The 60,948-nt window shown below is 45.9% G+C and overlaps 4 protein-coding genes across 10 annotated transcripts; 1 reads left to right on the top strand and 3 right to left on the bottom strand.

The window, feature by feature from the left end:
• Positions 1-19,159: 19,159 nt before the first annotated feature.
• LOC136457717 (uncharacterized) lies at positions 19,160-22,418 on the bottom strand. 6 transcript variants are annotated; one of them, XM_066457735.1, is made up of 7 exons: positions 21,978-22,418; positions 21,777-21,857; positions 21,598-21,692; positions 20,949-21,488; positions 20,188-20,294; positions 19,695-19,804; positions 19,160-19,589 (listed from the first exon to the last, which is right to left on the bottom strand). In XM_066457735.1, exons 4-7 carry the CDS (start codon positions 20,996-20,998, stop codon positions 19,539-19,541), a joined length of 318 nt encoding a protein of 105 aa, XP_066313832.1. In that variant the 5' UTR covers positions 20,999-21,488; positions 21,598-21,692; positions 21,777-21,857; positions 21,978-22,418; the 3' UTR covers positions 19,160-19,538. The 6 variants fall into 6 exon arrangements, 5 of the variants coding, with proteins under 5 accessions (XP_066313832.1, XP_066313830.1, XP_066313833.1 ...); XM_066457733.1 differs by having other exon boundaries at positions 20,949-21,081; XM_066457736.1 differs by having other exon boundaries at positions 21,793-21,857.
• Positions 22,419-25,699: 3,281 nt separating this feature from the next.
• Positions 25,700-27,325, bottom strand: LOC136460254 (F-box protein At5g41720-like). Its single transcript, XM_066460030.1, has 2 exons — positions 27,321-27,325; positions 25,700-26,692 (listed from the first exon to the last, which is right to left on the bottom strand). Exons 1-2 carry the CDS (start codon positions 27,323-27,325, stop codon positions 25,960-25,962), a joined length of 738 nt encoding a protein of 245 aa, XP_066316127.1. The 3' UTR covers positions 25,700-25,959.
• Positions 27,326-28,526: 1,201 nt separating this feature from the next.
• On the top strand, positions 28,527-30,189 carry LOC136457716 (putative transcription factor bHLH107). Of its 2 annotated transcripts, none has more exons than XM_066457732.1 (3): positions 28,527-28,763; positions 28,933-29,255; positions 29,616-30,189. In XM_066457732.1, exons 2-3 carry the CDS (start codon positions 28,977-28,979, stop codon positions 30,102-30,104), a joined length of 768 nt encoding a protein of 255 aa, XP_066313829.1. In that variant the 5' UTR covers positions 28,527-28,763; positions 28,933-28,976; the 3' UTR covers positions 30,105-30,189. The 2 variants fall into 2 exon arrangements, with proteins under 2 accessions (XP_066313829.1, XP_066313828.1); XM_066457731.1 differs by having other exon boundaries at positions 28,529-28,763; positions 28,880-29,255.
• Positions 30,190-31,342: 1,153 nt separating this feature from the next.
• Positions 31,343-34,993, bottom strand: LOC136457715 (pyruvate decarboxylase 1-like). Its single transcript, XM_066457730.1, has 6 exons — positions 34,384-34,993; positions 33,212-33,375; positions 32,490-33,140; positions 32,102-32,219; positions 31,820-32,008; positions 31,343-31,733 (listed from the first exon to the last, which is right to left on the bottom strand). Exons 1-6 carry the CDS (start codon positions 34,873-34,875, stop codon positions 31,563-31,565), a joined length of 1,785 nt encoding a protein of 594 aa, XP_066313827.1. The 5' UTR covers positions 34,876-34,993; the 3' UTR covers positions 31,343-31,562.
• Between the last annotated feature and the right edge of the window lie 25,955 nt (positions 34,994-60,948).

The raw sequence follows: 60,948 nt of genomic DNA, 5'->3' as shown, positions 1-60,948 counted from the left end.
TCTAAGCTAGCTGTGATCTTAGCCATGTTTGAGTGATCAAAACTTATTGTATTGGCATGAAAATTGGTGTACATGCTCTAGACTTATGTTATGAGATGCTGTAGAAATTTCATGAGAATTGGATAAGAGATGCCTCAGTTTTGGAGTGAAACTTGTCAGCTATAGTGCAGCAGTTTTTAGCATGTAGCAGTGATGGAATAATTGAAATCTGGTACCAATCTAGAAGTCAAATGAAGCTAAAATTTTTACAGCTGCTAGATAACTAAGTGATGCACATCTCCACCAAATTTTGTGGTATTTAGATTTATACTTTGGGAGATATGCTTATTTCTTTGAAGGGTACATAATCTGCAAAAAAATAACAAATATTGGATTGATCTAGAGTCACTTTGATTGAAAGGTACTCAAATTGAAAACATGTTTAAGAGTAATTGAGGTACCTAAGTTGGTTTTGAGATGACCTAAAAGCATGACAATATATGAGTACAAGACTATTTGATTGTGGAGTGTACTTTGCACACTTTTGGTACTCAAGATGAAAATCAAGATCAAACTCGAGTTGAAGATGAAGTTTAAGTTCAAGTGATGATTGGAGATCATTTGGTAGAAAGAAAAGGACTTAAACAAGTAGAAAGAAACGTACTTAAAGAAGGAATCAAGGTTACTCATCAAGTTAAGTCCATCACTTGGATCAATCAATCAAGTTATTTCAAATGAGTGTCAAGAATGGTTCTTGGAGAGAGGTCACTTCTCCCTAGTGTAGGGGCTTGCCGCCTATGTGTAGATGAACCAAGTGTGGTACTTGGAAGGCTAACATAGAAGTGGTGATCCGAGGAACATTTGAGATGCTTAGTTGAAGCAATCAAAAGGGTTGATCAAGAAAAGCAAGCAACACCCAAAAGAGAGCTAGTCATGATATTTCAAGTAGTATTCTCAAATTGATGCTCTCACGCAAGTAAAGATGAAAAAAAGAAGCAAGCCAACCACAACAAAAAAGTGCACTTGATCATAAGTGGTATTCATTTCATATGGGTGAAGAGTGAAATTCAAAATGGTGTCTATTGGTCTTCACCAAGCTTATAATTGGACTTCACATTGCTATTGGAGTAATGAATTGGAATCTATATGACTATCCTCTACTCCAACATAGCAAAGGTATCATTGTAATGTGCATGATCATTTCATCCCTTACTAGTATGCGGTTAGTGCATATAGTTCATACTTCATAGGATCATGTATAACAAATAAAACGTTTAATTTATAGCCTACCACTATTGCTTGAATGATTAAATGATCTAGTGGTTAGTATATGAATTTGTTCATGAGCTAAGTAAACCCAAGTACTTGATTTAATTTAGATTGCCAACAAGTGACAAGTACAACATTGGCACGATAACCCTTGTAAGAGGTGTGAAGAAGCTTGTCATTGGTTCAAACCAGACTTGAAAGCTTAGGCAAATCAATTTAGTTCAAGTCAACCATAGAAGCTCATGATAGTGATAAGAGTACAAGCACAAGACAACAATGCAAATGGATATCTAGTTTGTTTATTTCAAATGGTATCTAGGACTCAAGTATTTCATCAAGAATTCACAAGTGATGTCTAGATCAACTCACAAGTGATATCCTATAAGTGGTACTCGTAAAGATAGCAAAGGTTTAAGAAATGGTTTTTATTGATAAATCCAACAAGTGGTTCCATACTAGAAGATTCTTTCAAGTGATATCATATCTACACATAATATCAATCATGCAAGACGATGGTTCCACAAGTGATCCTCAACTTTCAGTGATCATCAAATGAAGAATGCATCACTCACCTACAAGAGCTCAAGTGTATCAAATGAATGACCCATGCTATCACATAGGGGGAGGTGTCACACAAATTGATATCAAGATCAAAGATTCTATGTGTGGTATCTCAAGAAGCCCTACACAAGATACAAGTAGTACAAGTTACAAGTGGTATCTACAAGTTGTGTCATTCCAACATTCAAGTGATGTCCATAAAAATGCAAGATTCAAGCCTCAACCATCTACCCCAAATGCGTACCTTTGCATCAATGAGAAGCACACCTTTTATGGAAATTGATGACAAAGGGAGAGAAATTGTACAAAGATATGAAAGCTTTGAGATTAAGATTGTACAAGGGGGAAAGATAAGATATGAAAGCTCAAAGAAGTAGAGGTAGGATATGGACATGGAGAAAGAGGGAGTAACATTAAAGAAAAGAGATGGATCAAAATTCTTAGACAAGATAAGCACACAAATAGGGGGAGCAAGCTCATGAACTTTGATTGATTGCATTTGTTATGTGCATATTCATGTGCTTGCTTGCATTGCATAAGTTCTTAAATTCAATATGTATGCTTGTGTGATGTATGCTAGTTATAGAATTTGATTGATGAAATGAAAACTAGCATGTATAGGATGATAGCTAGACACTTGGTATGCTTTTCAAGTAATGCTAGTACCTTGGTTTTAATGTTGATCTCACGAGGTATCTAGTGATTTTATTTCTAGGTGATATCTAGCTAACCATGGTTCTAAGGATGAACTTAAAGGTGCAACTCTGATTGGTATCACGCTTCAAAGGTTTACTCTATACACCTTAGCATCATTTAGTAGTAATTACTCTTCCACAATTTCAATCTATGCATATGTACGAGCTTCAAAACAAATACTCTAACATATATGTAGGGGGAGCTAATACTACCATTTCGGGTTTGTGGTACTTGTCCAAAATCATTTACACATGGTAAAACTGCTTGGGCAAGCAACATGAATCCAAAAGAGCTTAATTTTCATATCTTTGTAGAGTTGTCATCAATTACCAAAAATGAGGAGATTGAAAGGTCCTTGTGTGGTTTTGGTAATTGAGTGACAACCCTAGGTGGACTAATTGTGTTTATGTGAGATACACAGGTGATTAGTCCACAAGTATATGTGTGTGAGCAACATATGTCGTGAAGGTGAAAATGGTTTGGAGATGTTGCAAAGCTCACACATGTGATGATGAAGGAGCTTATTGCACATGAGACATGACATTGAGTCATGTGATCAAGGTGAAGAAGATCAAGACAACACTTGGCTTGATGGACCAGTTGCAAGCATGAAGGACAAGTCGGAGGCTTTGGAGCGATGGACTGCGTGGCAGTGAAGCTTGAGCAAGACTTGGTGCCGATGGACGAAGGCAACAGTGAAAAGCAAGTGAAGTAAAGATCGATGAACCAATATGATCACGTGATGATATGAAGTGGATCATATCATTGTTGATCGTGTTGGTGCATGTGTTGCATCAACATTGGAGAAGATGGAATGGAATGCGCAAGGCAAAGGTATAACCTAGGACATTTCATTTCACCGGTCATAGGTATGTAGAGAAGTTTGTGACTGGGTTTAGGATAGATGGTCGTACTATCAAGAGGGGCAAACTTGTTTGCATATCAGTCATCTAGTGCCACTCGAGTGATCTAACTTTGCATCGTCGCTAGGATTGAGTGGCGTGGAAAGTTGAGTGGCTAATCCTTTGAAAAATGATTATGAAATTGCTAACACACATACACATAGTGGTGTACACTTGGTGGTGTTGACACATTTATAAAGGAGATGAAGTTGGAGTTGATGTGGATCAACTCAGCGATGGAACGGAGATGAGAAGGGTTCGAAAATCCACCGATGGAGTGTCCGCCTATAGAGTGCAGACAGTCCTACGGTGCCACCGATGCCCTATATAGAAAAGACAGGGTCTCACAGAGTGGACCAGACACTGGTCATGTGGTGACCGAATGCTGGGGTCCTGTGTCTGGTCAGTGGTAGTAGAGAACGCGCAGCGTTAGTCTTTGACCGGATGCTAGCGCTGAAAGTGACCAGACGCTGGTAGGGTGCGTCTGGTCAGGCTGACATACGGTGACATAGACAACAAAGAAAAGTTAGAGAAGGACCGTACGCTAATGTTGCGTCCGATCATGACCGACTAGACGCGTCCGGTCGCGACTTGAACCTTACTGGAAACGACCGGAAGCTGGGGTTCTACGTCTGGTCACTTTGAGTAGCTACGCCTGGTCATCACTTGACCATTGAGATCAAGCAACTAAGGTTGAACAGAGGTGACACGTGGTGAGCATCCGTTGACGCTGAGGTCCAGCATCCGGTCGATATGACCGGCGCATCCGGTCAACCTGAAAAACGTCCAGTGAAGGGGTAACGACTAGTTTAGCCTGTGGGGCTATAAATAGAAGAGGGTCTCGGCCATGGCTGGTGCTGAGCACCTCGAGGGACTTTGTGTCCATGCTTGAGAGTGCTTGGGAGCCCTCCATCTCACATATGCTTGATAGTGATCATCTGATTGTGTGAGAGAGCGATTCTAGTACAATTGCATCATGAGGTTGCATCGAGTGGCACTAGGTGATCGAGTTGCAAGCCGATGGTGTTTGTTACTCTTAGAGGTTACCACCTCCTAGATGGCTTGGTGGTGGTCTCCATCGAAGCCTGCAAGAAGCTTGTGCGGTGCTCCAGAGAAAAGCTTTGTGAGGGGCATTGTGCTCGCCCTGCAGGAGCCACGAAGAGCAACTCTAGTAAAGCGTGTCATTAAGCTACCATCACTTTCAGGGTAGGTTTTTGCGGTGTTCGACGTGCGGACTTGGCGGGTGATGCCAATTAGCCGCCGAACCACCAAGTGAGCGGTCGATACAACGGGGACTAGCGTGTTGGCAAGCACGTGAACCTCGTGAGAAAAATCACCATGTCAACCTTGTTCTTTCCGTTGGTTTGCAATCCCCTTTCACAAGCTTGTATTTATATTTCATATATATTGTGCTTGTGTAGTTGCTCTTGTAATTAGTTAGCTTGTGTAGCTTACTAGTTACCTTCTTGCTTGTGTAGCATAGAAGTAGCTCCCTTGCATGGCTAATTTGGTTTGTGTAACCTTGTTAGTCATATTACTTAGTTTGTGTAGCTAAGTAATTGCGCTCTCTAATTTGGCATTGGTTGCCTTGTTATTGAGCATTGCTAGTGAGCTTAGGTGGCTTTGTGCTTTTGCTTACTAGCTTGTGTAGGAGCTCCCTTGTTGCTTGAAGTACTAGTGGCATAGGTTTGTGTGGCCTTGATTCTAGAATTGGTTAGGTGAGCTCTAGCTAGCCCGGCACCTTTGTTGCTTAATTAGTATCTTTGGAAGGTGCTAGAGAATATAAATAAAGGGGTGTAGTCTTGGCTAGACCAATAGTTTTAATTCTGCACTTGTTTTGGTTAGCCGACGTGATTAATTTTAGAAAGGACTATTCACCCCCTCTAGTACACCATCTCTACCTCACACACTACGATCCTTAGAGCCTCCGCGACTCGTAACCGTGTCCCAACAATTCCCCCCTTGAGGGCATGGTTTGATGCTGGCGGGTCTTGTCCTCAAAATCTGGCCCTTAGGTTCTAAGGCACGGAGGCTTTTGTGTGTGTAGAGGCTTCCCCTCCTTCCCCCCTGGGTTACCCGAATTAGACCATTGTGTTGTTGACGTGTCACTATTTGATTGGCTGCGGTGGCTATGCAATCGATGCGCTACCGAGCGAACGTGGCCGTTGGCTATGGAAGTTGAAGCGATGGGGTGGGGGCTATATAAGGGGGGTGGTAGGTGAAGGCCTCCCCATCCCCATCTGAGCCATCACTTTTAGCACAGTCGCTTTCTAGGTTCTTTCTTCTTTGCTTGACCTTCGCTTCCTATTGTTGTTGCTTGATCTTGGAAGTGGCTTCGCCTGTTAGCCCTCCTCCCCACCGGGCTACTTTGTTTGATCTATATCACCATCTTCTCGACATTAGAGTGAGTGGGTGGCCTTCGTGTTTTGAGGAGTGCATGATTGCTAGTGTGGAGGCTCAGGAGCTTGAGGAGGTTCTTGTTGGGGTTGAAGCTTCCGTTGGTGATTTGATTGGAGCTAAGGAAGCGAAGGCCATGGCCAGAAAGACCTGAGACTTTGGGCCTTCACTGATGACCAAGAGGATGATCCTTCAACTCAAGAAGGATGAGTGAATCCCTCAAGGCCGGGCTAAACTTTTACAAGGCAAGACGGTACCTAAGCCTGGTAAGGATTATGCTATCGTTTTCAAGGACTTCTTTGCATGTGGCCTTCACCTTCCCTTCGTTAAGTTCCTATGTGAAGTACTTGAGGAGTTTGTTGTTCAGATTCACCACCTCACCCCAATAGATTTCTTACTTTGAGTAAGTTTTGCTAGGCCTATTAGTCCTACGGTGCTGAGCCAGATCTAGATACCTTTTGCACTTATTATGAGCTTCAGCGCCAGCCTAAAAAGGTGGGTGACAATGAACTCATAGCTTAGTATGGCAGTTGCACATTTATGGCAAAGATGCAGCAGGGAGAGTCCAGGCTAGAGATCTTGTATTGTTAGAAGAACAAGTGGGACAAAGATTAGATGCGCTATTGGTTTTACGTCCAGACCTTTGGTGTTACTTCTACCCATGAAGACAGGAAGAAGATTACTTGTTATCCCCTTGACTCTGTGATGACCAAAATGAAACCGATGACGAAGGTGACTCCTAGTGAAGAGATTGTGCCTCATAGAGAGACATGCAATAAGGCCTTTGGCTTGGCTTGCCGGTACTCCAGAGGCCATGACCTTGTGGAAGAAATGGTTGCTGCCAAGTTCTAGCCCCTTAGGAAGTATAGGCCTTCATTTAAGATAGAGATGGTCAATCTACCTGTTTATGGCAAAGCTAAAGGGGTTCTTTTTCCTCGTTTTAGGATAGCTTTATCGGAGGAGGAGACTTTCGAGGATTTTGTTGTTGCTGTGGAATAAGAGGCACGAGAGATTTTTGGTGACATAACCGACAAGGAATTTCTTGTGTGGAGGGCTATTGCGGGCACTATGCCCTGGCTAAATCACATGTTCAAAGAGTTGGGGATACACCACACGAAACACAAGGTTCCTGCAAAGGTGTGGAAATCCCTAGAGGATAAGGCAAGGAAGGTCGCCGCAAAGAATACAACTGTTGCGGCATAGATGAAGAAGAGGAGGGGGCTAGCACTTCTAAGGTAGTCAGCAAGAGGCGGAAGACCATGCCCACCTCCGTCGCTGCCTCCACCGCTGTTGACGAGGGGGTTGCAGAGAATGATGGTGGAGGCTCAGCCTCCATGGATGTTGGGACGGAGGGCGAAGGCTCTGCCGCTGATTTGGATCTTGGGGGTGATGACTTCGTTGAGACTACCCTCTAAGGAATGGCTAGCGGTGCTGCTGCTGAACCCTCCACTATGGTTCCTATGCCCAGTGTTTTGGATGATGATTATTCTAGCTTTGAAGAGGTGATTGGTGGAGGCGATGCCTCCCCAGCAAAGGATGCGGAGGTCGTTGGTACGGAGCACCGCCGCCTTGCTATTGGTGCTACCATGGAGGTGTCCGAGGGCGGGGCAAAGGCTTGCCCTCTAGCTGCTCCGTTCCATAGCGTGGTGTACCGGGCCTCCACGTGACGTAGCGGGGACACTAGTGCCACGAATGCCATTCTAGACCCTTTGCATTTAGGTGAGTTGCATTTTAACTTTGTTTTTCCTTGTTGTTTGTGTTTTTAGTTTTATCAGGAATTGACTTATTTTGATTGTTTTAGCGGGTTTGATGAAGGCTATCGGGAACCCTACTGAGCCTACCGACCAGGATCTTGCTCGGCTTGGTTTGGGACCTCCCCCGAGGCCGCCGCTTGTGGGCGTGAATTCTGGTCCATCTAGCCCAGGCCAGGCTGGTGGCGAAGGTTATGTTCGCTTCTTGTTTTTGTTTCTGCGTTATCTCTGTTTTATTCGGTTTTTGTCGATGTTTAGTTGTTGTTTTAGGTGCCTCTGATAGCACAATAAGTGCTTGGGTAGATGTCCTTCAAGCTATTTATAATGATATCGGAGGTTGTTATTTCTATTTTTGGTTTTCTTGCTTTTGGTCTTACATCTCTTACGCTTGATTTTCTATTAGGCTACCTTCGCCACCACTTGAAGAATGTTGATTACTTCAAGTTATTGCGGATGAATTTGGAGCAGCAATGCGTGATATGTTTCTTGTTTGCTTTTCCTGCCGTTGTTCTGCTGTGCCATGGCTGACCTCTGTCTTGACAAAGCCATTATCTTTAGAGGCCATCGATGAACGTGGCACGTAGGAGGTGGTCGATCGCAATCCAGCTATCGAGGCCCTAAAGAAAGAGGTGGACAATCTTGAGGATGAGAAGACCTAGCTTGCAGTGGAGGTTTGTGGCCTCCACATTGTCCAAGCTAAATTGGAGGAGCTATAGAAAAATGTTGATTCGTTGAAGAAGGAGGTGGATGGCGCGAAGGCTGCCAAGCAATTGGCTGCTAAATGCGCCCTAAAAGCTATTGAGATGGCCACTAACCTTCGCAAGGAGGTGGACGCGGAGAGAGAGAGAGAGTCTAGTGCTACCTTGAAGACGCTAGTGGATATGCTATCTAAGTGCCTTGAGGACGCCAAGGCTATTGGATTAGCCACGGCTGAGCTCTATGTGGGTGCCCTCGAACAATTCGGGGGCTCTATGTCATCGCTACCTTTGGCGTTCAATATCTTTTCCTGGATGAAGACCAACTTCCTAAAATCCCTGACTTTGTTGGTGGCACTGTCGATTTTGGAGCCTTGGCCTCCGCCACCAACCTTTCCAAGATGCTAGCATAGGATGGTTGCTCACACGCCAAAGATGTGAAGGAAAGAGACCTTGAGGGCCCGACCGATCTTGGAGTGACTTCGCGGGATATTAGGAGATCAGTCCACCACTTTATGAAGTAATTCTAGGTAAAGTTTAGTCGGGCGGAGGCTCGCTCAATGGCGGAGGCATGCCGAGCTGAGGTTGGTTTTTTCTTCGTTGTTTATAGTTTTTTGCTTAAGCTTTCTGTCGCTTGTTTGTTGTTTTTATAACTTTGTATTGTTTTTGTAGGAGTCGCAGAGGATAGAGGCTACGCGTGGTACTATTGGGGCATAGTCTTCCTGAGCTACGAAGATACCGACTCCGAAGGCTCTTTCCCCTGCTGCCGAGGTCCCAAAGTCCAGGGAACCTACGCCTGCGCCTACTGACCCTGAGGTGTAATGTCTAGGTTTTAGCTAGTTTTTTAGGCTTGGTCGAAGGCGATGTGCTGCAAACGTCTGCCCTTTTGTGTATATCTAGGTTTGAATTGTGAATTTGTCCAGCGTAGGTTTCCTTCTCCGGGCCTATGCAGGACGTACCCCCTGTCAGTATGTATCAAGATGGGATTTATGTTAATGGTGAGCTTTGGCAATTTTGGCGGGAAGCTTTTCCTCGGCTTCTGTTTGTGACATGTTTGCTTTCATGAAGTACGATATTGATGATTAACGTGTGGAGTTTATTAGGTCACTGGCCAAGCGAGGGCCTCGCCCTTAGTTTTATGTTGATTTGTTTGACTGGCCTTCGTGCCCTTGTAGCTGTTGCTTGGAGGGCTTTAATGCCTTTTGTGCTTTGCTCTGTTATTGACTTTGGGCTTTTGTACTATTACGCTTCTAATGCGCTATTGTTGTAATCATATCTGCTTTTGTAATGATTTTTTTGGATTGTTTAGCTGTGCTCTTGTTTTTATGAAAGATTCTTAATATAAGTTTTAGCTAGGCCGAAGGGTTACATTTTCTGTGGCTTACTTTATCTCTCTTGCCTCCGCTTCTCTCTTCTCTGGTCGACGTTGAGTCCGAGTCTATGTGCTCACGCGAAAAAAGGTGTGGTATTGGTCTTTGACCTTGCGCGCCTTGTGGAGGATTTAGTGTCTGTTTTGTCGCTCTGGCCTCTGTCTTTGTGCTTGCTTGGGGTTGACATGAATTCTCTAGCACGTTGCTGCGGAGAAACTGGAGTGCTCATGTTCGATCGAGTAGTTGTTGCAAAGGTTTTGGTGCAATTTGAGCATCCATCGGAGGTGCTGGTCTTTATTCTTGATGCTTCTCGAGAGGCCACAGAGCAATTTGAGCAAGCAATGGAGGTTGAAGGAGCATTTCTTGGACATTGCCTCCGCTTGTGCCTGGATTGCTTTGTTTTTGCCTTCGGCTATGCTAGAGTAGCTGCGCTCCTGTCGAACATGGTTGATGCCAGGTTGCGCCAGATGGTGTCTTCGGTTATGGGGGGACGTTACGAACCTTCATGCGATACCCTCCCGCAACCTCTAATACTGGCTTCTTGCTACCAGATTGTGGTCATACGACACCCCGTAGAGGCTATATGACACCAAGTGGAAGATGCGTACAACCTCAATGTGGAGTTCACCAAGCTGCATGAGCTGCTGGGTTTACGAGTCTTCGCACGGTACCTTTTGCTCTCTCATTTCTAAGGAAACTCTAGCTTCCATGTTTCTCCTACTTTGCACTATAGTATACTGGCTCTTGGTTTGTTTGGTTTCCCCCCTAGCGCTCTTCTAGGGGTAGGGATATGAAAATGCAGGGACTAGCACTGGGGTAAGGCACTGGATTTTATAGCCTACTACTTGTACAACATAATAAATCTTGGTAGTTGGCCGATGTTTATTGCTTAGATACGCTTTGAGGTCATAATAAGACCAGCAGATTTCTTTGTACTTAGCGTATCTTTATTCTTTATTTCTGTTGTACTTGGGTTATTAATCCCTCACAGTCATGTGGTGCCTGATAAGGATAGGTCTTCGCCATGTGTTTTCTTGCCCGATGCCTACGGCGAAGGTAGGTCTTTGTCGAGTTTTTTTTGGCATTTTGGCCATTTTGATGAATCCTTAATGCCTGAATGTTGACAGGGCTTTGTCAAGGTTACAGGCTAATTTAGCCATGGAGGTCGTTCCATGCTTTTAGAGCCTTCGGCTAAAGCAGTGGAAGGTCCTCTTTGTCGTGATGTTGTTGTCGAATGTTGTGGCTTCGTTGCTAGTCACTTTCGACCTTCGCTTTTCATAGTATTCTTGGGGGAATTTCTCTTTATATTTTCAGAGGTTTTTACATGGGTCTTGTCTTGTTAAAAATCTCACCTCTGCTAGGAGCCCCCTTTGTGAGAAAAAGAGTACAAGCCCTTTTGCATGAAATGTAAAGAAAATGTGAAAACTAGGAGAGGTGCGGTGACCTTCACTTATAGTTCCGCGGAGGTTACCTTTTTATATTTTAGATGTAGAACCTACGCAAACTATCAATGTTCTAGATATGAGTTGTTGTTTTACCTTCGTTGACTGTCAAGAAGAACGGCCCTGGTCTCCCGGTGGCCTTCGCCATGTACAGACCTTCCCATTTTGGCTAGAGCTTTCCTGCATTGGCTGCATTGGGCTTCCTTCTTAGGACTAGGTCTCCATCTCGTATGAGCTTTCTGACTACCTGGCTGTCTCTCCACTTTTTAGTTTGCTCTTGGTATTTTGTGATGTTTTCTACTGCTTCCAATCTTGTGCCTTCGATCGTCTCCTTGGAGTATTCTTCATCTTTTGCCAGGGCTTGCTTTATGATGCGGAGGCTCTGATGCTTGATTTCCTCGGGCAGCATTGCTTCTTCACTATATAAGAGTTTGAACCTGTTGTTCTGGAGGCTGTGGTGTTGTGGGACCACACAACCTTTGGCAATTCTTCTACCCATTTGCCTTTTCGAACGTTGAACAAGGTCCTTGATATTGCTAAGAATATTATTTTATTAGCTCTTTCCACCGCTCCATTTGACTCTGGGTGGTAGATCGAGTCAAAGGCTATCTTGGTGCCTATGCTTTTGCAAAATTGCTTGAATTTGTCTCAGTCGAATTGTTTGCCATTGTCAACTATTAAGGTTCTTGGCACTCCGAGCATGCAAATTATGTTCTACTAGAAGAATTTTTTTACTGTTTCTAATGTGATTGTTGCAAGTTGCTTGGCTTCAATCCATCTTGTGAAATACTCTATGGCTACTACTGCAAACTTGTTCCCCCTTGCAATGGTGGTAGTGGCCCAACAAGGTCCATGCCCCATCTTTGCAAGGGCCAGGTGGGTGGGATGAGTTGTGCGGTAGCCGAAGGTTTTGACTATTGAGAGGAGGTGCTCTAGCATGCCTGACATGTCTTGACAACTTCTTCTGCGTCTTTGATGTGCGTAGGCCAATAGAATCCTTGCATGATGGCCTTCGCAGATAATGCCCTTAGACCAATGTGTGAGCCACATATGCCTGAATGGATTTCTTGTAGAAGGTTTTTACTTTTGCTCTGAGGGATGCACTTGAGCAACGGTTGAACAACCCCTTTCTTATACAGTGTTCCATTTATCAGTTTTTAGCTTCTTGCTCTTGCTATCATTCTTGCTGTGCTTGCCTCATCTTCTGTATGATGTACGTTGTTTAGACAATCTATGATCAGTTGCCTCTAACCCTCGAACTTAGTAACTAAAACTGATTTGAATGCCTTCGCTGTCACTTGCGTGGCCGGCGCTTGCAACACTTGGTAAAAGGTTCCACTTGGTATGGACAAGTTGTTTGCTGCTACCTTAGCTAGCTCACCTGCCTCCGCATTTTCTGCTCTTGGTATATGTCAATGAAATCTGGTCGACAGTCTATCAAGGGGTATGTTTATGGTAGTAGATGAATTGGTGGAGGTGCGCGTAATATGAACTAGATGGTAACAGAGATGCAAGACACAAGATTTATACAGGTTCAAGCCATCAGCATGACATAAAACCGATTGTGTATCAGATTTGATATCTCCCGTCTAGGGGACCCCTTCCTCTTCTTATATACTCTAGAGGGGTAGGGTTACAAAAAAAATATCCTATTTGGTATTATACAATAAATCACATCTTTGTGTAGTCTTGCGGTGCACACCTTGATCTTGTGGGATGGGCCACCTTTGGGGCGTAGCCCATGTCTTGTCTTGTGGGTATCGGGGGCCATACCCCCATAGTATATACTTTAGGGTGAGTCCCTAGAATTTTCGCTCAAGAGCCCTTACTGTGGTTAGGTATTTGATCAATTATGGTTCCCATGTTATGTATTCCTTCTCGACTTGTCCTGCTATGACTTGGGAGTCTATTTTTGGTAGTAATGTTTTTGCTTCGAGTGCCTTTGCCTTGTTGAGGCCTAATATAAGGCCATCGTATTCTGCTATATTATTTGTTGCCTTGATTTCTAACCTTGTTGCATATTTTGTGCAAATGCCGGATGGAGCTATCAATACGGTGGAGGCTTCGGCTCCTAGATGCCCCCAAGCCCTATCTGAATAGAGGGTCCAAGCTTGTACTTGGGGTTGTGAGGTTTGGTGTGCCAAAGAAGTCCAATCTGCCATAAAATCTGCCAGTGCTTGTGATTTGATTATTGTTCTTGATACATAGTTGATTCGAACTGGGATAGTTTCATTGCCCATTTTCCTATTTTTCTGGAGGCTTCTTTATTGTTGAGTATGTCCCCAAGTGGTTGCGAAGAGGGCACTATGATTTCATGTGCCTAGAAGTAGTGCTTCAATTTTCTTGAAGAAATCAACACTGCATATGCTATTTTTTCTGTCTCTATATAGTTCAGCTTTGCTCCTGACAAGGCTTTTGAGATGTAGTAGATGGGCTGTTGAATGACCTTCGACTCTTGTTCTTTCTCCTAAACAAGTACCCCACTGACTGCATGGTCGGAGCCTACCACATATAGCAGTAGTGGTGCTTCTAGATCTGGTACTGTTACTAGGAGTATGCTTGCCATGTAGTTCTTGAGCTGCTGGAAGGCCTTCGACTGTTCTAGCCCCCATTCAACTTTGTCTCCGCCTCTTAGAGCCTTAAAGAAAGGGAGGCTATGTTCGGCTAACATTGAGATAAATCTGTTCAATGCTGATATCCTTCCTGTGAGCTTTTGGACTTCTTTTTTAGTTGATGGTTCCAGCATCGAGATTATGGCCTTCGTCTTCTCTAGGTTAGCTCGAACACCTTTGGGTCCTATGATGTACCCAAGCACTTTTTCGGGTTTAATTTTAGGCCTGCTTCCCTGAGGTTGGCGAAGGTTTCCTTTAAGTCTGCTATGTGGTCTTTTTCATTCTTGCTCATTACCACAATGTCATCGACATAAGCTATGATGTTTTTCTATAGCTGTGGGCCGAGGACTGCCTTCGTTAATCTCACAAAGGTTGAGCCTACGTTCTTTAGTCCTTCGAGCATTCTGGTGTAGCAATAAGTTCCGAAGGGGTAGTGAAACTTGTCTTCTCCTCATCTTCTTTGTTGAGCTAGATCTGGTGATATCCTAAAAAGCAGTCTAGGAGGGAGAAGCGCTTGCATTCTGCAGCCTTATAGGTGGAGGTGTCTATCCTTGGCAGTGGAAATGGGTCTTTCTTGCATGCTTTGTTGAGATCTGTGAAGTCTATGCACATTCTCATCTTTCCATTTTTCTTTGGTACTAGTACAACATTTGTTGGCTATTCTGAGTACTTGACTTCTCTGATGATGTTTGTGTCTAACAGCATCTGTAGTTCTGCCTTCGCTGCTAAGATTCTGTCCTCCGACATTTTCCTTTGTCGCTGCTTTCTTGGCTTTATTCTAGGGTTGATGTCAAGGGAGTGTTGTATGATATCCCTGCTGACTCCTTTGAGGTCGAAGGCTGACCAGGTGAAGATGTCTTTGTTCTTGGCTAAGGTTTCTATGAGTTCTGCTTCTTCTTTTGACAAGTTACCTTCGATAATGACTTTTCTATCTGGGACTGCATCTTCCAATGGGACTGACTTTGTTTCTTCTTAATCTTTCAGATCTATTTTGCCCTTTGGCATGTCCAGAGGCTCCGATGAGTTGCTTCTGGCTGCTTCGACAGAATTGATGTTGCGTTGCGATTTGTAGATTGCTCTTTCTATGTTTCTTGCCTCCTTTTGACTTCCATGCACTGTGGTGGTGCTATGCAAAACTAGTATTTTCATACATAAGTAACCCAAGTGAATGGCTATATTGAACTTGTTTGCAAACCCCCTGCCGAAGATGGCATTGTACGGGTAGTAGAGGACTACTACATCGAAGGTCATGTATTATGTCCTGGCATTCTCCTGGCCTCCGAAAGAAACTGGCAGGGATATTTTTTCTAATGTGTTGATCCTTTTTCTGGATTTTGGTGTTTGATGACCAACACAACCAAATTGGACTAATAAATTTGCAAGTGATTGTTTTGTAGTTCAATAGGATGCAAGACGTGACTTGGACAAAGGTGACGTGATGATCCGATGATCAACACCTCAAGCAAGACCTTAGGAGCACAAGAGAAGACCTAAGATATCAAGCAAAGTCCAAGCACGAAGATAAGAACCAAGCCGCACACAAGATCGTAAAGAAACAAGCTCATAGAGGTGACTGGACGCTGGAAGATTATGACCGGACGCTCCGATCAGTGGCTCAGCAACAGCAGCAGCGACCGAACGCTGAACAAGTGAATCGACCAGACGCACCGATGGCACTGTTCATTAGTCTGGCAACACACTCAGCAAGTGACCGGACGCTGGCGGCAAACTGACCGGACGTAGGACAGCAGCGTCCGATCGAGTACAGAGAGGTTCTAGAGCGGTGAACTTACGACCGAACATGTCCAGTGGCATGTGACCGGACGCTGGCAGCGTCCGATCAGTTGTTTGTGGCTCCAACGGTCAGGACGACTGGACACGTCTGATCAGGACGTGATCAGCGTCTGGTCAGTAGCAGAAAAGTGGGACTTCGTCCCCAACGGCTACTTTCTCAGTGGGGCTTATAAATACAACCCCCAACCGGCCATTTGAGCAAGGTGGAGCTGAGGCATATCAAGGGTGTTGATACACCATTTTAGTGATCTCCACTTGCATAGTGCTTAGTGTTTTATTAGGTGATTAGCGTAGGTGCTTTGCGAAATGCTTAGGTTGATTAGACCACTGCTTATGCGCTTGCTCTATGTTTAAGCCTAGTGTTTAGTGAGGTTTGCATACATCTTACCACTCGGTGCTTGCGCGCACCATTGTTGTACATCAGATGGACTTGTAGTCTTGCGAGATCACACCAACTGAGTTTGTGGTGTGGCCGCCACCGTGTTTTGGAGGGAACAAGGCCATAGTGTTTTGGCTGGAAGCTTGATAGTGAAGATAGCCGGGAGCATCCGGGAGAGGCTTGCTGGAAGGCACGTCAGAGACCCACTTGCGCATGGGGAAGGCCCAAGGCTATCCACGGAGTTACCCGACCGGGAGCTTGGCCCTTACGAGGGGCTCCAACGAGGACTAGGGGAAGCTTGTGCGTTTCTCGATACCTCAGTAAAAATACCGGAGTCGTCGATGGAAGTTTGCATATCTCTACTTTGCTCTTTAGCTTCCGCATTTACATTGATTGTATTACTCCTTTTGCTGTAGAGATAGCAACACACTAGCAAAACTGTAGTTGCACATTTAGATAGTTTATCTTTTGCATAGGTTTTGCTAGGGTTAGAAAAAGAGGCCATAGTTTTAGAGTTAGATTTTTAAGTTGCCTAATTCACCCCCCCTCTTAGGCGTCCCCCTTTCAAGTATCATGCTAATGGTAGGTAGTGGTGTATGTGGATTGAGCTGGTTTTCTAGGTTGGGCTCGTTTTTGGGAGCGTTTAGCTGTGGAGGAGGTGGTGGTGGAGGTAGTGCTTCAAGTTGTCTATTATGCACTTGAGCTAGCTGGCTTGTCTTTATGAATGTTATGTGTGGAGGCCTTAGGTTTATGTAGGTAAGGTTGGCTTCTGCTCGCTGACTACATGGCTGCCCCTACAGTTGGGTGCTTGGTCGCCATGCAGGTAGGAAGTTTGGGCAGCATGCTGCTATCAAAGTGGATGGGTGAATTTGATTGGAGTTAAGGCTTGGGTAGATTGGGCAATATGGCTATTGCGGAGGTATAGCGAAGGTATGGTTGACCTCCCTGGTGGGTTGTTGTGGCGAGGGTTGAGGATTTGCCCTATTTTTTATCCTCTCCTATGTTTCTTTCGCATCTGGACAATCTCTGGTGATGTGCCTTTTGTTTTCTCCATGGAAGAAACAATATTGCCTTTGCTGCCTTGGTTCCTGGTTTTTGTTCCAGCTCTTCTTTTGATTGTATTTTTGCCTTCGTATGCTTTTGCGATGTTTTGTTTTGTTCTGCCTTCGGCATCTGTTGCTGTTGTGAGCTACTCCCTTGCTGCTCTATGTTGAAAACTTGTTGATCAAGCGCTTGCTAAGGCTGTGGCTGGCCTTAGCTTCTGTTGCCCCTCTGCGCATTCCTGTCATTTCCTTAGTACTGCTTGTTCTGATTTTGTTCTTCTAGCCTTCTTCAGAGGTCATTGTCTGACCTGCAGTACTTCTCAAACTCTCTGTATAATTCTTCTACGGTGCTTGGCTTCTCTCGAGCTAGATGAGCTACGAAGGCTCCGATGTGGAGGCCTTTTATTGCAGCCTTGATTGCTACATCTTCTAGAACATTTGGTGCATTCGCTTTAAACTGCACAAATCTCTAAAAATAATCCCTCAGTGCTTCACCTTGATTATGTTTGCACTGAAACAAATCCATTGATGTCAAAGATTTGATGGTGAACCCTTTGAAGTTAGTGATGACCTTGTCTCGGAGGTCCTCCCATGAATATATTGAACTTGGCCTCAACATTGAATACCATGCCAATGCATCCCCTTCGGTTGCAATGACAAATGACTTGACCAAGACAGTGTCATTTCCTCCTGCGGAGGCTACAGCTGCCTCAAAGCTCATGATGAACTGACATGGATCTGACCTTCCGTTAAATTTAGGTAGGGTAATGGGCTTGTAAGATGGTGTCTAAGGCAAAGTTTGGATTCCCTCACACAGTGGGGATCTTGAATCTATAGTTCTTTGTACTGGCGGCAAGTTGAAAGGTGTGTCGAAGGTTGGTTGGGTGGCCATACCTGGCGAAGGGTTAAGCAGGCTTTGATTTGCTGAGTGGAGCTGGTTGGATGTGTTGGGTTGGGGCTGACTTTGTTGCATGCTTTGTATCTCCGCCTATAGGATTGCCAACTGTTGCCTGATCTTCGCTGCCTGTAATGATGTCAGTGCTGTCCTCTGGTTTGCAGCGAAGGTTGCCGCCAACCTATCTCTTTCCTGCTATGTGCTCTACAGTTGAGCTTGCAGTTGTTGGAGCACTTGCTCAAGGGTGGGGTCTGAGGCTGGCTGATCTTTGGCTATCGGAGGCTGATCTTTGGCTGTCGGAGGCTGATCTTTGGCTGCGGGCTCTTCTTCAACTTGGTCTTCTAGGACGGTAGCGTAAGCGCTACGGACGCAATGCCTAGGTGTCCCCTCATCAAGGGCTCCACGAGAGTTCTAGCGGAGGCTGCTCTCTTTCTTGCCATCTTGAGTTTTGCTCGGCCAACACGCGGTGGGCGCCAATGTTGTAAAAAGGGATTTCCAGCAGGTGGGACAAGGAAGGACTAATGGAGGCCTTCGCCCGGCCGAGTGCTCTGGGCGAAGGCGTGAAATGTAGAGAGTGGGCCCAAGCCTGATTAGTGTTTCATAAATGTATTCAACCACCACACTTTGTACAGAGTTTGAGTCCCTTTTTTATAGGGCATTGCTTACTAAGGCTACTCTTTACAATTCTACCCCTTGTCGGTTAAAGTACATCCTCGGAATATTCCTATACTAATACAAACCGCTAGGGGTACTTTGGGTGCCTTCTTCTTCAACCGCCTTTGCTTGATAAGCCACTACCGTGAGTCCGTTTGTGGCCCATGGCCCGGCACCGTCGCCCTACAAAAAGTCCCCCGGCACCACTGCTGAATTTCTCAAATAATTTGGCCTAATTTATCCTAGTAAGTAACCCCTCAACTGAGATGGCATTCTCATTTGAATTGCGATGAAGCTCATCACAAACCCTACCAGGCAGCTCACTAAACAACGGCCGGTCATCGAATATCAGAGGCACATTTTGCATTCCAACAAAATTGACATTCTAGTTGGTATGCACAACACAGAAGTCATTACAGGTATATTACACAAAAATAACTACCCACATTATCTAACTATCTAAATTTGCCAACTAACTAAATTACCTAACTAAATTTGGTAACTAAATTACCTAACTATCTACCTAACTAAATAACTATCTAATTATCTGACTATCTAATTAGATTTGCTAACTACATTTGGTAACTGTCTAACTAAATTTGCTAACTAAATTACCTATCTATCTATCTAACTAATTAAACTAGTAGCGTGCCCGTGCTAACGCTATGGTAAAAACAAAGGCCAACATGTTTCTTGAAAATGAAGTAAATAGTGGGTTATTCTGACTCAAAATTCAAATCCATTGGAGAAACAGTAGCACGAAAACCATACATAGATGTTGCAAAACTGCATAGCTTACACGCTTATCTCTGTGTATGAATATGATGACTCTCCGCGTTAACAAGAAATAAGTTACTCTGCTTTCAACCATTACATGCTGAGATTACAAACTATGGTACCATAGGCGTGCATAAAAGAAGAGGACAAATGAGAGCTTAGTGCCTCTTGCGAGAAAAGTGGTGGTCGTTTGGATTTCTTTTCCCACTGAACATTGCGAGTGCCTTCCTCACTGGAGGTTTCAGTGGTGCCTTCTTATCACCACCGTGCAAAAATATATGTCGACACCCAAGAAATCATCCTCCTATAGTGAAACAGATTGTCAGATTTGTTCCAAGACGAACCTCAGCAAGCATGGCACTTCAAAACCCACCTGTAACAGAAGCATAAAAATACATGTGTTAGTGGGCAATAAAAAACACAACATTGGTTTGGATAGCACTATTGTACCCAAATAGGTCTGAAGATGTTAACTCACATATATATGCATGTGGCGTATCTGCATGCAACCTGGTGCTATGAGACGGAGGCTAGTCTGCAGGAAATGGCTTATTTGATCCAAGCAGACTCTCATATGCTGCATTCCAACTGCATATATAAATATAGAATTTTTAGCACAATTACATAAATCTCAACAATCAATAAGATAGCATTCCTTAAAGCTTCTTGGGGTTGCACAAACGAAATACACCATCAGAAGCAAACTAATGTTCAAGAGGAAAAATATTTTTAGGAGTGTATTGTTTGATTGTTTAAAATTTATTTATGCAAGACCACTCTTTCAGTGGTATGGGTAGGTGTCACTATTGTCACTTTGTCAGGTTGAATTTTATCGTTTGAGAAATCACCCTCTCTATCCCACAAACAAACATAGAGTTATTTAGAATTAAATGATTTGTCAGCCAGTTAATCTATTATAGGATCCACAAGATTATACAAAGTAGAAGAGTTAGTGGATATAAATAACTCACTTGACCAAAGTTTAAAAAGATGTTGGTATAGAGAGTGTATGTTGTTCACCAAAAGTATAATTGTATAACAGTTCAGGTGGAAGTACTTCATCAGAGACAAAGGTAAGCTGAAACAAAACAACAACAATTACTTTGGTTAAAAACATATTTTTGGAATATGACCAGAAAAAACTATTATATGTATTGACATCAAGAAACCTTAAGTGGTTGACAATCCTATATTACTGAAGGCATTTATAAAGCTTACATAAATCATAATTTCAGGTGAGTCCGTTTGAATTTTAGTACACTATCAGAGACTCATTAGCATGCACTGAAGTTAAACAAGATCACAAACTGTGTATACACTCATCGTTGAACCTGAGCTGAAGCGCCCCCAAGTTCAATTATTCCAACAAGTTGAAAGTATTTGAAAAGGGCACTTTTACACACCATACCCCCAACGAATTTTTATGCTTTGTTTTGATTCTAGTTTTTGATCTGTTACTCAACCAACAGAAATGTCATCTAGTAATCCTCCAAAGCTGCATGTACAAATCCATCACTCACATCTATTGCAGATTTGCAACAACAAACCAACAGCAATTGGCCCTCTCTTTACATACACACCTAGAATCAATTAGCATTTCCAATTCATTGCATTATTGATCATGTCATTTAAACACCCAATCCCGTATCCACAATGCAATCACCCACTGAGCATCAGAGCTAAAGTACAATCACTTCCCCAGTGGCAGAAAATGGCAAGAGGAATGCAGTACCTGGGATCACCTTGGCCCATGCGTCCTCGAACCGGAACCCAGAGGCTCATAGTACGTCCCTGCAGGACGCTAAGATCGCCCGAACTTGCAGCCCGAAGAATGCGCAGAGGGAGTATGCAATGGTTGCTGGTCCCTGCAACATTTATTGAAGATTTGAAGATCAGGTGATGAGAACAAATATGTGCTAGAAATTTGATGGATGGTATACTCCAGTTTGTTTACAAACTCGCTCGGATTGAATTGAAGTACAACAATGTTGCAAGGTTCACCAAACTACCTGCAGCAACTCCCTTGGTGATAAAGAGCAAGATTTAAGACACATTATGATGATATTGAACTTCAGAAAAAAAGGTATCGTATCAAAGAAAGAAAACAATTTTATGATATAAGGGTTGTTTCACTTGATCAGATTTCTCGCATTGAAATTGCAGTCGCCCACTGTCAATTTTGTTTTAACATTTAGGAGTAGATTCCAGTGCAGGCTAACTGAATTTGCTTGGGCTCAGCGTCATCCAGCAGACAAGTTTGCTCTTGTCTTTTCTGGTTCAGCATGAAGGAACATAGAAAAAGTTCAATAATACATTAATAATTCTAAACATATATCCAATTGTTTTCTAGTTAAATAATACATTAATAATTCTGAACTCACATATGCTAGTAATGCAGGAAGTACTCATGGCTTAGCAGTTAGCAATCTCTGTAATATCAAACCTAGGATCAAGGCCTTCCCAATACCATCTAGAACTGCATAAAACGGAGAAAGCACGAGTAGAATGACAGTATAATAACAATTTCCTTGTAAACATGTAAACTATTAGACATTGAAACCTGAGAATGCTCTGACCACAAATGTAAATGTGGCAGGGAAGCGAAATGGTTGGTCAGCAGCAGTCGCCAAAAGATCCTCTCCTACAAAATTTAATTCGAGTCAACAGAAATAACACCATTCTGCAAGTACACAAATGCGCTAGTGTATGAAAATGAGATGCAATGAAATTGCAATCACGTAATTGCCGGACCAGGACGCACCTCTAATTTCAAATCCCTAAGACGTTCACCTGGACGCACCGACGCAGGACCGGGAAGAGGACAGACGGTTTGCCGCATCCTGGATGGTGCTGCCGGCGTCTGGGGGCAGCGGGGTCATCGCCGTCGGCCGCCGCCCGGGGTGGCGAACGGCGCAGGGCGGGGCGGCAGGAGCAGCCGTGCAGGAGGCACATCGATCAGGCTGCGCTGCAGAATCCGAGCAGCAGCGGGAGGCGCCGAAAGTGACAGCCATGCTGCCGCGCTGGAAGGGCGGCCACCAGCCAGGGAGGTGGGCGCGGGCAGTGAACGGTCCTCTCACGGTCACGGGAGGACGGCACGGGATTTGTGGGAGCCAGGGAGGGGATCTAGGGAGACCTGGCTGGCGAGCTCAACGGGAACGGGCCGTCGCGGAGGCATCCAGATTGTTGGGAATCCTCGAGGCATGCCCCAACGCCTCCACAGGAGGCTTTTACGTAGTTTATAATTATATATAAGTTATTAAAAAATTGGTCATACATAAGTGATATGGTTCTGAACTTCTTTGCTCTTCAAGCTATTTTGTCAGTGTTCTATTCGTTTTTCACTGTTATGTAGGGACCCGGTCAGTATAAAAGTTCATAATATCCCTCTCATCAGCGTTAACCATATCCAAATCTAGCAGAATAGTAGCAACAATCGATGATAAAGGGCTGAGAAAAAAATAAATGGATCGGAAACGCAAAGAGCAAGGAAAGGATCGAGTGCGGGGATGCTGGACCTGGTGACCCATGGGCACGACGATGGTGGCTGCCTCCATCTGATTGTTTCTGCTTTTTGATGATTCATTTTTGGAAAGGGGAAATCAGGAGAGGTATTTTTTTGGAAACGGGAAATCAGAAGGAGAGGGCGTGCGGGGGCGGAGCCATTGCATGCGGGCACGGGGTGTTTCTTTTTTTTCCGTGATCACACGGGTCGGGGCGCGTTTGAAGCTTCGGTGCGTGGGATGGAGGGCGCGGGTACATCTAATTGTGGTCATCGGATTTGGTTTATGTGTTTTATTAGCTCTTGATTTTAATGCAGATGAATTACTGTGTGTATTTTTCTAGGTGCACAATGGTTAGAGGCTCTCAATGGGGGACTTTTTCTTGGGGATCTAGTACAATTTTGATTGGTCCATTATAGTAGAAACTAAATAACTAAATTACCTAAACTAAATAAAAAACTTACTTGCTGTTGGTGGAGGACGGTGGGGAGGTGCGGGCCGGCGACAGGGCGGCGAAGGGGCGGAGGAGGGGCGCCGCCCAGAGCAGGGCCCGGAGGCTCACTGGTCTGCGAGCCCGCCGGGGAGCGGTGGGGGCCCGCCCTCGTCGACAGTGCTCGTGGAGAACGGGCAGCGAATGGGGCGACGAGTGCGGCCGAGGCAGCGACGAGGGCGGGGAGGCGATCGGGGGCCGGGCTACGGCGGGCAGCGGCCGGAGGAGGCGGCACGGGCGGCGGCCAAGGCGAGGACGGGAACGGCGGCCGGACGCGGGGACGACGGTGACCGGTGCGGCGGAGAGAGAGAGAGAGAAGAAGAAGAAGAAGAAGAATAATAGACGGCACGGGGTATAGGGTTTAAATCTTGGCGCCACGACCTATGGCGTCGAGACATGTTACCTCGGCGCCGACCCCAAGGGTTCAAAGTCGAGTTTACGTCGTCCAGAGGTGTAAACGTGAATATTTTTCAAAAAAAAAGGCCAAATTAAGAAAAAAAATCGGTAATAATTGATGGTAAAAGGTACTAGTCTCAACAACACTAACTCTGTTAAGAATGTCAAAAAAGAAAAAGTGACTCTAGCTAGCACGTCCAGAAGGCAGCAGCACCAGTTTTCATCGCCAGACAGAGAACGTCAAAAAGATCCTAAGGATCCGGAAAGATCATGGGTCGGAGATTACATGGTCCCCTTGTTTGAACTTAAGCAACAAAGGCTGCGTCAACAAGCCAAACATGTAGGCATCAATAGATATGCATGCACTGTGTACAAGCAAATCTGAGTTATTGATATCACCCTTGGATATCTCTGTCAGCTTCAGTTTGGCACCATATTGCTTCAAACCAATAACCCTTGCAGATAAATACTAATATGTGAATACTCCGGGCATTTTGAATGCTGGTATTTGTGGGGGTACAAGTCAAATCAGAGGAAGTTTGTAGCATATAGGAGCTGCAAGAACGGAGGTCTATAAGGAGCGACTTTGGAAAAGATTCAAAAGAACATTTTCTTTCTCAACTCTTACGATTCAAATGATTTTTCTGATTCACAAGGAGAGCAAGAACGGTGGGCGAGGCGCCACGCAAGCCAACGCGCCTGATCGCCAATGAAGGCTAGGTAGCATGATTAGCGAGTAATAGCCACGATCTCCTTCTGCTACGGAGGACAGAGCCGATTATATAACACTAATCCCCTTCTAGTGTGCCAGGTTCGTAGCGCTTCGTTGTAACATGCACTATTTCTCAATCTTAAATACAAAGTTGCGCAAACATTTTGCGTATTCGAGAAAAAATTATGAACCCCATAATTGCAGTATCAGATTTTTTTTCTAAAACACTGTATGAAATAAAAAAAACACCTTCGGCTCCAAATAGAGACAAAGTAGCATGATGCGTAACTTTAGACGGCGCGGGGTATAGGGTTTAAATCTCGGCGCCACGACCTATGGCGTCGAGACATGTTACCTCGGCGCCGATCCCCAGGTCCAAAGTCGAGTTTACGTCGTCCAAAGATGTAAACGTGAATATTTTTCAAAAAAAGGCCAAATTAAAAAAAAATCAGTAATAATTGATGGTAAAAGGTACTAGTCTCAAACAACACTAACTCTGTTAAGAATGTCAAAAAAGAAAAGTGACTCTAGCTAGCACGTCCAGAAGGCAGCACCAGTTTTCATCGCCATAGACAGAGAACGTCAAAAGGATCCTAAGGATCCGGAAAGATCATGGGTCGGATATTACATGGTCGCCTTGTTTGAACTTAAGCAACAAAGGCTGCGTCAACAAGCCAAACATGTAGGCATCAATAGATATGCATGCACTGTGTACAAGCAAATCTGAGTTATTGATATCACCCTTGGATATCTCTGCCAGCTTCAGTTTGGCACCATATTGCTTCAAACCAATAACCCTTGCAGACAAATACTAATATGTGAATACTCCGGGCATTTTGAATGCTGGTATTTGTGGGGGTACAAGTCAAATCAGAGGAAGTTTGTAGCATATAAGAGTTGCAAGAACGGAGGTCTATAAGGAGCGACTTTGGAAAAGATGCAAAAGAACATTTTCTTTCTCAACTCTTACGCTTCAAATGATTTTTCTGATTCACAACGACAGCAAGGACGGCGGGTGAGGCGCCATGCAAGCCAACACCAATGAAGGCTAGGTAGTATGATTAGCGAGTAATAGCCACGATCTTCTTCTGCTAGGGAGGGCAGAGCCGATTATATAACACTAATCTCCTCCTAGTGTGCCAAGTTTGTGGCGTTTCATTGTAACAAGCACTATTTCTCGATCTTAAATACAAAGTTGCGCAAACATTTTGTGTATTCGAGAAAAAATTCTGAACACCATAATTGCAGTATCAGATTTTTTTTTCTAAAACATTGTATGAAATAAAAAAAAGAACACCTTCCGCTCCAAATAGAGCCAAAGTAGCATGATGCGCAATTTTACATGTAATGGTTCTATATATAAAGGGACAATTGTCTGACGGACATCCAAAGTGATGTCATTTGCTGGTGGATACCCTGTTTTGAGCAGTTTGCCAGAAGACACTTTGGTTCGGTAAAATTAAGTCACAGGACACCGCGGACCGGTGGCAGCCGGTTGAGGAGAGAAAAAATTTTGTTTTGGACATCCCATGAGCCACAGTTGAATTCACCCCTCTCCCTCTCACTGACGCGCGAGCCCCACCTGTGTCGTCGTCTTCTTCCTTCTCTCTCCCTTTCTCTTTTTTTATCATGCCGTCGCGGGCGGCTACCCCTCGTCCACAGCGGCGTCCGTGAGCACCAGCAGGCACAGCCTCCCCTCCACGGCGGCGATCCGCTTGCGCGCCCACGGGTCGTCCACCTCCCTCAGCGGCGCGATGAGCCGCCACGCCTCGGCCCTGACGTCGAACGCGAACACGTCCTGCGCGCCCGTGAGGCGGTCGGGCCAGGGGAGCCAGTGCATGGCGCCGTGCGCGCGCACGGTGGGCGACGCGGGCCGGAAGAGCGAGTCCGGGCACAGCGGCACGTCCGGGGCGCGGCGCCACGCGAACCGCCGCGAGTCGAACACCTCACAGCGCAGCCGGTCCTGCAGCGCCAGGACAGAGAACCGGACGACCTTGAACTCTGCCGCGGTGCTAGAGGCGGAAGGCCGGGCCACCATGGCGACTGCCGCCGTACGGAACCTTACCCGCAGGCTCGGCAGCGCCCGCCACTGCCGCGAGGCCGGTTTGCACACGTAGTAGCAGGGTGGTTGTGCCGTGTCGGCCTCAACGCAGCACGCGAGGCCGCGGTGCGCGGACACGGCCTCCACGCGGACGTGCGCGGGCGGCAGGAAGTCGAGCGAGATCGCCTTCGGCGCCGCCCCCGGAGAGCCGTGCATGGAGACGAAGTCGGCGTGGTAGCGGTTGCGGGCCATGCTCTGGACGAGGTAGCCCGACACGGCGGCGGCGCGGCGGCAGTGCAGCGGCGCGAACGCCGACTTGTACGTATATATAGGAAATCTGCTTAGGAAGATAGAAAGGACGGGACGATGTGGATCGCAGCAACAAGTCGTCGACGCACGTTTATACTGCAATGTTGACATCCTTTGTTTGTTCCCGTAGCAGCCAAGCATATATATAGTAGACGACCAGCTCGTCCGTGCGCCTGTGTAGCCGGGGCTGGTCGACGGCGGTGGCTGCTGCTCAGCAATGGAAGAAGAGAATAGGATAAGAGGAGGAAGAAGATGACACGTGGGGCCCACGCGTCAGTGAGAGAGAGAGGCGGACACAACTGCAGAAAACGAGCTAGGCAAATCGGCCAGTCAGTCTGAAAGGATACAGAGGCCTCTCCTCTCCTGGGATGTTGCTTGTTAAGGAGCGTGGAAACGAGGAAGTGTGCCTGCCTGCAGCTAAATGCCAAGACTGAAACTGTCCGAGCGTACAGTTCATGAGCAGTCATTTAATCGCGTCGCTCTCACTCGTGGGACAGAGCATGGAACGCTAGTCAATGGATTGCCAAGACTTTCTTCCATCAGTCTGTTCGCTTTGGTTTTAGTCGGGACTTATCAGTCAACTAACAATATTTTTCTATCCCAACATATTAGCACCAGCCAGGTTTATCAGTCCAAAAACCAACCAGCGAACATACCGCATGGTCGCCCAATTCCAGAAGAGGAATCTCGTGATCTGTCTTCCATACTTTCAGAAGTTCTTGGCCCAGGCGCTCGCCGGGGATGCTTGGGTGCGCCATGTGCAGGGGCCGGTGACTGCACAACAGATGCTCGAGTTTGGCTACTTGTTCGATCTTCTGGAGTCCGTTCATTTGTCTGATGAGCCTGATACTTTCCGTTGGCTTCTGTCGGCGGATGGAGAGTACTCAGCGGCTTCGGCCTACGGGGCGATGTTCTTTGGTTCATCACCCGTGTTTGGGGCTAAGCAGGTGTGGAAGACCGCGGCACCACCGCGTGTACGCTTCTTTTTCTGGCTCGTCCTTCATGATCGCTGTTGGACAGCGGAACGAAGATTCAGACACGGTTTGCAGCCGTCCAGTACCTGCATCATGTGTGACCAGACGGCGGAGACAATTGATCACATCTTACTGGGATGTTCACTAACTAGGGAGGTGTGGGTTTTGGTGCTGTCCAGGCTAAATCTTCACTCTACCATTGTTGTTAGAGATGAAAATGTGTTTCAGTGGTGGCTTACGGCTAGGAAGCAGCTTCCAAAATTGTTGCGAAGAGGTTTTGACTCTCTATTCTTCCTGGTGGGATGGCTTATATGGAAGGAGAGGAACGCCAGAACTTTCAACGGCGTGGGGCGCCCGGCGGCGGAATTGGCTGCGCTTATTCAGGATGAGGCTTCGTCGTGGTGCCAGGCGGGCTTCACACATTTGCGGCTGCTGCTGTCCGTTTTGGGGGTTTGATCCAGCCTGCTGCCCGCGCTAGTCGCAACATGTAATTTGGTGTAATCCCCCGTGTGCTCTGGTGTGGGGTGGGGTGTGTGTTTTTGGTAACCAGAGTGTTACCATGCTTGTTGTTTGTTCTAAAAACTTCTGTTCTGCTTAATGAAATACGCGCTTTGGCGTGCTCTAAAAAGAAGAAGTTCTTGGCAGGTTACTACTAATAGACTTGTCATCTGCTTCTTTCCAACTTCCAAGCATACATATTTCAGATTTTCACTCCACCTAACAGCAGTGAAAAGAATCTTTACTTGAGTTACCAAACATAGGACTACAGTCTGGAGTCATGTGCATCCTTGTCACCAGAACTGAAACTTGTTAGGCGGCTCTTGAAAACCCTCCATTTGGCAGGCTTTTTCTTCATATCCTGCTCATGGCACACTCATGCATGCACACATCATCCATCTTCCTAGTGGGAACACATGTGGAGGCAGGAATACGAAGATAGTAGTATATATGTAGAGTGGTTGGCCAGTAAAAAGCAGAATACACTGCACACCGCAGTACACCTATCTATCATCACTCATATCATAAGAAGATGATCGCATCTCGCACACAAGCATATGCATATCACTCATTCCAGAGAATGAGATGACAAGACGTTGTTTCACCACTTATTGTAAGCAACATCAGGTGGCTCTCTCTTCCCCCCCCCCTCTCTCTCTCTCTCTCTGCTTGGTCGTTGCTGCATCTCACTCTCCTGTTATTCTGATCCTTATGCTTGCTGCATCAATTCTTCCAATTTGCAGTCTGTTGATGCGGTGCAAATATTCATTCAACACGTTGGGCCTCTTTAATGCAGTGACAAGGACCTGAAGGTGAGGCACTTTGGTGATGTCTGGTTGAATGGCTGCATGCCAACCTCTGCAAGGGAAGGAGCTGCAGCCATACGATGGCTTTGATCCTTCAGTGTTCGGAGGGCCCGTTCTTCATCCCCGGCAGGCAAGCTCGGCTCCATCGGCCGTGCGGGTAGCGCCGCCGGAGATGTCGTCGTCGTCGGGGTCGGGAAGGAGCGCGACGGAGGCGAGGGGCCTGAAGATCCACAGCGAGGCCGAGCGGCGGCGCCGGGAGAGGATCAATGCTCATCTGGCTACGCTCAGGAGGATGATACCTGATACCAGGCAGGTTTGTGGTGTGATCCTGCCACCTCAATGGTTCAGAATCATTTGGCAAGATTTCTGAAACACTACCTGAGCAATTTCAGAGTTTTTTTTTTCATATTTTACTAGCGTTTCTTCTTCTCGTGTGATCCTTCCATCGCCCATAATCTCAGTGTTAGATACCGCCCCGTCAAACGTCTCTCCTTGGGAATAATTTATGGACAAGTTTGAGGTTTGCAAGAAAGCCATATGAATGGAACCTTTGCGCTCACATTTGTTCATATTTCATCATGCTTTCACTTTGGAGTTTTCTATAGCATGACAAAGTACAATGCTTATGACGTCTAAGCAAAGGCTTTACTTTTACATTCTCCCTGCACTGCAGATGGACAAGGCCACCTTGCTTGCCAGAGTGGTAGAGCAAGTGAAGCTCCTGAAGAGGAAAACAAGCGAGGCCACCACCCAGAGCATGCCCCTGCCCCCGGAGACCGATGAGGTCTCCATCGAGCTCCACACCGGCGACGCCAACGCCGGCGCCGACAGGGTCATCTACATAAGGGCCTCGATCAGTTGCGACGACCGGCCGGACCTCGTCGCCCGGTTCGCCCAGGCGTTCCATGGCCTGAGGCTGAGGACGGTGAGGGCCGACATGACCTCGTTAGGAGGAAGGGCGCGGCACGTGTTCATGCTGTGCAAGGATGAGGGCCGGGGCGCCGCAGGTGTAGGTGCAAATGCAAGCCTCAGGTCTCTGGAGGAGGCTGTCAGGCAGGCGCTAGCCAGGGTTGCTTCCCCAGAAACGGCATACGGGAGTAGTCCCTTTCAGAGCAAGAGGCAGAGGATTCTTGAATCACATTACTCGACTATGTCCATATAGAATGCTATATCTAGTTCCTGAACTGCTAAAGCCTGTAAGAGATGGTAGGAGATTCTTCAGATGAAGAGTGAGTGCTAATTGTGTTTTTTGTGTGCCCGAAATGGATTTCTTTTACTGTGTGTGATTTGATTTTGGACCCTGAACTGTGGCTAGTGCTGAAATAGTCTGCAAAACCACATGGGCATGGCCCGGGGACCAGGGTTTGCATGGGGTGTGCTGTAGACCTGTAGTGTGGGTGAGCATGTGGATGTAGAAATGCTGCCTCCAAAGTCAGATGATTGGCTTGACATTTCAGGGTTTGGGTGAAAGACCGTGACACCTTTTGAGTTTTGATTGGCTCCCCGTCTAGAATATACTCTACCTTTTGCTCTATCTATTGTCTGAGCATTTGGGGTTTCCAGAGCTTTCAGTTTTTTTCTACACTGATGCAATTCCAATAGGGGGTATCCTCCCCTCCTGCTTCCTAAAAAAAAAGATATGAACCACAAATTTGTTCTTCAGAAAAATGGTATAACAAGGAATAATGGAAAAAATGACAAGGTTACTCACTTTGAAGACATGGAACTAGAGGTAATCTACTTCACATAACCAATATTCATCTATGCAAATGGGCTTATCATGCATGAATTTCCTCATAATTTCCTTAAAACAAAATTGCTCATAACTCTTCGACGCCTTTTTTATATAAAACTATGGGCAGCTGCCCATAGGTTGAGAAAAAGTGTTTCCTATTTCATAAAAAAAATTGCTTTCTTTCAAAGACCAGAATTTGCTGTCTTAACGATGTGACTTCACTTTCCGTGAGAAAATTGTTTATATGCCGGGCCCAATCGGAAAGGGTTACTGCCTAACCTAATAGCTGTACCCCTTTTGGCCTTTACAACGAGCAATGCACTTACCTGTTCGCTGGTTGGTTTCTGGGCTGATAAGCCCGGCTGGTACTAGTTCGTTGTGAGAGGAAAACACTGTTGGCTGGCTGATAAGCTCTGGCTGAAAACCAACAAAGAGAGTGCTAGATATACGAAGTACACGAATTGGACTAACTCGAGAAACGGATTTTCTTCGTTTATTGAAACTCCTTTCTTCCATTTACCATTGCAAAGATTTAGATGTTGGTGAGAGAGAGCTCTTATGACCAGACTGGAGAGAATAGGCTGAAACTTACGCACCGAAGTTGAGGACAGGCTTCGGACTGACCGAAGAGATTTTATAAAGTTTCAAGAGAGGCCAGAACGAAGAACAACAAATTTTGATTTCAGATTTATTGGCAGCAATACAACTATACAAGATCAGTTTCTGAAATCGTCTATGTGAAGTAGCCACGAGAACTTGCAACATCAGTGAATTACAGGGATAGTTTATTCAGAAATCGACAGCATGTCCTCCCCGAGACTTCTTGATATGAACATCACCAGAAAGAGGATCGATTTACAGTGGAACTCAGGAGACCTGGTGCACTCACTGAGGATTTGGTGGACGGCTATTTGCCGCAGAAACCCTAGATCCCCACTCGAGAAGCTCTCTGCTGGTGTCATCCTTATGCACGATGACCTCAATGAAGCATAAGCAGTCCTTCTTAGGTCCCAGAGCTGCCTTCAGTGCCTCCTTCAGCTCCTCCTCAGTTCGAACCTGCGAGCGAGAATGCGAAATAATGTCAGTTGTAGCGTGGCATTCGTGACCACAGAATTGCAGTACTACAACATACAGTTACGAACCTTTGCTGTGTAGCACTTGCCCTCGCCATTGTGGAATGCTTCCACCAAACCAGTGTAGTTCCAGTTCTTGATAACGTTATAAGGACCATCGTGAATCTCCACCTCGATTGTGTACCCTCCATTGTTTATCAGAAAGATGATGGTGTTCTGCCCCCATCGGAGCATCGTTGACACTTCTTGTGCCGTCACCTGAATTACAGTCAAATTAAACTCTTGCCACATATTTTCAAGGAACTGAATTGATATAGAAAATGTAAGAACTTCCATCGTTTGGTGTCATACCTGAAAGCTGCCATCTCCAATGCAGGCAATGACACGTTTATCCTTAGCAGCCTGTGCATATCCTACAGTTGCACCCACTGCCCAGCCAATTGATCCATACTGCATCTGGAATTCGTACCTGGTGAAAGCAAATTACTCATGGTTACTAACTCGATGACTGAAAGCATCTCAACATGCTGAACCAAAGTTTGATATCACTACTATATAATATGAAATATTTCTTTATTATGGTAAAGAGGCTGACAACATTCAATATCTAGTAGTGTAAAAGAATCAGAACAACATACCACTTACCGCCCACCAATCAACAGTACAGAAGAAAATGACAGATGAATTTTGTATCGCTACAAAATTTAACAGCCAAATCGTGATTCGAAGAGGAGCTTACCCACAGCCTTCTGGTAGCTTCAGCTTCTGGCAGTTAAACCACGAGTCCCCAGTCTCTGCAATGATTGCCGTGTTGCCAGACAGCATTGCCTGAATATGCTTGAAGAGTATGTTCACTCTCAATGGCTCTCCAGGTTCAGATGAGAGTGGCTCGCCCGGAGGTACATAAATGCGACGAAAGTTCTCATACGCAGCAGTGTTCTTCTTCAGACGGGTTGCAAGGGCATGCAGGAAATCCTTCATCAGAACACACCCAAACGCAGGGCCATGCCCGATCACCACCCTCTCTGGTTGGACAATGATGGCCTTCTCCTTCTTGATGAGCAGTGAGTATCCAACCGAGCTGTAGTCGTTGAATATGGGACCAGCAAATAGATAGGCATCAGCAGACTCTACAATTTCGGCACAGAATGGAGTGCTCACAGCGCCCCAGTACGTGCCAATGAACCTAGAGTGGTGTTCTGGCACTAGCCCCTTTGCGGAAGGCATAACCGCGACGGGATAGCCGCAGGCATCTGCCAGCTCTACAAAGGCTTTGCATGCTTTGGACACCCTCATCTTTGGTCCACCTACAAGCACTGGCTTGACAGCTTTGTTCAAGAAAGCCACAGCGGCTTCCACTGCTACCTCCAGGTTCATCTGGTTCGATAGCCTGCAAAATGAACAGGTTTATCAGCATGAGCAATGCCAAACTGTTCATCACTTTGCCTTGGGGAAATATACCTTGGGGAGAGGAAGAAAGGGACAGGATGACGGCTGAAGGTGGGATGTGGGATCGAAGGGAGGTTGCAGCTGATGCTAATGTAAACAGGCTTGCTCTCCTTTATTGCCGTGGAGATGGCAGTATCGATCTGTTCATGCGCATCTTCCAAGTTGTTCACCACAGCCTGCGATATATGAACAAAGAACATAATACCTTAGCAAAAGGTTCAGAATGAATATTATCTTCCTCTTCTCTCTTACCACAAGAGCATGTCTTATTAGGCTTTCAGGAAACATGGAATATTTACCAAAGGTAGAAAGGGTTTTGGATTTTTGGTTACTATAAATGGATGCATCTGTTGTGGCACTCCAGTGTAAGCATTTGAACTGTCAATTTCACAAGTCTCTTATGCATGATGCATCAATCAAGAGCTAGAAGTCCAGAATTGATGTTTCATCAGTAAATACCATGCACTGTAAAAGTTGTGCTTGCAGTAATTATACATGGCTGCAAATGGTATTCTCTGAAAACAGATATGTCGTGGTCAACAAACCAGGGGGTTTTAAAGAAAAGATATGCATCATATGGTTACCGCACTTTCTTACAGATTGACTATAACATTCTGCTCCTACCTGAAGGGTGACCAGTTTCGTACAGTTACCGCAGCATCAAAAAGATGCAGGAAACCTATACTGAATCATAGTAGTAATTTCCAACAGAATCATGGTAATTTCGGCAGTTAAGAAAAGCAACATTTGGGAGTTGTTTTTAGTCGCTTGGTTGTCTCTTTCGGTGTCTAGTTGTGTGCGCTTCAGCCGTTTTCTTTTTTTGGGAGTTGTCGGTGGTTTACTGTCTAGTTTCGGCTCTTCTTTCGACCTCGGCTGAAGCGCTCTCTTTTCTTCTTTTTTCTCTTCTGGCTAGCGCTTGTATCCGTTTTTTCTACTTTTCTCTAGTTCTAATAAAAATCATGAAAATCATGAAAAATTTGTTGCCATCGTTTCAAAAAAGGAAAAAAGCAGCATTTCATTTTCACCTAGTATTATAACCACACGTGAGACATAGGTTGTAGGGTCCAACAGTGGATACGTAATGCAGTAGTAGGAGTACTCGTCAGCAGACGTCTAGAACTGGGCCCCTCCATTATTACTCGTCACTCAAAAAAAAAAAAGAGAGGAGGAATTACTCCTAGTACCTGATAGCACGTGACGGTCTGGAAGCACCGGAGCTCCTGCGTGAAATCAGGCAAGCCGATGGTATGATGCAGGATCCTGTTACTCCCGTAGTCGTTGCTGTTGGGTCCCCCGACGATGCACACGACGGGGAGGTTCTCGCTGAAGGCGCCCGCGACGCCGTTGATGGCGCTGAGCCCGCCGACGGTGAAGGTGACGGCGCAGGCGCCGACCCCGCCGCCGCGCGCGCGGGCGTACCCGTCGGCCGCGTACGCCGCGTTGAGCTCGTTGCAGCAGCCGACGAGGCGGACCCCCGTGGACTCGGCCTCGGCCTCCAGCTCGTCCAGGAGCGTGAGGTTGAAGTCCCCCGGCACCGTGAACACGTCCCGCGCGCCCACCTCCGCCAGCCGCCGCGCCAGGTGCCGCCCCAGCGTCGCGTCGCGTGGCGCGGACCCGGACGCCGCCGGCGCCGCGGCGTCGGAAGAGGCCGGGACGGAGCCGATCGCCGTGTCCATGGCGGAGAGGGGCCGGCGGCGAGGGAGTGGAAGGTGCGGGCGATCGGGAGACGAAATGTTGGTTGCCTACTTGCCTTCCGTTGGCGTCGCTCTTTTTTGGGACGGAGGGAGTAACATATACTGCCCCCGTATTACTGTTGGGTTCGAGGATAATCGAGAGACAGGTTGCAAGTGCAAAGTGTCAATGCGTCGTGGGGTTACGGCGGCCGGTGTTGGCGCCCGTTGTTTCTGGAATGGGTCAGTCGTCGGGTAATCTTTCTAGAACTAGAACGGCTGGGCTGGCGGAGACAAATCCGTGGAAATGCTTCAACACTTTTGATTTGACAGCGTTGGATTTGGACACAAAATCGTGCACGTCCGAGAAGGGAGAACCGGCTTCTTTTTCTCCAGCATTTCTCTGCTTCTCACGACAGCATATGTGTACTAGGCTAGGCTAGTAGCACACTTGTGCGCGCAACCGCGTCAGTTTTTCCGGTCCCTTCGCTCGTGTCTACCACTCTAGCTAGTTGTTGTTGACAGGGTTACTCTAGTTACGGTAGTCGTCGTTGTTTTCTTTTATGACCTCTTTAGTATCGTTATTCACTTATTTGTCTAATATGGGTCTTCTTTTTATCTCTATACATCTATCAAATATTAAAGTGCGAATAGTTTCTTCCCACTCATTTTTTTTACTTTCTAAATTTGCCTTCTTTTGTCTTATTTTTATCTCTATATATCTATCTAATATTAAAGTGCAAATAGTTTCTTCCCACTCATTTTTTTTACCTTCCAAATTGTCCTCACACCTAGCACCTTTCGTATCTTGTGTATGATCTGGATCATGACTTTTGTATTTATATGACTTGTGCACATACAAGTTAAAATAATTCACGTCCAGCGATGATATGAACTACTATTTTAACCCATATTGTTCCTTGTAATTGCTAGTTAATATAATCGGCACCTCTTATGTTTGAATCGTTTAAAATACCTCTAACTAAATGAGATGGCGACCATAGGCATGCTCACGGTCAAGAGCATTATTAGTAAAACGTACTAGTATGTATTAGGCGTCCGCATTGGTGCTAGCAACGTAGCTAGCTTACATGGAGATGAGAGACAAAAACAAAAACTATTTTATACATTCTTCTTTTTCTATGTACTATTAGACCCACATGTTCATCTCTCATATTCTTGAACCACGTGAAATAGATCAGCTATTTGTTCGTCGCTAGTGACTACTTTTTCCATGCCCATGTCTGTCGGTGTTTCAGATCACCGACTAGTAAATTTATATCCGCGCGTCTGGCTCGGATGATGTGCTCGGAGGACACAATGATTTATACTGGTTCGGGTGGAATATCCCTACGTCCCGTCTGTTGCTGCTCGTGTTACCGACACTAGTTTTAAGTAGGGGTTATAAACGAGCGAGAGAGAGAAGGTCTTAAGTCTCTGGTGAAAAGATCGAACGGAGTTGAGTCTTCTTGAGCTCGTTCAGCCGTGTCTCCCCTGTCTCATGGGGCGTCCTGCTTCCCCTTTTATAGGTGAAGAGGAAGGCGCATGTTACAGAGAGAGAAAAAGAGAGGAAAGGGGAAAGCGAGGGAGAAGAAGGCCTCTAGAGCCGCCGCGTCCTTCTTCTCCTTCATGCGGGTCCCACCGACGCTGTAGATGGTGACGGGGACGGCTCCACGTCGGGCTCCTATTCACCACTGGTGTCATGCCTTAACGTCATCAGCTGGTCGTGGCGTCCCATCACATCCAGGCGGACAGCGTGGTGAGTCGACATGCCTGTCAGCAGTCGTACGGGGATTAGGCAGCACAGCGACCACGCACCCGTCACTGTTGGCGATGTGAACCCCCAGGTGTTGCTTGACGTGGCCATGGGTCACGTCGAGACGTGCCCGCTTCCCTCCCAGTGTCAGAAGTTTGACCCTGGGGTCGTACCCTTAGACTCGTAGTGGTTGGAGGAGGTATGGATCACCGTTAGGCGAGACGGAGCCCGCACCCTTGGGGTCGGGCGAGACGGCTCCCGTACCCTCGGGGTCAAGCGACACGGGGCACGTGCCCGAGGGGTCGGACGAGACGGAAACCGTCCCTTCGGGGTCGGTCGAGACTGAAATACGTCATCGATTATCTAGACGAGTTTGTCATCCACGGCCCTCAAATCCTTTTTCGGATATCCCTAATAATGATATCCGACAATGTCAGAATAGCCAGCCAAATAGCTAGTTGTTGGGGACGCCCTTAGATCATGTTTAGTGCGCAACTTAACTACTGATGGCAAACAACCGAACACAGTAATAGCGGGTATAGCTAGTAGCATTAGGCGCTAGCAGCCGTCTCGATGGCGACATGTTCCATTTTTAAGGCGCGGCTCATCTGCAGGTCCACGTTTGCTGGCATGGTTCTCGCGCGTACAAGGTACCATTAGGCGCTAGCAGCCGTCTCGATGGCGACATTTTCCATTTTTAAGGCGCGGCTCATCTGCAGGTCCACGTTTGCTGGCATGGTTCTCGCGCGTACAAGGCCATCACCCTAGAACTCTAGTAGAAGCTTACACATCACCGTATCGTACGTGTCGTCACTAGCCGGCCTAACTTAGTATCTGTGTCTCTGTATAATCCTTCTCCCATCGTACTCAAGCGAGACAGACAAATCTCATGTACGTGTGAGTCGTAACGGCCCTCGTGGCCTCGCCATGCATCCTTCTGGTTCTGGGAAAAAAAATTGTAAGCGACGTCGTGGGGCACCTTATCATGCGAGTATGTACCATCCTGAGTTGCCTGCAAGTTTTTTTTAACCATCTATAGACTTTTTAACGCACCAGATGCATGCCCATACGTTGCATGAAGTCACGAATTTTGTGTGTGTTCAAACTCAAGGTGAAGCCCGTACATGCTCCAGCTCATCAACGCCGCACTGAACATCGAGCACTTCTCTTCTCCATCGTCGCCAACCACATGCCCACCGTCGTCTACATCGACACCCTCTACGTCAAGCCCTTTACCGTGGACACCCTCGTGATCGCGCTGGGGCAGACCAGTAATGTAACACCCTAGGTGTTTGGCTCCCATAAAATTGCATTTCATTTCATAAATGAAGGACCGGAAACGACGATCAGAGGGGGGGTGTGAATGGGAGCCGTAAAATTTCTCGCGAAACTTTTAGGCCGCTGTCTCAAAATCACCGCCAAACATAAGTGAGTTCCTGAAATAAAAATACCCAAGCCAACTAGTGATGAGAGTATCTAGAAAAAATTCCTCGGAACGGTAGAAAGCCAACGCAGCAGACGGAACTCGATTCGGAGCACAAACGATCAAGCTGCGCGCAAAACAAAAAAATCAGGGCTTGAAAATTTTGACCGGAAAATCCCTTGAAAATTCATTCAACACAGAATAGAGAGAGAAGAGGTAGCACATCGGCCTGGGCCTCTCGGGCCTGCACAGCTAAGTGCTCATGATGGTATGGCTGCCTCTACTCTGCTCAATTCATGCACGAGGGAAGGAATTAAATTCACAAACACTATTGCTTGATTGAGACGTTTTCAAAAACCAACATTAAAAAATCACAAGAGCTGCTCCTGCTATTGGTGGTGTGCAGGCATAGGTGGTTCCTGGATGAGCATCGATTGGTGTTTGAAGCACTGGTGCTGAGCATGGCCAACCAGAGACGAGCGAGCTCCGGAAATCACGAGAGAGCACCAGAAGCTGTGCTGAGCGAGCGCCTAGTCTGCTCAGTGCTGTACTCAGACCTGGGGGCGCACGGCGTACGCAGCTGCAGGCGAGTCTGCACCGGTGGCCTCCGGCCCCTTCATCTGTTCGCCCAAACCTGTGCCCAACGAGCACGACGAGCAGAGAACGACGCCCTTCACGAACGCAAGAACAGGGAAAAGGGGCGACCTCAAAATCAGCAGAATCCAACTCAAATCAAAAGGATTCGCTCCCAAACTTTGCACAGATCAAATTTGACTTGATACAAATCTATTCCCGAAAATTCATCGGCTGGGATTGACTCAAACTCCGGCAAAATCAGATCGTAGCAAGAACGAAAAATGGGGAAAAACTTAAGAACACGATGAACAAAAATCACAGCTTCAAATGAGGAATCCAGAGGACACGAGGAGGATTTGGGCCTCCTTTCCCACTCCAAATCACAGCATAGAACCACAAATTCTCAGATTTTTGACCTCTCTCAAGAAACACTAGAAAACCTAACCCTAGGGAGAAGGGGGGAATGATAGTGGGAGAGAGGTGAGGGAGATGGGGGCTACCTCATCCTATTTAACAGGGCTATTACACATTCCCAGTTTTGCCCCTAGATACAAATGAGTTGAACCGCTAAGCCCAAGGGAGTTGTTGTCCAACCCGGTATAATCTTGATCCGACGGCCACCGCGCCTTCTCACCGGTAGCTTCGCCTCGACGCGAACTCCCCGATGCCGCCACGTGCCGTCCGTCCCTCCTCAGAACCTCCGCCCGGGTTTTGAGGCCCAAACCCGTAAACCGTCCATCCGATGGTTTTGAGACCCAAACCATCAAACCGTCCGCGGGTAGCGTACTCCATACGTGTCCCCCGCCATCCGACGTGTGTCACCGCCGTCCTCGACCGGCCAGCCCGCCAAGTCCTCCTGAGCCTCGCTCGACTCATGCGTCTACCATCTTGACACGGTCAACACCGTCACTCCATGTCTTTTTGCACTTGTCGATGTCCCAAGTGTCAGCCACCGCGGCTAGTCACCCGGCCTCTGGGTCCCTCGGTCCAAGCCTCACGTCCGTCCTTCACCGCTCCCGGTCTGTCAGCACGGCACGTCCTCCTTGACCTTCACCTCACCAGTCGACCACTGCATCCAAGCTCCACACCTGCACAACACAAGCCAAAAGACATGTCGCACACATAGCTTTCGCCATGGTAGGGTTAGTCACCACTTAACCTACTTCGTGGATCATATTAACAATCACTCATCATAAAACGAACACACAAAGGTACTTGTCAACCTTGTGTTCGCAATCTCCCCCTTGATAAGTGCATTGTCAACACCAATACACGAACAACTTGAGCAAAAGAAAAAGAAGAAGAAGAAAAAACAAAGAACTCACCCAAATGACCAAGAACCAAAGAAAGGCCAAGAACCGGGTCATTTGAAAATGAGCAAAACTTGATCCCCAAAGACATGGGCAACGGCTCGACGCAACCAAGTAAAACAAAACTAGCCCTCAAGAAGAGGCAACGGGCTCAACACCACTAGCAAAGCTCGAAAAGCCGAAAAAACTGCTAGACCCTCCAGAAGAGGCAAAGGCTCAACACATCTAGCAAAACACCTCAAATGCAACTCCCCCTGAACATGCAACTCCCCCTGAACAAGTGCAATCTCTCTCAAATGAATGCATATCTTCTCAACTTTAGGTGGAATTGGAAGTTTCTTCCCCTTTTCTAAATATTTCTCCCCTTGTGTCCCCTTGTGACATTGTGAGTGTGGAAACTTCTCCCCCTTGTTGACACATGCACTTATCAAGCTAGAGCCCAAGGATTGCAACTCCCCCTCAAAACAAGCTATGAATGCATAAATGCACGAATGCAGAAGCTTCAAGATTATAGCAAGTAGATTGAAAGGATGCTCTAGTGGATGTTGTCATGTATATATAGCAACACATACAAGTGCTAGCAAATGCTCAAGGTGACCAAATGAGACGAAATATGGCATTTAAGCAAGTTTGATCAAGTTTGAGCAATTTGAAAAGAGGGTTCACCACCAAAGGAGCACAAAGCAAAAATAGACAGGAGATCGACCTTGTGCTACACATGTATGCAAAGTGAACTACCCCAAACAAAGTTCACACATCATGTCATGAGACAAACTTGTGGTTTGATCAAATTTTAGACACCAATTGAAATTTATCGGAGTTATGCAGCTTATTACCAAAGTTTGTCAGACAAGTGCGTGCGTGAGGTTATCTGTGCCATCAAAACCTGACTTAGCGACCATGTCAAGCCTATGCCAAAGGCAATCAGAAGCTTAAGACAATGATCTTGGTATCCATTACAGAGCTCAAGTTCACCAATAAGTGCAATTTGGAGCTGTCTCGATACTCTGACATAGGATAGTACAGACCCATCCCGATCTTTTCAAATCACTTAGTTTGATTTTCAAGTTTTAGCACAAATTCAAGTTTCTCAAGCAAGTGTGTAACTCAAGGTATGAGCCGTAACAACTAAGCATATATATGAAGCAAGAAAAAGATCTCGACACATTCTACACATGCTAGTGCCACAAGTAGTGGTGAACACATTTCATGTTTCAACAAGTTTTAATCAAGTTCACAGTTTGGAAAACAAGATTAGCTCATAACATGTATCAATTGATCAAAAGGAGCCTAAGCCAAAAGCACATCATGTATATCCATAACATCCCCAACAAGAGCATAGTGTCAATCTAGCTACTATAAGGATGAAGCTCAGGATGCAATATGATACATGATGATATGATATGCAAGAATGATATAAAAACAAAAACAAAAAAACAAAGGCTAAACTACAAAGAAAAGCAAAACTAGAATACAACAACCAAAGTCCCCCTCCTCTAAAAAGGGAAACAAACTCCAAGCTCCCCTCGCAAGCGAGCAAACTGGGCTTGGTCAAGTGGTTTGGTGAAGATATCTACGAGCTGGTTTTGGGTATCAATGTGGTGCAGATCGATATCACCTTTCTCATAGTGGTCACGCAAGAAGTGAAAGCGAACTTCTATGTGCTTTGTCTTTGAGTGAAGGACTAGGTTTTTGGCTACACTTATGGCACTGGTGCTGTCACAAAACAAAGGCACTCGCCTAAACTCTAACCCAAAGTCTCTCAGAGTAGCTATCATCCAAAGTAACTAGGAACAACAAGTAGCAGCAGCAACATACTTAGCTTCTGTGGTGGATTGGGCGACGCTAGACTGCTTGCGAGAAGACCAAGACACAAGAGAAGATCCAAGAAACTGACAAGTTCCCGAAGTGGACTTCCTCTCAACATGACAACCAGCATAATCCGCATCAGAATAACCACAAAGAGAAAGAGAGGAGGAGGCTGAAAACTAAAGACCAAACTCGGGTGTGAAACGAAGGTACATGAGGATCCGCTTGATGGCTTGACGATGAGACGTGCGCAGCAAAGACTGAAAGCACGCGCACAAGCAGACTGCGAACTGGATGTCCGGTCTCATCACCGTTAGGTACAGCAGGGACCCGATCATGCTTTGGTATTCCTTCTGGTCCATGGCTTCTCCCTCCTTGTCCTCATCCAGGGTTGTCGTGGTTGACATGGGCGTCGAAAGAGGCTTGGCCTCACCCATATCAAATTTCTTGAGCACGTCCTTGGTGTACTTGCCTTGGTGCACGAACGTCCCCTCACGAGTTTGCTTGATTTGTAGCCCGAGGAAGAAAGTCAATTCGCCCATCATGCTCATCTCAAATTCCCTGCTCATAGTATCTGAAAACTTGGCAACAAGAGCATGAGAAGAGCCACCAAAGATTATATCATCCACGTATATCTGAACCAAAAGGATGTCTGTGCCTTGCTTGAGGAGGAACAAAGTCTTATCTACGGAACCCATCCTAGAACCCTTATCAAGCAAGAAAGCTTTTAAACGTTCATACCAGGCTCTCGGGGCTTGTTTCAAACCATACAAGGCTTTGTGGAGTTTAAAAATATGGTTGGGGTACTTTGGATTTTCAAAGCCAGGGGGTTGCCTCACATAAACCTCTTTCTCTATGTACCCATTCAAGAAGGCACTCTTTACATCCATCTGATACAGCTTGAACCCTTTTGAAGCTACAAATGCTAAAAGAATCATAATGGCTTCTAGATGGGCAACAGGAGCACATGTTTCTTCATAGTCTATTCCCTCTTTTTGGCAAAAACCCTAAGCCACTAATCTCGCCTTGTTTCTCACCACCACCCCATCCTCACTCTGCTTGTTCTTGTAAACCCACTTTGTACCTATGGGGTGGCACTTTGGTGGAGGTGGAACTAAAACCCACACTTGGTTCCGCTCAAAGTTCTCTAACTCCTCGTGCATAGCATTAACCCAATCGACATTAGATAGTGCGTGTCCAATATCTCGAGGCTCAAAAGAAGCTACGAAAGCAGAATGAGCGAAATGGGAAATATGATAAGACTTGGAACGCGTTACCCTTTCGTCGATGTCGTCGATCATGGTCTGAGGAGGATGGCGTCACTGGATATGTCGAGGTGCACCCAAAGACGAAGTCGCCTCCCCCTCATCCACAGCTGGGGCCTCCTCAGTCGATTGAGGAAGCGGCTCGCACGAACCCCATGAAGTAGAGGTGGAGGGCTCGGTGCCGTGAGCCGAAGTGGTCGATGCTACCTCGATTGGGGCAGCCGGTTGAGATGGCTTGGGATTATCCCAATCGACAGTCATCGTCATCCTCAACGAAAATGTTGTCACCCATCTCTTCATCACCTGCACGTTCAAAGATAGAAACAGAAGAGGGCATGGTTTCGTTGAAGGTGACTTCACAAGTCTCCACGACACGATTAGTCTCAAGATTAAGCACATGGTACGCATGTGAATGAGAAGCATAACCGAGAAATATACCGTCCGAAGATCTAGATTCAAACTTGTCAAGATTACCTTGCTTAAGAATGAAGCACCTGCAACCGAAGACTCGAAAATGACTCACCTTGGGTGGACGCCCAAACCGCAACTCGTAGGATGTCTTCTTCAAGAAAGCACGAAGAAAAATGCGGTTTGAAACATGGCAAGCGGTGTTGATGGCTTCGGCCCAGTAACGCCTAGGAGTCCTATGCTCATCGAGCATCGTCCTGGCCATTTCAACCAAAGTCTGATTTTTGCGCTCAACAACACCATTCTGCTAAGGGACATAGGGCAAAGAAAACTAATGTTCAAGACCCAACGAAGCACAAAAGGTGTCAAACTATGAGTTTTTAAACTCAGTGCCATTGTCACTGCGGACAGCTCATATGGCATTCTTTGGTAACTCAGTTTGCAACCTCAAGATCAAGTCACGAGCATGAGAAAACTGCTTCGTCCTTGCCCTCTATGAAAAACACCCAAGAATAGCGAGAAAAATCATCCACGATCACAAGAACGTATCACTTCCCTCTCTCTAACCGAACCTGAGCTAGACCAATAGTGTCCATATGGAGTAGCTCACCGGGTCTCATGGTCATGACCTGAGTCACTGGAGGATGGGAAGCAAGCCACCATCTTCCCATGGCGATAGGGATGGCATACCAGATCCTTCTCAAACTTAAGTTTGGGCAATCCTTGGATCATGTCAAGAGAACTCAACCTCACTAGGAGATCGAAGCTCAAGTGACCAAGTCTCCTATGCCACTTCCACAAATCAGAAGAAGATTCGGCAACCAAATAGCGAGAAGAACTGAAAGATTGAGAGAAATTAGCTCTGAAAACTCGGCTGAAAGGAACGATCTAATAAACTAGATGTCCCTGAGAATCGAGCACATGAGAAAGTCCAGTCTTAAAGCGCACCTCAAACCCATCTTGAAGGAGTTGCGAAATAGAGAGCAAATTGAAATGCAGGCTTGAAACCAAAGCAACGTCCTTCAAGATAAAAGACTTGTTGACCCGAATGGTCCCACGAGATAGAACCTTACCTTTGCTATTGTCCCCAATTGTGATGTACTCCTTGTATTGCATGGGGTCGAGGCTGGAGAACCATTGGGAACTTCCGGTCATGTGGCGCGAACAGCCAGAATCAACAAGCCACGTGTTCTCCAGGCCTCTGCTCTGCATCAATAGAAAGACAGGGGGTGAGCAAATGGCACAACACTGGGGTTAGTGAAATGAGGAGAATACCAGTGTTGAGTCATTTGCCCTGGAAAAGTGTTAGGAAAAACACCATACATGCCATGTCCCATTGGAGAGAAGCGATCACCATGTGGGGGAAAACATGGTCCGCTAGGAGTGTGGGACTAAAAGCCACCGTCGTGAGTTCTAGAGTCATATAGATCATGACTTGGGCCACGCCGGGCACGACCACCTCGTGGTCTCACCACCTGAGGCCTAGCACCTTGAGGCATTGCACCTCTAGGCCTAACACTGTGCCTCTGAATAGGTGGTACATGTATGCCATGGGGTGGGCGGTACATGTTCTGGTTGTTCAACTCACACTCCCGCCGCTCATCTCTCTTCCTCCTAAAGCAAAACTCAATAAGGTGACCATCCCTATGGCAATAGTCACAGTGACACCTCACCTCTCTCTTGGGTGGGTGTTGGCTCACTTTCTTGTGGGTATGTGTCACTCTTGGTAGCTTTTTGACTTTAGGAAGGGGATCCTCAGAGATGTTTGGTAGAGTGTCAAGTGGGTTCCTAAGATAGTTCAGTTTTGGAACCCAAACTTGATGAGGACATCACCACACTGGACACATCGACGCCATGGTCTTTCCCAAGTTGCAATTCGTTTCCAACTCAGCTGCCACGTCGTCCTCGGATTCAGTAGACACGTCATCACTGTTTCGGTCATAACTTCCTCATACGTCATCGAAACGGGCCGTTCTTGGATGCGTTGGAAAGGGGACGATGACGCCATCGTTTTGGATCTGGTCCCAGCTCTAGAAGGTCCGTGGATCATTCTGTGTGACCACGGCAAGATGCTGCATCACCTATTTGGGCCAACTTGGCCATGTATCGTGTCGGGCCTTAAGCCCAAGTTGTGGGCGCCCAACCCCTGGCCGTCCCCAACCCTAGGTCGAGTCTTAGACTATAAACACAGCCGCCGCCGCTGCTACACAATTGGGTTTTGTTTAGAGTTTAGTTTTCCATCGAGAAACTGAATCGTTCATTGTAACTGTGGTGACAAATCCTTTTACAGTGATCTAGGGCCCCCGTTCTTGATCTCCTCTACTGTGTCGATTAGTCCTTTGGAACCGAGTTCTTGAACCCTCTATTGATATTCGCGTCATTCATATTTGCAATTTCAGATTGCGTGTTTTACCTTCTTGCTTGTGCTCTTCGATTCGCTTGCAGGAAAAGCCTTCTTGGCGAGGTCAATCAAGTTGTGCTTGGTTGATAACCAACGGAGCAGTGGTGTAACGGTTGCAGGGTTCGAATCGCGTCTGATTTGAAGCCGGATCGCCAACTGTGGAGATCTCCACAAAATCGAACTTACCGGCTACCTCTCGGAAGATCGGGCCTGTACTCATCAATTGGTATCAGATATTTCAGGTTTACCGCGAGGTATAATCTCGTTTGCCTTAGATTCATATTTGTTCATTACCTAGAGTCCACAAAAAGCCCAAAAATATTTCAATTTCCGCTGTCCTATCGCCCTTTGTGCCTTTGCAATTTCGTTTCAGATTCATGTTATTGAGTTTGTGTCCGTGGTCGAGTCTTGTTGCTGGTTTAGGATTGTGTTCGTGGTCATAGTTCAATCGCCTGTTGCTGTGATTTTGTTTTCCACCGCTATCCCATCCACCGTTCCCAAACAACAAGTCAAAGCCACCACATTACTCGACTTGCCCCGCTAGCCGCCTTGTGTAACTTCTCGCCGCTGCGCAAACCCTAGATAGGTTGCCAGCCGCTCTTATTTTGCCTACATCGCAGCCCTCCTTACATCATCAGGCGAATACCTACTGCTGTGATCGGTGTTAGAGTTTAGGAACGCTTTGCCCTAACTGCCGCCGCCATGTTGTGCCTCCCGGAAAATATACCTTGAGATACCTTCGGTAAAACAGGCATAACTTTTCGCTCATTTATCAGAAAAATCTGAAATTTTTTCAGCAGCTTCTTGACACCGTTTGGACCCGACCCAAACTCGGCTTTGCCCTGTTTGGTTTCATCAGAATTGCCAAAAAAATTCGGGAAAATATAGAAAAAAAATTGTCAAAGTTTTTGCACGCTTTTCAGAGAACGTGCTGAATTTCTATAGACCACATCCCACCTCAGTTGTAGGTGCCAATTTTTGTGGTTGCATCTTTTGTGATCCTTGTTCAGAGAAAAGTATAAAAAAAATAGTGAAAAAAAAGTTTGTTTCCTACTAGTGCCTTTTGGAAAAATCCGAGAAAAATTCAGGAAAAAGGAGAAATCCAGGCTATTTGCTTGTTCTGTGAGTTCTTTCGATCGTCCTTTGTTTTCACCTTGTTGCGCTATGTCTCGACATGTCTTAGCCAGCACCTGTTATTTGTACTTTGGATCCAGATTGAACAATCGCTACTCTGCACTCGTTAATTGCTAATCCTTGCTGTCATATTGTGTGCCTACCCATAGCTCCATATATTCTTCTGTCAGCAAGGTTCATCTTGCAACTGTTACCCACGCTCAACAACAGATTGCTTCGCCACTTTGGTTTTGCTCCTGTTTGGCGTTGGTAAGAATACAGGCAAGACGGTGGTAAGCCGCTTGTGATTTTGCATTCCACTTTCACCAGCCACTTGTTTCCTTTTAGTTGATAGGGATAATACTTTGGTGTTGTCTTTTTCTATCTTCTAACCATGGCAGGAACTCCGACGGACTTCAATGAGTGCGTGTCCAAGGGCGAGCTTACAACGTTCATGACTGAACAACGCAATCTTATGACCGAGCTGACAGCGCAATGTGAATAATCTGGTCACCCGCATTGAACAGCTTGAGCAACGCCCTCCACCTTATCGTGCTGATGATGAAGATGCGGATGCTTTTGGTGATGAAGATGCGTATGCTGACGGTGGTACCCGTCGCCACCTCAACTTCAATCAGTCGCGGTATGGCAGGTAATAATCATGGTAATAATGATCCTTTTGCTAAAATTAAATTTAGTCTACCACCTTTTGCTGGTAATGTTGATCCAGAGGCATATTTAGATTGGGAGCTTGCTGTTCAACAAAAATTTGATTCTCATAATGTTCCTGCTGAGCATAGAGTTAGACTTGCTACTAGTGAGTTTACTAATTTTGCTTTGTTCTGGTGGAGTGATCTTTGCAATGCCAATAATGCTGCTGCTGTGCCACAAACTTGGAATGTTTTAAAGCAACGTATGACATCTCGTTTTGTTCCTCCTTATTACCAACGTGAGTTACGTTTGAAACTACAAACTTTAAAACAAGGTGATAAAGGAGTAGAAGCATACTATCAAGAATTGCTTATTGGTTTAGCACGTTGTGGTATAAATGAAGATGATCATGATGCTAGTGCTAGATTTTTTGGTGGTTTAAACCATGATATACAGAATATACTTGATTACAAAGAATGGCGCAATTTTTCCCAATTGTATCATCTTGCTATTAAGGCAGAACGAGAAGTACAGGGACGCAAACAACACCAGCTTTTCAGGTCTAACAATGGGAGGAATTTTTAGCAGCGTTCCGAGCCGGAGATGCCCAAGCTTCCTGTTGCACCACAGCCATCTACACCTCCATTTTCTTCCGAGGTAAGTAAATTGTCTAATGTGCAGTTTCCACAGCTGAAGAAAGGTGGCACTCCGGGTGCTTCTACTAGCTCCTCCTCGTCTAGCTCTAAAATCATTTGCCACCGATGTAAAGGCATGGGACATGTCATGAAGGAATGCCCCAGTCATCGCGCTTTCATTGCTACCGAGGATGGATATGTAAGTGCTAGTGATGTTGAAGATGATTTAGCCCTTGCTGCTAACATTGATGCAGATCCCACCGAGGGCGATCAAGGCAAGGAGGCCATCACCATTGACTCCGTGGCTGCTACCACGGACTACCCTAGCCTTCTTGTGCAGCATGTGTTGAGTACACGTGTGGGTCATGAAGAAGAGATGAAGATCCAACGCCACAATTTGTTCCACATGTATCTCATTGTGCAGGGTTGTCGTGTTCTCACTATCATTGATAGCGGGAGTTGCAACAACTTGGTGAGTTCAGATTTGGTTGACAAGCTTGGCTTGACCACACGACAACATTCATATCCATATAAACTTCAATGGTTCAATAATAGTGGTAAGACTAAGGTAACTAAATCAGCACGCATTAGCTTTTTCACAGACTCTTATCATGATACTGCTGATTTTGATGTTGTCTCTATGCAAGCTTGTTCCATTTTGTTAGGTCACCCATGGGAATTTGATAATGATGCTTTACACCATGGTAGAACTAATACATACACTATCATACATAAGGACAAGAAAATTACATTGCTGCATTTGTCTCCTATGGATATTATTAAACATGCTAATGAGATCAAAAATAAACCTCCAACAGACATTGATAAAAATAATGGGATTAAGTTAAAAGGAGGTGCTTTTCTTGCTACAACTCCTGCTACTGCTGAGTTATGTGATAATCCTGATGCACCATGTTATACTATGTTTTGTCAACCTTTTATGTCTGGTGTATTGCCTGCTGTCACTAACCTTTTGCAGGAGTTCGCTGATGATGGGATGGAGTCGAGGACGACTCCAATTCTATAAGGAGGGGATGATGAGGACATCGCCAAGATGGAGTCGAGGACGACTCCAATTCGAGAAGGGGAGGATGATGAGGACATCGCCACGCTGGACACATCGATGCCATGGTCTTCCCCAAGTTGCAATTCATTTCCAACTCAGCTGTCATGTCGTCCTCGGATTCAGCAGACACGTCATCACTGTTTTGGTCATAACTTCCTCATACAGTCATCGAAACGGGCCGTTCTTGGATGCATTGGAAAGGGGACGACGACGCCGTCGTTTTGGATCTGGTCCCAGCTCCAGAAGGTCCGTGGATCATTCTGTGTGACCACGACAAGGTGCTGCGTCACCTATTTGGGCCAACTTGGCCATGTATCGTGTCGGGCCTTAAGCCCAAGTTGTGGGCGCCCAACCCCTAGCTGTCCCCAACCCTAGGTCGAGTCTTAGACTATAAACACAGCTGGCGCCGCTGCTACATAATTGGGTTTTGTTTAGAGTTTAGTTTTCCATCGAGAAACTGAATCGTTCATTGTAACTGTGGTGACAAATCCTTTTACAGTGATCCAGGGCCCCCGTTCTTGATCTCCTCCACTGTGTCGATTAGTCCTTTGGAACCGAGTTCTTGAACCCTCTATTGATATTCGCGTCATTCATATTTGCAATTTCAGATTGCGTGTTTTACCTTCTTGCTTGTGCTCTTCGATTCGCTGCAGGAAAAGCCTTCTTGGCGAGGTCAATCAAGTTGTGCTTGGTTGATAACCAACGAAGCAGTGGTGTAATGGTTGTAGGGTTTGAATCACGTCTGATTTGAAGCCGGATCGCCAACGTCGAGATCTCCACAAAATCAAACTTACCGGCTACCTCTCGGAAGATCGGGCCTGTACTCATCAAAACTTGTTTCTGGGGTGGAGCTCTTGGAGGTTCTTCTAACACTCCATCTTTTACAGTGGGTTCGGTAGGCTTAGGTGGATTGATCTTGATCAATTTAGGATTAGTGGAAGGTTTCTCACTTGGGCTTAAACCACTAAACTCACCAACTTTGCCATAGACATGTTCACCCTTCCCACCTAAAGTAAAGCCTACTCCCGATGTCCCAGTTCCCCACCTAAACTGGCTCATCATCATGCCCAACTGCGGCTCACTACAAGACACCCAATTCAAGATGGACCAAAGGTATGTGTTGTCTTCCTCGAATCTCATCTTGTCCTGCCTGCAAGACTCAAGCTCCAACACCAAGCTCTCACAACGTGCACACTCAACAACCGTGCTATCTGAACTAGCCTTCTCAAAAGCAAGGATCTTGGCATTCTTCTCTGCCAGCTCAGATTGCAAGCCCGAACAGGACTTGCACGCACCCAACAAGCTAGACCTAGCCTTCAGCTCATCGTTCTCATCTAATAAGACAACATACTTAGATTGCAAGTCAGAGAGGTTAGACATGTGTATAACGCACTCATCGCACTCCTCCTCCTCTGACACCACTACACCACTCTTGGCAAGTTCTAGCTCCTTCAAAGCAACCTCTAGCTAGTCCTTAAACTCTTTTCTCTCACGGGCAGCACACTTAAGCAACTTATCTTGACTCATCAATGTATCATTCATAGTATCAAGCTCAAGCATAAGTGAGTCAAGTGTGGGTGGTCCTCGTTTTCGTCATCGTCGACGTCGACATCCTTTTTGAGCTTTTCTCCACCGTCAACCGCCATAGTGCCAAACCCACCACAGTTTGCACCGGCGACAAAGCAAAGACCGTTGAGCTTGTCCTCGTGCTTCTTCTCAGACTCATCGTCGGTTGAGGGAGAAGAAGAGTGATCATCGTCAGAGTCATTGTCGAGGTCGCTGAGGGAGGCGAGGAAGGCGCGTTCTTGAGCTTTGGCCTTCCTGCGGTATGCCTTCTTGATTGCCTCCTTGTTGAAGCCACCCTTGGCCTTGTGCTTGCCGGAGGTGTAGTCGCGCTTATCCTTGCGCTTGTCGGAGTCGTACTTGTTGGTGAAGGGCTTCTTCTTGGGGTAGTGCACGACGAAGTGGTCTGGATCTCCACATCCATAGCATCCCTCCTTTGGGCCACCACTACGTCAGTGGTTCAAACAGTTGTTGTGAAACCGAGAGAACCGACTGATGATGAGCGCCAACTCATCATCCCCAAGAGACTCTAGCTGCTCCTCTATGACTAACATCAAGCATGACAAGGAGAAAGAAGCTTGTGAAGGGTTAGTCAATGAACTTGAACCACTACCTGAGACCAAAGCCATGGTTGGTGCAGAAGGATTCTTGAGCTTGGCTTGGGTTTGGTAGTCGATCTCCGTGGACTTGAGCTTGCTGAAAAGCTCATCGACGGTGAGAGTGTTGTAGTTGGCCGACTCGATGATCACCGACACCTTCACATCCCATACCTTCTGATCAAGGGCATAGAGAAGCTTGAGCGCCCTCTCATGATCATCATAAGGTAGGTTGGCCTTGTTCGCTTTCATTTTGTTGATGATAGTCTGAAAGTGGGAAAACATGGCATCGATGGACTCGCCATCAAGCTGAGAGAAGTTCTCGTACTTGCGCTTGTATGTCTCGTAGAGTCTAGTCTTGACCTATGTGGTCCCCTCATGATAGCTCTGAAGCCTCACCCAGATCTCTCGAGCTGTAGTACAATAGGAGACACGCTCGAACTCAGAAAGCGAAAGACTTGAGAAAAGCACACTGCAAGCTTTGCTATTTGCATTGTGACGATCCTTGTGATCCTAGGTGGTATGAGCCGCGACAGGGAGCACAACATAAGTAGCATCCTCGCAAATTTCCTAGACGAGCCAATCAATCCCCTAGAAATGCGCAGACATGCGGATCTTCCAATAAGGATAGTTGGACCCATCGAAGTGCGGTGGTTTGCCGGAACCACACTCCATGTCGCCTTCATGGATCACGGACCGATTAAGGTGGAATGATCCTTAACCGGCTCCGATACCAATTGAAGGACCGGAAACGGCGACCAGAGGGGGGTGAATGGGAGCCGTAAAATTTCCCGTGAAACTTTTAGGTCGCTGTCTCAAAATCACCACCAAACATAAGTGAGTTCCTGAAATAAAAATACCCAAGCCAACTAGTGATGAGAGTATCTAGAAAAATTCCTCGAAACGGTAGAAAGCCAACGCAACAGACGAAACTCGATTCAGAGCACAAACGATCAAGCTGCGCGCAAAACAAAAAAAATCAGGGCTTGAAAAGTTTGACCGGAAAATCCCCTGAAAATTCATTCAACACAGAATAGAGAGAGAAGAGGTAGCACATCGGCCTAGGCCTCTCGGGCCTGCACAGCTAAGTGCTCATGATGGTATGGTTGCCTCTGCTCTGCTCAATTCATGCACGAGGGAAGGAATTAAATTCACAAACACTATTGCTTGATTGAGACATTTTCGAAAACCAACATTAAAAAATCACAAGAGCTGCTCCTGCTATTGGTGGTGTGTAGGCATAGGTGGTTCTTGGATGAGCATCGATTGGTGTTTGAAGCACTGGTGCTGAGCACGGCCAACCAGAGACGAGCGAGCTCTGGAAATCACGGGAGAGCACCAGAAGCTATGCTGAGCGAGCGCCTAGTCTGCTCAGCGCTGTACTCAGACCTGGGGGCGTACGCAGCTGCAGGCGAGCCTGCACCGGTGGCCTCTGCCCCCTTCATCTGTTTGCCCAAACCTGTGCCCAACGAGCACGACGAATAGAGAACGACGCCCTTCACGAACGCAAGAACAGGGAAAAGGGGCAACCTCAAAATCAGTAGAATCCAACTCAAATCAAAAGGATTCGCTCCCAAACTTTGCACAGATCAAATTTGACTTGATACAAATCTATTCCCAAAAATTCATCAGCTAGGATTGACTCAAACTTTGGCAAAATCAGATCGTAGCAAGAACGAAAAATGGGGAAAAACTTAAGAACACGATGAACGAAAATCACAGCTTCAAATGAGGAATCCAGAGGACACGAGGAGGATTTGGGCCTCCTTTCCCACTCCAAATCACAGCATAGAACCACAAATTCTCAGATTTTTGACCTCTCTCAAGAAACACTAGAAAACCTAACCCTAGGGAGAAGTGGGGAATGAGAGTGGGAGAGAGGTGAGGGAGATGGGGGCTCCCTCATCCTATTTAACAGGGCTATTACACATTCTCAGTTTTGCTCCTGGATACAAATGAGTTGAACCGCTAAGCCCAAGGGCGTTGTTGTCCAACCCGGTGTAATCTTGATCCAACGGCCACCGCGCCTTCTCACCGGTAGCTTTGCCTCGATGCGAACTCCCCGATGCCGCCACGTGCCGTCCGTCCCTCCTCGGAACCTTCGCCCGGGTTTTGAGGCCCAAACCCATAAACCGTCCATCCGATGGTTTTGAGACCCAAACCATCAAACCGTCCACGGGTAGCATACTCCATACGTGTCTCCTGCCATCCGACGCATGTCACTACCGTCCTCAATCGGCCAGCCCACCAAGTCCTCCTGAGCCTCGCTCGACTCACGCGTCTGCCGTCTTGACCTGGTCAACACCGTCACTCCATGTCTTCTTGCACTTGTCGATGTCCCAAGTGTCAGCCACCGTGGCTAGTCACCTGGCCTCTAGGTCCCTCGGTCCAAGCCTCACGTCCATCCTTCACTGCTCTCGATCTGTCGGCACGACATGTCCTCCTTGATCTTCACCTCGCCGTCGACCATCGCATCCTAGCTCCACACCTGCACAACACAAGCCAAAAGACATGTCGCACACATAGCTTTCGCCGTGGTAGGGTTAGTCACCACACAACCTACTTCGTGGATCATATTAACAATCACTCATCACAAAACGAACACACAAGGGTACTTGTCAATCTTGTGTTCGCGATAAACATGTGCATCATCTACCTCATCATGTCATTGTTACTGAAACATGTATATGCAACATTCTCAATTATGTTTGTTTCATACTTGATTGCTTGTGAATGGTAGTTAGTGCAACATGTGAATGCAACATGAGTTTCTCATACCTTGAAACATGGCAACTTGGTAGTGTAATTTGACAAGTGTAAAATTGCAACAAAGTCATGAAATATGTGAAACATGGAATTGCAACATTAGGGTAAATTGAGTGTTTTGTTGTTTCATCACATGTGATACTTAGAAGTTGGTGTAGCACTTGTGTAGAGTGGTTGATTATGGTCTAATACACCTTAACTACACTTAGGGTAATTGATGGGACATTGTTCATGTGGACCAAAATGACTAAATTGCCCTCTAGGTGGAGGTTTGACTTAGGAGGACCCATAGAGTGACTCTGTTTGACTGATTAAAAAGTCCAACCTAGAGACCTTGCATGGATGTGCACCCTTTACTAAAGTTGTAGCCAATTTATCAAGGAATAAAAGTCTCAATATGACCATCTCATGAAAATGGCTAGAACATGCTCAAATAGGGCCCACAAGTTAGGTTTCCCTGCTGATTTCAGACTTAGAAAATTTTTCTAAGTCCTAATACAGTTTTAGTTTGATTGAGCCAACTTTGGCTTGATAAAACTCATGATCCATAGAGAATTAGCTATTGGTGTCTCAAGAATTGTTGGAGCCCTATCTTCACTCTACAACTTTCATGTACGTTTCTTCCACTAACTCATCACGGTTTAAGAGATCAAACATCGTCAAGTCTCACTGTCAGTCGTCGCCATGGAGCACTGAATCAAAGTTTTAGAAAACCGTCAGTGAACGCCGTGGCCGATCGATTTAGAGGCTGGCCACTGTGTGGCATGCATGCTCTGCTAGCGCCTCCATGTCGCGCGTCGTGCTCCCAGATGAAAGCCAGCGCCTCGCTCACTCCCTCTTCATCTCACCATTTCACCCCCTACCATCCTCTTCCACGAGCGCGGTGACCGGGAAGCCATGGCCGCCGCGAGCCAAATCACCCGAAACCGAGCGCCATCGTCCGATTCCCCTGAACCACAGTGCCACCGTGAGCCCCTCCACGTCCTCGACCTCACCGTAACCTCGTCCTCGCCTCAGGTAGAACTCACCGTGACAGCGGCTCCACCGGGTCGCCATGACCGCCGCCGGCCGAGCTCGCACATGGCTATGCCGCTCAAGCCTCTTGCTGCCCCCTCTTTCCCTTGCTCTTGGTCCAGTGAGTGATGCTGATGCTCGTAGGGTAGACCACTAGGGCCATGACGCCGTCGGCTCACCGGAGCTGGCCAAACCGCGGCCGTGCGCTGCCATGGCCGTCGCCATTTCATAATTTTTTTATAGATCTAGTAAAGGTAAAAATTGGTGAGTGCTATTCTTATGCTAGAATGATACTAGGAAAAATGTAAAAATCTGTTGCTTGACACTTTTCAATAGGGTTTCCTAATTATGCTAGAAACAGACCTGCCATCTGTTATTTTTGATACAGCAAGTTTTGCTTGCCCAATTGCTTTGAAATTTTTATGGTAGTCTATGTGAAGCATGAGGTAGCTACTGTAATTTTTGTAGATTTTTCTATATAGTTTTACTATATGTTGCTTTAATCACCTAATTAACTAAATAAATTAGAAAAGGACATTAAATAATTTATTTAGAAGTTGGCACTATACCTTCTGATGTTCCTCTGGTATGCACAACAAGTTGGTAAACTTGGTTTGGTCCAATTATGCTTTTTCATCATCACTAAATATTTAATTTAGTAAACCTGCCATTTCTGGACAGATTCTATGTTTACTTGAATTCAATTTGGTTAACGTAAGAATCATGCTTTGATGTTTATAAATGATTTGTAGAGAATTTCATAAGCTTTCCAGAATGTCCTCTTGCAAGTCATTTGAAATTGTAAAACTCTTGTTGTGATTGAATTAAGGAACTGCTAGTTTGCATATGAAACCTTAACTGTTGATTTAAGTATGCATTTACTATTCCTAAGCTTGTGGTAATGTTCCTAGGTGTTAGGCCTTTAACTGAAGATGAGCATCTTTATCTTAGGTTATGCAAGTTAGGTAAGTTGACCTTGTTCTTTAAGTTAAGTTAGATACATGTTTTAAAGTGATTTGAATAGAGCTATTCTTAATCGGTAAACGAGTGTCCAGTGATATTTTCGTTAAACACTTACTGTGATCCATTCATCATGAGCATCATGTCATTCCTTATGCATCCATGATATTTATCTTGTGCATCGGCATGCAATAGGTGTACCAGAAGGAGTGACACTGCTAGAATTCGAGGAATCGAGCAGAGAGCAACAGCAGCCAACACCGGAGGTTCAGGAGGTGCAGCCCTCGAGAGAAGTGCCAGACGAGATCGCCGTTGAGTGCCTGGATCACTGTCCATGCAACTTTGTGAAAGGCAAGCCCCAGATCATATTAAGCCTCCTAATTTCTGAAATGCAATTAAAGTATTATTGTTACATATATATTGTTGCATTAAGTTTAGGTGTTGGATGTAAACACTTGCTGCATTGGTTATCCAATCCTTGTCCAGATACTGATACCCTAAATTCTATGTAGCTCAGGCTCATGTAGTGCTTAGCCCTACTTAAACGCGGTAGAAGTCAGGTGATTTCCTGTCACCTGCGAGATATAGGGATATACATATGGCACAGTTGGCTATATTTGCTATCGTGGAAAAGAACCTATCTTAATTTGAAATGAAGACCGGGCGGAGGCTTGCTGGTTGGTAGTGACTCCGTCTATGTCGCTTAAGGACCGAATCTTAGAGCCTTTCCTATTCATGTTGAACACATGCCTCTCTCTTAGTTGGTCGGGTCCAGAGACCGACCACGAAGCCGAGTAGCTCACCTCAGGCCGGGAGTCAATAAGTATAAAGTATGCCTCGGAAGGGAGCCGTAGGCGTAAGTCCAAGGGTAGGTGATTTAAAAGTCCTTATCGTCCTGGCAGAAGAGTAATCCCTGAGAGTGCTGGCGCTGATCGAACCCACGAATTTGGTTCCTGAGTTGTCCCAAAGGTGACCCACGTCTACCCTTGCAAAGTATGCTAGGGTGAGAGTTAGGAATACCCCCTCAGCTGAGTTGTAATTCGATTCGAGTCGCCGTCTCTCACCGGTTAGTGAGAACTTGATGGGCTTATCTCCAAAGTAGATACACTAAACAACATAATGGTTCAGGAATGATGATATGATGATGACAGCCTTATTATACCTGCTATGGTTAATATTGATTGCTCCTAATAAGTGAGTGCTCTAGTATAGGTGCAAATCTAGTGGACAGGTAAATGATGATAAACTTGATGCGAAGTTTAAATTGGTTACTATATTCATAAGCTCTTTTATGCAACTGTGTCCAGCTAGCCCACCTCATAAGCCTTGCATGACCCTTGGTGTCTTTTATTTCTGGTTTTGATGGGTAAGTCTAGCTGAGTACCTTCTTGTACTCAGGGTTTATCTCCCACCTATTGCAGATGACTAGTTCTACTTTGGTTGCTGCAAGTATTGCCTTCTCCCGGCTGGGGATGAAGAATAGACCGTTGGGCGTGGTCTCTCCTAGTTCTTGTACCTAATGATGCTTTTGTAGGACATGACTAAGATTTGGCAATGTATTTGAAACTATGAAGTTATGTACTAAACTATGTTGCTTCCACAAATTTGAACTTGGTTTGTAATATTTTAATTGAACTCTGATGGATGTAATCCGAATGCCACTTGTGAAATGTTGTAACGAATGATGTATTATGTTGAATCACTATGGTCTTGGTTTGTATGTCGGGAGTTGTTTGAAATCCTTCATGATTTCCAGACTACCGGGATTATGGGAGCTTAAGTATAGGAATTTAACCACTTCGGTGATTGTTTTTGTACTTACGTTCTTATAATTTGGTCAGTTCTGTTACAGCTGGCATCAGAGCAAGATTTGACACTAAACATGTCATTTGTGTATTTAAAACAAAAGTATTTGTGAAAATTCTAAATTAAATACTAAGTATTGCCAGTGGTCATATCCCTTATGCCCAAATAAGGACTCTTAGGTGGCTTATTAAAGTACTAACTTGGGGGTTCCTACTTGTTTCTGTTTCGTTGTCCATACGACGTGCTATTGTATGGATGTCATCCGCTTGGGTGGTAATGTATGGATCAAAATACCTCTACGCTCTGGTAAGTGGGAGTTGTGAGAGCATGACCGTCCAACTGTCGGTCTAGGGGAGAGTAGTTGTGGTTGCTCATATACTTACATGTTCGATCATGTATCTATGAGAGTACTTAAGTGTGGGTATCTCTGTCGGGTAGCTGTGATACTAGAGTATATACATCGGGGGATGTATGTATGAAAGTATTTAGTTTACTGCTTACTTTATATGCCTTTTTGGGAAATTATTGGACTGAAATGAAATTTGCTGTAGGTACACTAACAACGTATCGTTGTAGATCGACTAGCTACCGTATACAAGAGAACGTATGCATGCCACCGTATATTTCGCTAGCCTTTAAATTTGTTCTAGGTTTGTGAGGACGTACAGATCATGCATGCATCATGTTCAAGCATGCATGGCATTTCTTGCATTACCCCCTCCTTTAAAATTTGATGGTCTCAACTAATTAAATTCCTTATCTTTTAAATGATTCTCCCCTTACATTGCAACTTTTTGCTACAGATAGCGCGCACGAAACGCACCGCTCGCAAGTCCGCCGGAGGCAGGGCGCCTCGTCACTAGTTAGCTCCTCGTGAGCCCTGTCCTGAGCCTACTATGGAGGAAAGGCTGAGGGCAGAGCTAGCCTGGGTGACTGCTGAGAGGAGTGTGGCTTAGCAGCGTTTGGAGCAAGTAACGCAGGAACGGGATCAAGAGACCCTGGAGGTTTAGAAGTTGATAGTTGCTCACCGCAACTATGAACATATGTTGATTCACGTGCTGAACCAGTGGAATGAAGCCTGGAATGAAGAGAATGCGTTGAGAGCGCGATAGGTTGAGCTGGAGCAGCAGTTGGCAGCTATAGAAGAGTACAATGACCATCTCCATGAGGAGGTTCACCTGTTACATAATCAGCTTCACCCTCTCCTACCCTCTGATGATGAGGATGAGATGGGCTCTGGTGTCATCATGGCTGAAGATGATGATGACATTGAGGTTAATGGAACTAAGGACGTTCCACCTAGAGAGGAGGAAGATGAGGAGCTAGAACCTGCTAGTGATGAAGATGGAGGAGAGATCTTCGACACTGACTCCAAGGACGATGCGTAGTTTAGCTTACTACTTAGCTAATGCGCTAGAGTTAGTCTTTTGTTGATCCTCATGCATGAACGAGTAGCTTTGTAATAAGTTAATCGTTGGGATGTAATATCGAACCCTATGTTATCTTGGATGTAAGTTTGGAACCTCTATGGCTTGGATGTAACCTATCAAACGTGTTATGCTCCACGTATGTGAGCCTTTGATAAATTCCGTCTATGCGGTCTATAGATCTTGTTGTTGGTTAAGTTCATCGCATTGATGTGTCAATTGATGCGCTTGATGAGTTGTGTGATTGTGATGGATGATTGTGCCTCTATTGATTTTATAAATTCATTCTCTCCAATGGAATCAGTTTGGCATAATTATACAATTCATCTATAAATTTTTCCACATCGTCAGTGCTCATTGGCTATACATTTTGCAGATGGCTTATAATCTTCGTCGCGGTCGTAGCCTTGGAGATGAGGAACAACCACCTCCTCCACCACCGCCCACACCAGCTGAGCTAATGCAGACAGTCGTCAAAAGTCAGCGCATGCTAGCTAAGGCTATGCGCCAACTGGCTAACCGCGATGATCAACATGTCCGCCAGGGACCCGAGCCAAACCAATATAGCAGCTTTAAGGACTTTATGGACACAAAGCCTCCTATCTTTAGAGAGGTAGAAGAACCATTACAAGCTGATGAATGGTTGAGTATGATAGAGCAAAGGTTTGGATTGCTCCGATTGACAGAAGGTATGAAGGCCTCGTATGCAGGACATCAACTCCAAGGCCCTGTAGGCATCTGGTGGACCCATCATAGGACCACCTTCCCTGCAAATGTTGAGGTAGTTTGGGACTAGTTCCATGAGGCTTTCAGGGGACATTTTATCCCTCCTGGTCTCATGGCCATTAAGCATACCAAGTTCGTGAAGCTAACTCAAGGCAACAAGAGTCTTAATGAATACCTCCAGGCATTTAACAACCTAGCGAGGTATGCTCCTGAGTTCATTGATACTGATGCCAAAAAGATAGCTAGTTTCAAGAGGAGACTTTCCCCTAAACTAATGAAGTCTATGGGCAACTATAATTTTGTCACCTTCAATGAGTTTATCAGTGACATCCTGACTTAGGAGAATAATGATAAGGTATATGCTGCTTCCAAGACCCATAAAAGAAACTTTGAGGCAGGTGCTTCTCAGTCTAAGGCACCAGTGGTATCCAAAACCCAATATCATCTACCCAATGCTAATGTCCGGTACCGCCCACCTCAGAAGAAGAATCAAGCTAAAACTGGTTTCCACAAGGGGTACATAGTTTCCTTGCCAAAGAATACCTCTAGGTAGGGTAGCTCCAATGTCCCACCAGCTAATAGGCCATGTTGGAACTGTAACAAGCCTAGTCACTGGGCTAGTAATTGTCCCTATCCTCCCAAGCAGAATGCTCAGGGAAACATCCATTAGGAGTGTGTTCACTACACTACTGTGGAGGAAATTCATGTTGGTGAAGTGGTCACTGTTGGTAAGTTTCTTATTAATAATCACCCTGTAGTTGTGCTCTTTGATTCGGGTGCTTCACATTCCTTTGTGAGTTCTACTTTT

Source organism: Miscanthus floridulus, chromosome 6, assembly GCF_019320115.1.
Source record: "Miscanthus floridulus cultivar M001 chromosome 6, ASM1932011v1, whole genome shotgun sequence".
Taxonomy (NCBI): Eukaryota; Viridiplantae; Streptophyta; class Magnoliopsida; order Poales; family Poaceae; genus Miscanthus; species Miscanthus floridulus.
Note: the sequence above shows the minus strand (reverse complement) of the source record. Positions and strands in the feature narration are given on the sequence as shown.

Coding starts and splice junctions, on each gene's coding strand:
- LOC136457715 (XM_066457730.1), bottom strand. CDS start 34,875: ATGGACACGGCGATCGGCTCCGTCCCGGCCTCTTCCGACGCCGCGGCG. Junction 33,376..34,383: donor AGACCGTCACGTGCTATCAG/GTACTAGGAGTA, acceptor CATATATCGCAG/GCTGTGGTGAACAACTTGGA. Junction 32,009..32,101: donor TTGGAGATGGCAGCTTTCAG/GTATGACACCAA, acceptor ACTGTAATTCAG/GTGACGGCACAAGAAGTGTC.
- LOC136457717 (XM_066457733.1), bottom strand. CDS start 21,625: ATGAGTACTTCCTGCATTACTAGCATAT. Junction 19,805..20,187: donor TCTTTTTAAACTTTGGTCAA/GTGAGTTATTTA, acceptor TTATATATGCAG/TTGGAATGCAGCATATGAGA. Junction 19,590..19,694: donor TACGCCACATGCATATATAT/GTGAGTTAACAT, acceptor CTTCTGTTACAG/GTGGGTTTTGAAGTGCCATG.
- LOC136457716 (XM_066457732.1), top strand. CDS start 28,977: ATGGCTGCATGCCAACCTCTGCAAGGGAAGGAGCTGCAGCCATACGAT. Junction 29,256..29,615: donor TGATACCTGATACCAGGCAG/GTTTGTGGTGTG, acceptor CCTGCACTGCAG/ATGGACAAGGCCACCTTGCT.